Source organism: Gorilla gorilla, chromosome Y (assembly GCF_029281585.2).
Source record: "Gorilla gorilla gorilla isolate KB3781 chromosome Y, NHGRI_mGorGor1-v2.1_pri, whole genome shotgun sequence".
NCBI classification, from domain to species: Eukaryota; Metazoa; Chordata; class Mammalia; order Primates; family Hominidae; genus Gorilla; species Gorilla gorilla.
In genome coordinates, this window is record NC_073248.2 from 9402139 (window position 1) to 9474227 (window position 72089).

General features: G+C 41.6%; 1 protein-coding gene and 1 pseudogene across 5 annotated transcripts; one reads left to right on the forward strand and one right to left on the reverse strand.

The window, feature by feature from the left end:
- Positions 1-21052: 21052 nt before the first annotated feature.
- Positions 21053-47230, forward strand: RPS4Y1 (ribosomal protein S4 Y-linked 1). Of its 5 annotated transcripts, XM_063703359.1 has the most exons (8): positions 21053-21356; positions 21592-21899; positions 22437-22514; positions 24328-24508; positions 25887-25984; positions 34577-34748; positions 45371-45528; positions 47076-47230. In XM_063703359.1, the coding sequence occupies exons 2-8, from the start codon at positions 21897-21899 to the stop codon at positions 47175-47177; spliced, it is 792 nt and encodes a 263-aa protein (XP_063559429.1). In that variant the 5' UTR covers positions 21053-21356; positions 21592-21896; the 3' UTR covers positions 47178-47230. The 5 variants fall into 5 exon arrangements, with proteins under 5 accessions (XP_063559429.1, XP_055233213.1, XP_063559428.1 ...); XM_055377238.2 differs by having other exon boundaries at positions 21053-21899; XM_055377237.2 differs by lacking the exon at positions 21053-21356 and having other exon boundaries at positions 21884-22245.
- Positions 61811-64078, reverse strand: LOC129530423 (heat shock transcription factor, Y-linked-like; annotated as a pseudogene).

Consider the following 72089-nt stretch of genomic DNA (forward strand, 5'->3'; position numbering starts at 1 on the left):
CTTTAATTTCCTGCATCAGTGTTTCATAATTCTCATTATAGAAGTGTTTTACTTCTCTGAGTAAGTTTATTCCTAGGTATTTTATTTTATTTTTTATTTTTTTGAGATGGAGTCTCACTCTGTCACCCAGGCTGGAGTGCAGTGGCACAGTCTCAGCTCAGTACAACCTCCACCTCCTGGGTTCAAGTGGTTCTCCTGACTCAGCCTCCTAGTAGCTGGGAATAATAGGCGCCTGCCACCATGCCTAGGTAATTTTTGTATTTTTAGTAGAGATGGGGTTTCACCATGTTGGCCAGGCTGGTCTCAAACTCCCAATCTCATGTGATCCACCCACCTCAGCCTCCCAAAGTGCTGGGATTACAGGTGTGAGCCACTGTGCCCTGCCAACATTTTTAGTCTTAAAATTAAAATTTTAAAGTAAAATAGTGGTTACCAGAGGCTTATTGGTGGGGAGGACTGGAGAAATGCCAATCAAAGATCACATAATTTTTAAGTTAAGCAGGAGGAATAAGTTTAAGAGATCTATTGTACAACATGGTGACTATAGTTAGTAACCAATTTCATGCTTGAAAATTGTGAAGAGAAAACCTAACTCAACAACACATTTAAAAGATTGTTCATCATGTCCAAGTGTAATTTATCTAAGGGATGCAAGGATGGTTCAACATATGCAAATCAATCAATGTGATACATCTTACCAACAAGGTGAAAAACAACCTCTCCAAATTACACAATCTTTTCAATTGATGCTGAAAAGTATTTGATAAAATGTGCCATCTCTTTATGAGGAAAAACATCAAAAAACTTGGTATGGAAGGAACATAGCTCAACACAATAAAAGCCATATATGACAGACCCACAACTAGTATCATACTGGATAGGGAAAAACTGAAAGTCTTTTCTCTAAGATCTGAAACAAGATGAGACGAAAGACAAGACAAACATGCCCACTTTCATCGCGTTATTGAACATCACACTGGAGGTTCTAGCTAGCACAATCAGACAAGAGAAATAATGAAGGCCATCCAAATTGAAAAGAACAGAGTCAAATTTTTTTCTTTGCAGATGATGTAATCTTATAGTCGGAAAAAACTAACACCTACATCAAAAGACTATAACAAATGATAAGCAAATTTAGTAAAGCTGCAGGGTACAAAATCAACAAACAATAATCAGTAGCATTTCTACATTCCAACAGCAAAAAATCTGAGGAAAAAAAACCAAGAAAGTAATTTTCACACCAAATTTCACTCGCGTCCGTGGGAAGAGACCACCAAACAAGCTTTGTGTGAGCAACAAGGCTGTTATTTCACCTGGGTGCAGGCGGGCTAAGTCCGAAAAGAGAGTCAGTGAAGGGAGATAGGGATGGGGCTGTTTTATAGGATTTGGGTAGGTAGTGGAAAATTACAGTCAAAGGGGGTTGTTCTCTGGTGGGCAGGGGCGGAGGACACAAGGTGCTCAGTGGGGGAGCTTCTGAGCCAGAAGAAGGAATTTCACAAGGTAATGTCATCAGTTAAGGCAGGAACAGGCCATTTTCACTTCTGTGATTCTTCAGTTACTTCAGGCCATCTGGATGTATACGTGCAGCTCACAGGGGATAAGATGGCTTAGCTTGGGCTCAGAGGCCTAACAGTAATTCCATTCCACACAAATAAAATAAAATACCTAGGACCTGGTGTGATGGCTCATGCCTGTAATCCCAGCACTTTGGGAGGCCAAACTGGGGGATCACTTGAGGTCAGGAGTTTGAGACCAGCCTAGCCAACATGGTAAAACCCAGTCTCTACTAAAAACACAAAAATTAACCACGCGTGTTGGCACATGCCTGTAGTCCCAGATACTCGGGAGGCTGAGGTGAAGGAATTGCTTGAACCCAGGAGGCAAAGGTTACAGTGAGCCCAGATCATGCCATTGCACTCCAGCCTGAGCGACAGAGCAAGACTCCATCTAAAAAAAAACAAAAAACAAAAAAAAAGCTGAAAATATTAATGCATTAAAAATTGTATGCATGAGGTATATTGTGACATTTTTGCTGTATGTATATATGTTGAATGTATAAATCAGGCTAATTAGGTAAGCACACCTAAAGTCTATTATTTTTAGCAATTTTGAAATATGCATTATCACTGTAGTCATCATATTATACAATTGATCCGTAAAACTCATCTCCACTGACTTACCAAAACTTTGGCCAACTCCTTCCCATTCTTCTTTCCACCCATCTCTCCGAGCCCCTGGTAACTACACCTTTACTCTCCACTTCTATAAATTCAAACTTTTAAGATTCTACATATAAGTGATATCATGTGGTATTTCTATTTCTGTGCCTTGCTTATTTCACCTAACATAACCTCCCTTTCGGTTCATAGACAATGTAACAAATGGAAAGATTTCTTTCTATTTCAAGGTTGAATAGTATTACACTGTTCATTTATACCGTATTTTCTTCATTTCTTCATATGCTGATAAGCACTTAGGTTGATTCTGTATCTTGGATATTGTGAATAATGCTGGAATGAACATGAGACTGCAGATCTTCAACATGTTGATTTCATTATCCTTTGGAGATATATCTAGGAAGGAGGTTGCTGGATTATATTGTGGTTCTATTTTTAATTCATTGAGATATGTCTATACAGCTATCCAAAGTGGCTATATTAATTTATATTCCCACCAAGAGTGTACAAGGGTTTTCTTTCCTCCACATCATCACCAACATGTTGGTGATATCTCGGTGTAGTTTTAATTTGTGTCTCCCTGATTATCAGGATTAGTGATTTAAAGCATATTTTCAGATATGCTGGCTTTTTTTTTTTTTTTTTTTTTTGAGAAAGGGTCTTGCTCTGTCACCCAGGCTGGAGTGCAGTGTCACGACCTCAACTCAGTGCAACTTCTGACTCCTGGGTCAAGCAATCCTTCCCCCTCAGCCTCCTGAGTAGTTGGAACTACAGGCATGTGCCACCACACCTGACTAATTTTTGTATTTTTTGGTAGAGATGATGTTTCATTATATTTTCTATGCTTGTCTTGAACTCCGGACCTCAAGTGGTCCATCCGCCTCAGCCTCCTGTAGTGCTTGGATTACAGGGATAAGCCACTGCCCCGGCCCTGAATTTGTGAAATAATGTTAAAGGTTTTGACTGGATCATCCTTATTATCCAGCAATTTTATGTCAAATCTTGTGAGATGGGTTGAAAACTGGGCCCTGCAAAGACGTTAATTTTCTACTCTTTGTCACTGCAATAATTTTTTTTATTGCTAACAGGTCTTTGCAGATGTGATGAACAACCTTGAGATGAGAGATCATCCTGGAATATTCAGGTGGACCATAGATGCCACAGTAACTTTCCTTATAAAGAAGAGACATATGAACTCACATAACACAAACACATAGAGAACCTGATGGGATGATAAAACCCAAGGCTGGAGTATGCAGCCACAGCCAAGGAATGGCAGCAAGCACAAGATGCTAAAGAGAAATGGAATAGATTCTCTCCTAGAGCCTCTGAAAGGAGCACAGTCCTGCCAACACCTTTATTTCCACCCTGGGATACTGATGTGTGAATTTTGTATCATGTGGAACTGTGAGAAAATACATTTTATGTTGTCTGCCACCAAGTTTGTGGTAACTTATTACGGCAAACACATGAATCTATACATCCTCCTAAGTATTTTCCTGTATGTAACTCCTTGTTTTTTTCCCAGAAGCACCAGGCACGATGATCCATACATAAATGAATAGGTCCTGCATGTTTCCCTGCTCCTTTATAGAAGAGTCCAACACCTGGATTCTAAACATATGGAATAGTGCCACGGTGATCCAAGTACTAAGGGATGAGAGGAGAGTTTTTGTTTTTTGTTTTGTTTTGTTTTGTTTTTGTTTTTGTTTTTGTTTTGAGACTGGATCTTGATCTGTTGCCCAGGCTGGAGTACAGTGGTGTGATCTCGGCTCACTGCAACATCTGCCTCCCAGGTTCAAGCAATTCTCCAGGCTCAGCCTCCCAAGTAGCTGGGATTACAGGCATGCACCACCAGGCCTAGCTAATTTTTGTATTTTTAGTAGAGACGGGGTTTCACCGTCTTGGGCAGGCTGGTATCAAACTCCTGACTCCAGATGATCCGCCTGCCTTGGCCTCCCAAAGTGCTGGGATTACAGGTGTGAGCCACCGTGCTTGGTCAAGTTTTTGCTTTTAAGTCAACTCAGGGAGTTTGGGAAATGCCACTAAAAGATAATTACTCATATTTGAGCAGAGGAAGAAGCCATATTATATTCCAGGAGTGATAACAATCAGATGGTTATGGTCACCTGTGACTGAGAATCACTTTATTTCCCAATATAAATTTGGAGGACACAGGTTATGTAATTTCTGCAAGCTTCACATTTTGTAAATAAAATATCAATTAACATTTCACACCGTATTTATTGATGGAACTTAAGCAAGAAAACAAATTTTCAGAAGTAAGTTCTTCTGTGTTATTTTAATTGGCCCTTAGACAAACAAAATCCCCATCCACGTTTATTATAACAAGTCCTACAATACACAGTTGCATTTTAGAAAGTAATAAATTTAATCTTATCTCTTTCAGTTCAAAAACCTCTAAGTGTAACCAAGTTTGTATTCTACCAGTTTGTGTTAACAAGGTGAATAGGCAAAATTTACTTATGGTTTTGTCACATGTTGTTAATATCAGAGGTCAGTGTTATGCATATCACTCTACTGCTTCTTTTGCTTATGGATTTATTAGGCACACCAGTAAAAGTTAGAAGATAAAGGAGTCATTTTAAGTTGTGGCAAAGTAGCAGATGTAAGTAGCCAGGCTTGCTTATTCTGCTTGCCTGCAGAAGTTTACAAACCCCCTCATATCGTGACGGAGTGCAGCCCTCCGGAAGAATGCCCTGAAAATGATAAGCAGGACAGATCATGGGTTTCCATGCCTGTTGCATGAATCACTGCATTTTTAGAAAAGATAAGTCTAATGACCCTGACCCTTGCCTCTTCCTGTACATAAGATACAGGAATTCATGATTACACCTCTTTAATCTATAACCAGATGTACCCTTGCACCCAAACTTTTGATGATATTTTGCTTTAGTGGTAATTTTATTAAAAAATTAGATAAAATTTCTGAGCACATGCAGATGCACCACCACCTGGGTATGGTGGTCGCTCTTGGTTGAATCACTGTGTTGGAGCAGTCTAACAAAAACTTTCCAAAAGACTTTCCTGGGGTGTAATTCTCACTAAGACTATGAATAACATTAACTTTAATTATTTGAAAGATTGATTTTCTCCTTTTTAGTTAAAAGTTATCCTGCTATGTGATTCTCTCAAAACATTCATTATGTATTGCAGGAGAAAAATAGCCAAAATATTAGGAAATAGTAAATAATAAGCATCACTTATCATATAATTGCAAAAGATATTATAAAAGACTTTTGGCTGGGTGTGGTGGCTCACACCTGTAATTCCAGCACTTTGGGAGGCCAAGGCAGGCAGATCACCTGAGGTTGGGAGTTTGAGACCAGCCTGACCAACATGGAGAAACCCCGTGTCTATTAAAACTACAAAATTAGCCAGTCGTGGTGGCGCATGCCTATAATCCCAGCTACTCAGGAGGCTGAGGCAGGAGAATCACTTGAACCCGGAAAGCAAGTTTGCAGTGAGCCAAGATCATGCCATTCACTCCAGCCTCGGCAACAAGAGTGAAACTCCGCCTCAAAAAAATAAAATAAAATAAAATAAAATAAAAGACTTTAATATTTTCTAGAATATTTTATATGCTAGCATTACTAGACTGAGTTTGATGGGAACAGATTTCTTGACGTTTGGACATGTATTGGACATTAACTTTTGAACTTTGTGAATGCATTATATTTTCAAATGAGTTTATTTTCCAGTTAATTTTTAACTTAAATAACATATGCATGTTTTTTGATACTTCGAATTATGCACAATGGAATCTTTCCTGGGGAAACAAGAAAATGTGTGCAAAGATGTAATATACTCACAGAGTTGTTCTTAATAGAAACAGGGGAAGTAAACCTAAATATTTATAAGTAGAGATGATGTTAATTATATCTAAATCCATATAATTTACATAAAATTTATGCAAAAATTAATGAAGAGGCAGTTATACTACACCTCATGTAATCTGTAAATACATTTGCAGATTGATGTCTTTTCAAGACAGGGATGTCACCATTTCACTTTAAAATGAGAAAAGAGATAAGTAAATAGAGTTTCAGACCAGCAGGCTAACTTTGGTATAAGAAAAAAGAAAAATGGAAGATAGACAAGAGGGTTAGAAGTAAGGAATCATCAAATAAATAGTTATGAAAGATACCCAGAATTAGTTTATATACTGAGAATGGTTTCTCTAACAAGAAATGTAGGTAGAAATGCTCCATCAAAATGAGATTGTAAGCCTTAACAGAGCTATTATAGTGCAGGATTCTGGATTCAATTTGGAAAACAGTTGAAGTAGGTTTAACATGCATAGGATGGACGTGCAGAGGGTGTTAATAGGATTTCCTTCCAAAAGATTACATTGAAGTCCCCATGTGAGGCTATACAAAAAATACAGTTACATGTCTGAATAGTTAGGGCTATCTGAACAAATTTCACAGAGAACTGGCCTTAGTCAAAGAACAAGCCTTGACACAGGGAAAGGAAGCACACATGTGCACACACACACACACACACACGCACATAATGCTGTCTACTGAATACAGTTTATAGTCATAACCATATAAAAACTGATATTTTTATATGGTCTGTTTTTTAAAAGGTTTTTATTGTTATTTCTTTTTCTAGCTCTTTACTTTCCTGTGTAATTTTGTATTTGTAATTTTTTTTTGAGATGGAGTCTTGCTCTGTTTCCCAGGCTAGAGTGCAGTGGCACAATCTCAGCAATCTTAAAATATTCCTGAATAAGTAGTTATGACTATTTCACCTCTTTGAAGGAGTGTTTTTACATTTCAGAAGGCAGATGGAGCTTAAGACTGTGGAGACATTCCAGGAGTTTTAAGACTCAGATGCCCCTTTTTTCCATAGAGACAGTCCCCAAAAAGAAACTACTTATTTTGGAGAGTATAAAGCTTTCTCTCCTTCTCAATGGAGATTAATGGACAGAGTTTATGTATACATAAGTCAGTTTCAAAATTTCTGGGTTCCTCATCTACAGCACAGACCATGGTTTGTGTAGAGTGACATGGAACTAGCTTTCCTCACTTCTCTTCAGAAAAGGAGAGAATTGGGGTAAACGGGATCTGGAACAGTTACTGCAGCAAGTTGGTGACAGTTAATACATTCTCTTCTCCAGGAACCTGGCATCTGCTTTCAGGATAATATGAATAAATGTAGATATTAAAAATGTATCACCCATATTCTGGTATGTTCCAATATACTGAAAGAATATATGTGTATGAACCTCAGAGCTTGGTAATGTATGTGTACATGGTGCTAAACCCACCAAAAACACAGGGAAAGGAAACACACAAACACACACATTCATACACACACACACACACACACGTAATGTTGTCTAGCAGTGAAGACAGTTTACATAGTCATAATCATGTAAAAACTGAGATTTCATATGTCTGCTTTTTAAAAGGTATTTTACTGCTATTTCTTTTTCTAGCTGTTAACTTGCCCTGTAATTTTGTATTTGTAATTGTTTTTTGAGATGGAGTCTTGCTCTGTTGCCCAGGCTGGAGTGCAGTGGCACAATCTCAGCTCACTGCAACCTCCACCTCCCGGGTTCAAGTGATTCTCCTGACTTAGCCACCTCAGTAGCTGGGATTATAGGCACATGCCATCATGCCTGGCTAATTTTTATACTTCTAGTAGAGATGGTGTTTCACCACGTTGGTCAGGCTGGTCTCAAACTCCTAGTCTCATGTGATCCGCCATTGCCTCCCAAAGTGCTGGGATTACAGGAATAAGCCACTTCACCTGGCTTTGAAATTCTTGTATTTTCCCAAATAGACCCTTTGCTTGAAAACTCATCTCTTTATATTTTATTTATGTTTTTTCTTTTTTTATTTTATTTTAAAAACAGGATGTTCCTCTGTCACCCAGGCTGGAGTGCAATGGCAGGTCCATAGCTCACTGCAACTTCAGACTCCTGGGCTGAAGCAGTCCTCTTGCCTTAGTCTTTCAAAGCACTGGGATTATAGGTGTGAGCCATCATGCCCGCCCATCTCTTTACATTTTCATTTCATGTTAATTTTATGCTATCAAATAACATAAAATGGCTCCATAGATGAAGCCACTTTTGATCTTTCACTCTTTGTGGCTAAGACTATGCATAGGTTTTCCATAGCAGCCTTGTCAATTAGGACCACCTCCTTTATGATCCTGGTTCTTGCTGTCATCTTTGAGACTGGGAAGTTGCAAATGGAACAACAGCAACAATGGCAGCTGCAGCAGACACTTCTCCAGCATTACAGTGCTGTAAGGAGGAATGTGTTCAGTCAGGGGCTCTACATTTACTTTCTGGAAAGACCTAGACTGTGACTGCTGTTTTTTGGGTTGCCATGGTGAGACAATGGCCTTAGTGCCACTCTGATTTACCATCATTTTGGGTTTCCCATCTCAGCACATCATTCATAGGTTATGTTGCAGATTTCTTTTTCTTCCTTTTTTTTCTTTTTTTTCGAAATGAAGTCTTGCTCTTGTCGCCCAGGCAGGAGTGTAGTGGTGTGATTTCGGCTCATTGCAATATCTACCTCCCCAGTTCAAGCAATTCTCCTGCCTTAGTCTCCTGAGTAGCTGGGATTACATGTGCGTGCCACACGCCCGGCTAATTTTTTTTGTATTTTTAGTAGAGACGGGGTTTCACAATGTTGGTCACTCTGGTCTCGAACTCCTGACCTCATGATCTACCCACCATGGCCTCCCAAAGTGCTGGGATTAGACGTGTGAGCCACCGCGCCTGGCCTGGTTGCAGATTTCTTTCAGCTCTTGTCATTCCAGTTGAAGAGAGACCATTCTAGAGATGGCTGCAGGCAAGCATTTAAAACCTTTGAGAGAACAACAGCACATCAGGAAGAGTATTATCGTGACTATTGGGAGGATAATACCAAGAAGTTGGAGTATGCTCTTTACCTAAGGTACCACAAACCAGAACCCTTAAGATTAAATAGATTGAAGGATAAGCTAGATAAAGAGTCTACATACTCAACTAAGCAGTCTTTTCATTAATCTTCTACCAGTGAATTTCTCCAATAGCCCATGAGTACCAGCAACTGGAGAGATACTTCTCTGTTCTGCCAATTCTGTGTGAACTCCAAAAGAGAATTTAAAGTTTGTTGCATCCTTTACAGTGGAATTTGCTATACAGCCTATCATGAGCATACATTTGTAATCATTGCTTCTTCTATATTAAACCATGGAGGAAAAACCTAACAAATGATGCCCCTCTAGAAGAGTGAAGGCCTCCTGGTAATGTTCTCTTTAACCCATGATGTGGGTTAAGAGGAATGAACCAATATTTTGTTTCTGATTGATTATGAGGCAATGTATGTACCATTAAAGTTTCTTACTGACATTGGGCCTTTATCTTGTATCCACCAAAGTATAAAGTTATCCATGTATAAGGCTGGCTGTAAACACATTCGCAAATAAAAGTACACCCCAAAAGTGCATATAAGAGACCTTCTTTCCATTTCTATTGTTCATAGAGGCATAGCAAGATAAAATTTTCAAAGATAAGTTTCATGATAGTAGAAGTCTTAATCTGTGAACTTTAGAAAAGTTGCTTACATCAAAGACAGCATGCTCTTCTGGGGAGAAACCTCCCTGGTTAGTTTTACCTTAAGCGTTCCAATGGATGTACAGTTCCAAGAGTGTGGAGGGACCCTTCTCAGCTGTGAGATGATAAACCTAAAGTTCAAGGTCCTTAAGTTTTGCTGTAGTGTGGCTGGCAAGGTCAGTTTTTCTTTGATGTTCTCAGAAGATCCAAACTGTAAAAAGCTTTCACAGCAAGGCTGCTGTGCTCAGACTGCCTCTCTAGATTCCTTCTCTCTGGGCACGGCATCTCTAAAAAAAAAGGCAAGAGCCCCAGTCAGGGGCTTATAGACCAAACCCCCATCACCCTGGGACAGAATAACTGGGGGAAGGGGTAGCTGTGGGCAGCTTCTACAGACTTAAATGTTCCTGCCTGTCAGCTCTGAAGAGAGCAGCGGATCTCCTAGCACAGCGTTTGAGCTCTGCTAAGGGTCAGACTACTGCCTCAAGTGGGTCCCTGACCCCTGTGTATCCTGACTAGGAGACTTCTCCCAGTAGGGGCTGACAGATGCCTCATACAGGAGAGCTCTGGTTGGCATCTCCTGTACGATGGTGGGTATCCCCCTAGAATGAAGCTTCCAGAGGAAAGAACAGGCAGCAATCATTGCTGTTCTGCAGCCTCTGCTGGTGACACCCAGGCAAACAGGGTCTGGAGTGGACCTCCAGCAAACTCCAGCAGGCCTGCAGCAGAGGGGCTGACTGTTAGAAGGAAAACTAACAAACAGAAAGGAATAGCACATCCATTCAGAGACCCCATCAGAAGGTCACCAACATCAAAGACCGAAGGTAGATAAATCCATAAAGATGGGGAGAAACCAGGGCAAAAAGACTGAAAATTCTGAAAAGCAGAATGCCTCTTCTCCTCCAAAGGATCACAACTCCTCATCCTCAAGGGAAGAAGAATGGGTGGAGAATGAGTTTGATGAATTGACAGAAGTAGGTTTCAGAAGGTGGGTAATAACAAACTCCTCCGAACTAAAGGAGCATGTTCTAACCCAATGCAAGGAAACTAAAAACCTCGAAAAAAGGTTAGAGGAATTGCTAGCTAGAATAACCAGTTTAAAGAAGAACATAAATGACCTGATGGAGCTGAAAAACACAGCCCAAGAACTCTGTGAAGCATACACAAGTATCACTAGCTGAATCAATCAAGAGGAAGAAAGGATATCAGACACGGAAGATCAACTTAATGAAATAAAGATAAAAGACACGATTATAGAAAAAAGAATAAAAAGGAATGAATAAAGCCTCCAAGAAATATGGGACTATGTGAAAAGACCAAATCTACATTTGATTGGTGTACCTGAAAGTGATGGGGGAAAATGGAACCAAGTTGGAAAACACTCTTCAGGATATGATCCAGAAGAACTTCCCCAACCTAGCAAGGCAGGCCAACATTCAAATTCAGGAAATACAGGGAACACCACAAAGATATTCCTTGAGACGAACAACCCCAAAACATGTAATTGTCAGATTCACCAAGGTTGAAATGAAGGAAAACATGTTAAGGGCAGCCAAAGAGAAAGGTCGGGTTATCCACAAAGGGAAGCCCATCAGACTAACAGCAGATCTCTCTGCAGAAATCCTACAAGCCAGAAGAGAGTGGGAGCCAATATTCAACATTCTTTAAAAAAAAGAATTTTCAACCCAGAATTTCATATCCAGCCAAAGTAAGCTTCATAAATGTAGGAGAAATAAAATCCTTTACAGACAAGCAAATGCTGAGAGATTTTTGTCACCATTAGAACTGCCTTCCAAGAGCTCCTAAAGGAAGCACTAAACATGGAAAGGAACAACCAGTACCAGCCCCTGCAAAAACATGCCAACTGTAAAGACCATCAACAGTATGAAGAAACTGCATCAACTAATGGACAAAATAACCAGCTAGCATCATAATGCCAGGATCAAATTTACACATAACAATATTAAACTTAAATGTAAATGGGCTAAATGTCCCAATTAAAAGACACAGACTGGCGAATTGGATAAAGACTCAAGACCTGTCGATGTGCTGTATTCATGAGACACATCTCATATGCAAAGACACATGTAGGCTCAAAATAAAGGGATGGAGGAACATACACCAAGCAAATGGAAAGCAAAAAAAGCATGGTTTGCAATCCTAGTCTCTGATAAAACAGACTTTAAACCAACAAAGATCAAAAGAGAACAAGAATGGCATTACATAACGGGAAAGGGATCAGTGCACTCTAGTCACTTCCACTCAGTATTGTGCTAGTGGTTCTAGTTAGGGGAACTGGGAAAGGAAAAGAAATAAAAGTCATATATATTGGAAAGAAAGAAGTAGACCTATCTCTATTTGCAAATGACATAATCTACATAAGAAGTCCTAAATAATCCCTTAAAGAAACCCATAACTACTAACAAACTAATTAAGCAAGTTTATGTTATACAAGACAAATATAAAGAAATCAGTTGTATTTCTATACATTAGCAGTGAACATCCAAAAAGTGACATTAAGAAAACAATGCTATCTGCAATAGAATAAAAAAGAATAAAATACTTTGGAAAATTTTAACAAAAGAAATGTAAAAATTATACACTGAAAACTCTAAATAATTGTTAAAATAAGTTGAAAAATATCTAGATAAGTGAAAGACACCCCATGTTCATGGATAATATTCATTATTATCTTAAAATTAAAGACTTATTATTAAGCCTTTAAGATGCCAATGTCCCATCAATTATCATGCAGATTCAACAGAATTGCTATCAAAATCCTTGCTGCCTTTTTTTTTTTTGACAGAAATCGACAAGCTGAACTTCAAATTCAAAAATGCAAGGGACTCAGAATGGCCTAAACACTTTTGAAAAAGAACAAAGTTGGAGGGCTCACACTTCCCGGTTTCAAAACTTACTACAGAGTCATTAAGATAGTGCAATACTGGCTCACATGCATATGTATATGCATGCAATACTGGCTCACAGATGCATATTGATAAAACAAAATTGTGAAGCCAGAAAAAAAAAAACTTCCCTTACCTGGTGAAAATGCCCTGTAGCATAATAATTTACTGTTATAACATCAACCCTCTTGCATGCTAAAGCTTTTATACAACCAGAAAACATGCACTGAAAATTACAATTGAAATCCCTTAAAAGTGTTTAAATGGCTCACCAGCTGACCAAGTGTACCTAAAATTTTGTTTTCCCAGGAATATGGGACCAAACATTGGATACAAGCTATTTTAGTAATTTGTTAAGTTACCACACAAATGTATTCAATTTGGATTATTTTATCTTTTCCATGATGAGTCATGGAATGCAGAATTTTTAATAATAAAGGCTATAAAGACTTGGGAAGGACAAGGTGGCCATCCTGCTGGTTCTCCATGAGTCCATGCCTAATTAATATTAGTGCCTCTTGAATACCAGTTGATTTTCCAAATTAGGTGCATAGCACTGATAACAAATGGGTTTATCATTAACACTGATAACTAATGGGTTATCATAGGTAACGCGACTTGAGACTGTGGAGTTTATTCCAATTGTATATTTAAACAATTTCAGTATCAGCTGGTTTAACATGAAAATCTGACAAGGTAGTTTCTTGGCATTTAATTTTTTGTTCTTGGGTTAGTAGGTTTATATAAGAAAATTTGGTTATTCTGTGATTTAAAATAACTTAAGGCTGGGTGCAGTGGCTCGTGCCTGTAATCCAAGCACTTTGGGAGACTGAGGTGGGTGGATCACCTGAGGTCAGAAGTTTGAGACCAGCCTGGCCAACATGATGAAAGCCCATCTCTACTAAAATTAGAAAAATTAGCTGGGCATGGTGGCAGGCACCTGTAATCCCAGCTATGAAGGAGGCTGAAGCAGGAGAATTGCTCGAACCCAGGAAGTGGAGGTTGCAGTGAGCCCAGGCTGTGCCACTGCACTCCAGCCTGGGCAACAGAGCGAGACTCAAAATTCGAAAACAAAACAAAACAAAAAAACCAGAATAACCATAATTATAATGGATAGCATATATTTAGACATTAGAATTTTAGAAATCCCATACAATTTTGGAACATATATTAGTGTTATTCACCAAAATATAAAATAAAGATTGAACATCATTTTGACGGTCCCAAGTAACTAAGCATGTCAAATAATCCTGTTAATCTCTTTTCTGGATGCTTTCAGGGGCCCTCTCTCTGATCCATCCAAAAAGCCAGGCATTAGGAAAGACAATTTTGAAACCGTAGTTTGATTTTGGAATTCTAGATTACCATAAATTATTTTGCCAAAATGATGACTCAGAAATTTTAAAGAAGCAAAAACCTTTTATTACCTTGTATTTAAAAAAATTATACTGTTCTTACACACCTTGCATGTAAAACTGCTTCTAGCAGTCTTAATTGCATGTTACAATGTTGATTCTTAGCAATTTAATTTTAACATAAAACCTGTTATGTTAATTATGTGCTAGGTGTTGATAAGATCTGATTGTTTCCAGCATAGCTAGGGGTGTGGCCAACTCCACATATCCCCAGGACTTACCTAGCTGGAAAGCAGGCAAGTTAAACAATTCTCAAAAGACAAAGAAGCAGCTTATAACCTTAAAGCATTTAGCAAACCTAATATTTGGACATAATTTAGACCACATGTTGAAGACATTTGTATTTTACCAATAATCTTTAAAACTCTTTATAAGATTACTAAAGTTATGTGAACTAAAAGGCATTACACTTTTTACTTACTTAAAACAAAATATTTGATTTAAGTTCATTATTAAACCAATTAATTAAAGCTCTTTTTAGTAATTAAAACATTACAGAGGAGATAAACAATGACTTTGGTTTGCACAGAGAGAAAGAGACCAGAACTGTCAAACTGACTGGTAAGAAATTCTTCAAATTCTATTTACAAAAGTACATTCAACATGCTTAAAGTATCAAGAAGCCTAAAACCCAAAAAATTAGCTTAAGGTTAAAAGGCTAGTGTGCTCCATTAACTCCTGTAAGCCTGACCAAGATAGCTTAGGAATTCCAGATAAACGGTACAAAGGGTGACTTGATAGAAATGCATAGGAAACAAAAATAACTATTCACAGAACCAAATAAGAGCCTTCCACTAGAACCTAAAAGAAAATCATGGTTATATATATATATATAAATATTCATGCATAAGCAAAATCTGAAGGAAACAGCAAACAAATGAAAACTAGAAGCAAAAACAAATAAACAGAAAATCAACCTGAAGTTTTTTGTATTTAATCTTCTCTGGAGGCTACAGTGTTATCCAGAACCCCCTCAAAAAACTATGCATAATATTTTATTCCTGATACACAATTCAATGTCTTTAAGTTTATTAAGATCATCATCCATCCTGTGCAATTCAGAAATTCACTTTAAACACATTTTTAAGAGTTAAAAAAAAAGGAAAGAAACATGAAATGCAGTTTAACAGTGAAAGACAGTTTTTTTTGTTTTTTTTAAGATAAAACTTGAGAGGGGCTTCTGGCTAATTTCAGTCAGGAGCACTTTCTCTTACAAACCGTATGAGTATATACTGGTTTTAGGCTGAGGGAGTTTATTACAAGTTTGGAATGTTTCTATATGGGGGAGAAGTTTATGGAAGGTTTGGAATATCTCTGGGAGGAGGGGAGGTTATCTTGGGGCTGACATCTTTCTGGCAGTAGGGGGTTATCTCTGGGCTAGTGTGTCTCTGGATAGGGAGGAGTTTGTAATGTTTCTTGTTGGAGATGTTATTTGTGGTTTAGGGTCATGCTGACTTTTGCCATTAGGCTGCTCTCCTTTGGATTTAGGCTGTTTTTTGATTAAGATGAATTTTAAAATGAGGTGCTTGTTCATGATGGCAATACTCCTGTTCTGTCAACGTGACCAATAAGGACTCCAGTACTGGCACTATCCACATAAAATAGTAAACATAGTGTGAAGCAATGCAAGCATGTATGTTGAAACTTGGCTCCACACTAAATCCAGCTTCAGGCTTAACTGTATGTAAAAAAAAAAGAACTGTCAAATTGCCAATGCACTTTTACAATACTTCTTACTTTGCTTTAATCAAGATGAAGAGCTTTAGCTATGAAAATGTTAATTAGCCAAATGTGTCCAATTCTTTATCAGGTTTTAAAGAATATTTTATAATATACTTTTTCCACATTTTTCTCACCTACTGAACGGTTCATTACCACATTGTTTCAAGAATAACCTTTTCAAATCTGTGATTTGAACTACCTTTTGGATAACTACTGAAATAGACAAATTTTTGTTTGTTTGTTTTTGTCTCTTTGGAGTCTGGGGAGGTACTAATAACATAATCCTAATAACATAACCTTTTCCGGCACATTTTGTATACAGAATTACATGTTAACTAGAATTCTTATCCTAACACTTAATGAAACCCTAAAATGTAAGCAATTCTGAACTATCAGATATGGACATTTACAGATAACAACAATTCTACAATTTTAGAACATATTTCCCTACACTACAACCCTTTCTTAATTGGAAATGACCCAGATATGAAATGAGCATCAAAAATAACTTTTAAGATTTTAATTTACAGAAAGGGTTTACCTAAAACATTTATTCCATTCATTGTACTCAGTTGTTACACTTTATTAATTATTATTATTATTATTTTTGAGACAGTCTCGCTGTGTCTCCCAGGCTGCAGTTCAGTGGTGTAATCTTGGTTCACTACAACTTCTGCCTCCCAGGTTCAAGTGATTCCCCCGCCTCAGCCACCCAAGTAGCTGTGATTACAGGTGTCTGCCACCACACCAGGCTAATTTTTTGTATTTTCAGTAGCGATGGGATTTCACCTTATTAGCCAAGATGGTCTCGATCTCCTGACCTTGTGACCTGCCCGCATTGGCCTCCCAAATGTGACATTTTGAATAAGAGAGACATGATACATCAATTAACACACGTAAAATGAAATTGGTTCCATGTGGAAAGATAGGACAACTCAAAGTGGGGAGGGGGGTTGGGAACTTCCAGGTCACAGATAGGTGGGAAACAAATGGTAGCATTTTTTTGAGTTTCTGATTAGCCTTTCTGAGGGAGGCAGTCGGATATGCATTTATCTTAATGAGCAGAGGGGTGAGTTTGAATACAATAGAAGGCAGGTTGGCCCTAAGCATTCCCAGCGTGAATTTTCTCTTCAGCTTAGTGATTTTGGGGAGCCCAAAATATTTTCCTTTCATAAGTTACTCTCATTCATCAACAGAAAGCATGCAAACCAAGATAATTTTGTTTTGGCTGAGTTTATAGTTTTATAAACTTCTGTGCCAAACACTGACATGTTAAAATAGCTAGCAAAGACAAACATAAAATTCAGACAAAATGTATGCTGACAATTCAGAAGGCATTTCTATTTTTATTCTAAAATAATTTAAAAAATTATTTTAAATAATTTTAAAGCCACCTTGTTCAGTAAAGTTATATTTGAGTCACTTGAACTTGAAAATTGCTTATACTTATTTACTTAATTTATGAGCACTCTTACTTATAAGCCAATTTGGTAGACACACCATATGACAATAAGTGTACATATAAATTAACACATTAGACCTGTATACACACACATAAACAAAGATCCAATAGCTTGGAACATCAGCCATGAGATAGCAACATAAGCTTGCTGATTTTAGTCTGTTTGCCCGAACAGATAATTCAGTGAAGTCTGTGAACCAAAATTTCTGCTGAAGGAGTCTCCATGGCAGATTTTTAAAGGTCAAACCTCCCCTGACTCCAAAGAGTACTGGGGCCAAACAGCACTAAATGAGAGTGTCACACATTAACCAGGCCCCTTGCTTAAGACAGCAGTACAAAAACCTGGATACATGCAATGTCATCCCACTTTCCCATTCAACTGCAAACTCCAGGTTCCAAACAATATTCGGGACAAGCAGTATGGCAATTCAGAGAAAATTCTAAGGAGGGCTTAGTACTAGACCTCAGAACCCCTGCTAAGGGCCTCTCCTTTGGAGAGGGTGAGGTCTGAAGAATTCCCCTACCTGTGCATCCGCCAATCTTAGAGTCAGATGTCTCTGACCTTAGGAGTGTACAAGCCAGTTGCATGTTTTCCCTCCAGAGGGAGGGAGGAAGAGTTTTTATTTCTACAACCGGTTACAAGGAGAAGGCCTGGAAATTATTGCCAGGCCAACTCAAAATTACAAAGTTTTCCAGAGCTTCTATAGCTTCTAAGCTCTATATCTACATGTAAGTGTGCATTCATCTAAAGACATATGTGATTACTTCTTTTAATCTACAAGCAAGGTCTGAGTCCTGAAGACTTTCCTCTGGAGTCTCAGTAAATTTGCTTAATCTCAGTGGGTGTAGGTGCTGGGATGATTACACTTGTCTCCTGCTAAATCATAAAGGTTTGAGAAGTTCCTTCAGACCCCCTAACAAACTTTTTTGTGAAGGCCTGAAGAGTTTCTTCAGATCCCCAGTAAAACTTGTTTAATCATGCTTTTAAGGTTCAGGAAAAGCCTGGGGAAAACTCTTGGTGGACTTTTGTTGCATTCCAGCCTTTGTATAAGGACACTGGCTTTTTCAGCTTTTAATATTTAACTTAACCCGTCAGTCAGTGCTTATAGTTGTTATAGAGGCCTGTGTTAGTGAGACCTGGCCTGCCACATTACCACATCCCTTAGCCTGTTTGGCTAAGGCTCTTTCAACACACTTAGGCCACATGAAAAGTGGAAACGCATGCCTGGCACAGAATAAGTGCTCAGTAAACACATCAATTTGCTTACTGTTTGGAAGGAAGCTTTATCACCCAATCCCTGATTTAAGGTAGGAGTGTATATTGCCAAGTAGTTTGTTACATTTTCTTACACCTTGATCATTTTGAAATTATGCATATGGCACTACTCAACTAAGAGAGTGTGAAAGGAAAAATAAATGTTGGAACCCCCAAATCACTACTAGGCCAAAGAGAAAAGTCAAGCTGGGAACTGTGGCAGGCAAACCTGAGATGAGAATAAGACAAAGCTAAAAAAAAAGCTACATAGGGCCGGGAGCGGTGGCTCATGCCTGTAATCCCAGCACTTTCGGAGGCTGAGACGGGTGCATCACGAGGTCAGGAGATCAAGACCATCCTGGCTAACACGGTGAAACCCCGCCTCTAGTAAAAATACAAAATATATATATATATGTATATATTAGCCAGGCATGGTGGTGGGCGCCTGTAGTAACAGCAACTTGGGAGGCGGAGGCAGGAGAATGGCGTGAACCTGGGAGGTGAGCTTGCAGTGAGCTGAGATCGTGCCACTGCACTCCAGCCTGGGTGACAGAGAAAGACTCTGTCTCAGAAAAAAAAAAAAAAAAAAAGCTACACAGATTCCTCACAATTGCCCCAAAAGAGAAATTCATTGTGGACCTCAAGGTCTTTTTTTTTGAGATAGAGTCTGGCTCTGCTACCCAGGCTGGAGTGCACTGTCGCGATCTCGGCTCACTGCAACCTCTGCCTCACACATTCAAGCGATTCTCCTGCCTCAGCCTCCTGAGTAGCTAGGACTACAGGCACGTGCCACCATGGCTGGCTACTTTTTTGTATTTTCAGTAGAGACAGCGTTTCACCGTGTTAGCCAGGATCGTCTTGATCTCCTGAGCTCATGATCTGCCCGCCTCTATTATGAGCTTTCATTTTTGTCACTGCATGAAAGGCTTGACTGCTGGCATCCTTATAATTTGATAAGGCCATGATTTCCCATGCTTCCCATTCCATGAACGTTAATGTTAGGAACTGGAAGCTGGGTTAGTTTTTTGTTCTTAGCCAGTTGAGTAGGATAATGGGAGAATAAGAAAAGAAGGTTTATGTCTCCTGCAACATTTGCAAATCTACTCTGAGCTGCATCACACATAGGAATCAGGGACCACACCTGGAACAGATTTAAAAAAAAAAAAGGTCCTTCCCCCTTCTGGGCAGGACAATTATTCCTATTCACTCCTTGGCATTCAGGTAACACAAGAGAGTGATCCTAGCTAATTGCCCTCAATTTCCAAGGAACTACAGGGAAACAGCCACTGAAAGACCAAAAAAGAAAAGGAAAAAAAAATTATAAAAGACCCAGATACCTTAAACAAACTGAGCAGTGGTGATTTGGTGCCTCCACACGGAAACTCCTAGATTCACTGCCCACAGCCAGAAACCTGCAGTTGCCTCTGTGTTTAGGCACTGCCCACCAAGGGTCTCAAATTGGAAAGGGCAGAGGTTTTCCGCCCAGCCATGCACCTCAAGATCTTTACTCCAAAGCAGTTCTGTTTAATTTCACCCTAGCGACCTACATTGGTAGCTCATCTTCACAGGTGCAAGACAGAAAGTCCTCCATCTGCACATCTGCAACAAATGCCTATCTCATTGTTTCCTCTGCTACACTGTTTATGTAAAAATGCAGACTCACTGAGCCAGACTATGAAAGTAATTGACTATTCCTCTACCCTTCTTGTTTTTTTTTTTTTTTTTAGACAGAGTTTCCAAAGCGATTCTCCTGCCTCAGCCTCCTGAGTAGCTGGGATTACAGGCATGTGCCAACACGCCCAGCTACTTTTTGCATTTTAGTAGAAACAGGGTTTCTCCATGTTGGTCAGGCTGGTCTTGAATTCCCAACCTCAGGTGATCCATCTGCCTCAGCTTCCAAAAGTGCTGGGATTACAGGTGTGAGCTGCAGCACCCGGCCTCTACCCTTCCTGTTACAGTTAAATTGTGTATTTAGTGAAAGGCTGATCAGAGACCCAAAATAATGCAACCATTTGTCTCTTATGACATCAAACTCTACCTTTCCACTGCCCCAGCCCCCCACCAAGCCACCCCAATGTCCTGCACCATGTACATCTTACATCTTGCCTTCCTAAAATGTATGAAACCAACCTGTGCACTGGCCACGAGAGAAAGAGAGAGAGAGAGAGAGAGAGAGAGAGAAAAAACCAGAAAGGAACACAAGGAAACTTTTGGAGGTGATGGAGATGTTCATTACCTCGATTGTGATGGTGGTATCGTGGGTTTACGCCTATGTCCATACTCATCAAATTGTACACATTAAGGAAGTGCAGCTTCATTTGACTGGTTGTTTTTTTGTTTTAATTTAATTTAATTTAGTTTATTTTGAGACGGAGTCTCGCTCTGTCGCCCAGGCTGGAGTGCAGTGGCGCGATCTCGGGTCACTGCAAGCTCCGCCTTCCGGGTTTATGCCTTTCTCCTGCCTGTAGTCCCAAGTAGCTGGGACTACAGGCGCCCGCCACCACGCCCGGCTAATTTTTTGTATTTTTATTTTTAGTAGAGACGAGGTTTCACCATGTTAGCCAGGATGGTCTCGATCTCCGGACCTCGTGATCCGCCCACCTCGGCCTCCCAAAGAGCTGGGATTACAGAAGTGAGCCACCGTGCCCGGCCTGGCTGGTTGTTTTTTGTATATCAATTCTGTCAGGCGGACGCGCGTGAAAAATTCCACCTCAATGGAAGCTGTGACCACACACACGCCTGCGCGGTACAACTTATATAGCCGACCTCACTCTCTTAAAAGTGAATTTACGACATGGACAGAGCTGTGCAGCCATCATCACGAGCTAATCCAAAGCAAGGTATTCGACTTAAAATTCAAATGCCATAAAACCTATCCTTTCAATGTTTACGGTACAGACGATTTTAGTACTTTCCCAAACCTATGAAATTGGCCCCAATCCTGAACAAGGAATGATTTGTCTCTGAAACAAATCATGATTTTGCAATCACAGCATGTCACAGTCACAAGGAATCATATAGGTTATTTCTTACGATTGGCATTCTTTTTAAGGCTCCTAAATCGTGCTGTTTCAGGACTTTTGCTAAATATTTTGAAGGTCGGCGAAAGATAAGTTTAAGAGTGTAAACTGCGTCCTCCCAGCTCAGCCAACTTGACGGGGGGTAGGCACAACAAAAAGTCCTGCGGCATAACTGACACCTGTAAATCAGTATCAGAAACTGAAAATGCTAAGAAATTCAGTTCCAGGCTGCCAACTCTGCAGCAGAAGAATAAGAAACCGGAACTAAACTTCTCACTCATCTGACTTCCTGCGGTTTACGACCACAGAATTTGGTTGCACCGGAAAAGAACAGGTTCCCTTCCGTCGCAGAGTTTCGCTATGGTAAGACCGATACTTCCTAACTCCTAGTATATCTGCCTCCATCATTTGAAAAAGGGCCGTTCTAGCTTGGCGATGTTTCACTTTTCGGTCGCCCCTACTTGGTGGGTGGGAATGCTGCTGGTGCTGCTTCAAGAAACCCGATTTGGAGAGGGGAGGTCTGAGAAGAGTGCGTCTCGCTGTGCTCGGTCTGGGGGCCATCACGTGAGTCCATCCTTGACGCAGCCCGGCGGTGGCTTTTTACCCGGATTAGCTTATTTTCACACGTTGAAGCAGCCTCAGATTCGCTTGGAGAGCACTGTGGACGCTCTCTTGACGGATGCTAGGGAGACCCGCCAAGTTTTCAAAGGTCTGTGCTTTGCGTGGTCTCTTCTGGGGTCTGGCAGGAAGTAATATTTGTTCAAAACGGGGCGTGAGTATGGGCTGGGCGATCTTTTCTCCTTGAATCAGGTATTACCCGTTAGCAGTTCCTACAGCTGAAGATGAGGATATTTCACTGTCAGCGGAGACGAATTTCTCTGAGTTTCGTGTCCTTTTCAGGCTCGGGGCCCCAAGAAGCACTTAAAGCGTGTTGCAGCGCCGAAGCATTGGATGCTTGACAAACTAACGGGTGTATTTGTGAGTATAACTTTGTTTTTTTTTTTTTGTTTTTTTTAGTCAAGAGTACATGCTAAATACCTGTGGCTCGGTATTTCTTGGGGGCGGCGTTTGCTTGTTTGTTATGTGGGATTTTTGTTGGTAAAGACTTCCCTAACCCTGAACTTGTCCTTGCACTTTTCTGTGCTACAAAGGGCCAGGATGTCACGTCCCGATGGTTTCCTTTGCTGTTTTAGCTCCCCACTTTAGAGGGCACTTCCTGAGCCCAGAGCTGGGTGGGTTAATGAATGTGTCCAATTCCACATAAGAAAGGAGTTCAGTGACAGTCCGCTGAGTCCCCATTAATAATCAAATGGGTTTAATTTAAAGTTACCCTTTGTTTTAGAGGGTGGAGTAGCTGCTTTTTACGTTGAGCCCGAGTTACTGGTTTAATAGTAAAGGCTACAGGAGCCCACAAAACAAAGGCAAGAAGTTGTGTGAGAAAGTATGGAGGCTCTTGAACCCAACCTTGAAGACCTGGCAGGATGAGGGCAGTATACTCAGAGGCACGGGAGGCAAGCATCTCACAAGGAGACTAGGCAATTTCCACATTGGTGGTGTGGTCACACTAGGAGAGAGTGGTTAAAGCTGTAAAGTCTTGGTCTTCTGAGACAGAGAGGAGCCAGTGTGATGAAGACAGAATCGAGGCGCTTAAGATGCCAAGGGTTTTTTGAGCAGGAATAAATGTGGTAAGAGACTATATTTAGCCCCGAGGGTCTCCATTTAGGAGGCACTTAGTAACTAACTTGATTTGGCCTCTTCTTGGTACAGTTTGAACTCTGAACACTGAGTAGTAGAAATCTGCCTTCCTTGTTCTGATATTTTCAGAGAGAACATAGGCAGTGTGTTGGCTGGGGACCTGGATTTGCAACCTGTCCCTGTCAGTTTCTGCTTCCAAGTGCTACCTCTGCTACTGTCCCCTACTATTTGACCTCCCTGGATGGGCCATTGTTTTCTCTATTGTTAAGTGGATGAGCAAGGCACTCTTTTTAAGAAGACTTGCTGGGAACTTGGTCCCTTAGTCTTGTGGGTGCCTCTCCTTTTCCCTGTGACATTGATGAAAGTGTGTGGTTAATGATTGCGAGTCCATTTTAAGAGGGATCTGTAGAAGCAGCTTGAACGGTCTCCGTTGGAAGGGATTCTTGTGTGATCCAAGCTTAAAAGATAATTGGGGAGTGGTGTTCAAGACAGACCTTGAGACTTTTGTATGTACTGGTAGCAGATATCCTAAGGACAGTATAACACCAAAACTGCGAGAGTATAGGTTACAGGATTTGTTGCAGTGTGAATTTGATGACACTTCAGCCGGCAAGCAGCCAAGAGAGGAGGAACGCACATTGGGTATTACAGGGTGGTCCTGCAACATCGGCAGGGCTTGTGTGGAACTTTGAAGCCTGGAATGGTGAGAGAGTAGTAGAATATGTCTTCATAAGGTTTTGGGTAAAGCGTAAGCTACACTTGAGATACATGGGATGTAGTGTTGTGTTCAAGGGAGGTTTGAGGAAGGAGTATGAGTGGCAGTGGTGCTTGGGGCAGGGCAAAATGGGGAGATGGTTGTGAGGCTAGATTTGGGGAAGGAGGGGGCACAAAATGAGATTTCCATGGTTGGAGATATGACCTTCCTAACAAGACAGACCTCTAAACTAATAAAATAATTGCCCTCTTGTATTCCTCTTCCCCACAACAAGTTAAGTTCAGCTGAACTTATGCAGAACTAAGGTACGTCATCTGCTCAATCTGGTTACATAAGGAGTGGATCTTCATAGATTAGGTTACCTTTCCTTGTCTTCTACAGGCACCTCGTCCATCGACAGGTCCCCACAAGCTGAGGGAATGTCTTCCCCTGATCGTATTCCTCAGGAATAGACTCAAGTATGCGTTGACTGGAGATGAGGTAAAGAAGATATGTATGCAACGTTTCATCAAAATTGATGGCAAGGTTCGAGTGGATGTCACATACCCTGCTGGATTCATGGGTAAGGAAAGAGTTCTTTGTTTTGTTTTGAAGAAGGAACAGGTTGAGAGAAGGACAAGATGTAGGGCTGTCATGTTGCCAGTGATAAAACTGGACACTGAACTTCAGATTTCTGCGGAAGTTACTGCTGGTCCTTTCAGAAGGAGAATGAGGGATAGGGAGAGGAGTGGCAAGGCTCAAGTGAAAAGCTGGAAAGGGGTTGATAATGTAAATGGGATGAGGCCAGCAGTGGCTGCATGCTGGCGGATTATCAAAGTTAGGCTTCTACCTTCCCATCAGAGACTGGGAGACAGAGGAGCTGTACTTAGGTGTTGGCTGGAACAAACAGTAAATTCTTTTGGCAGCCTTGAGTTTTCTCAGGCAGGCACTTTGAGGCAGACTGGGCTCATCTTGAGCTTCTAGAAGCTATGTTAGTGTTGAGGTGTTCATAGGTCAAGGTTGAAGCTTAGCCAAGAGGAGGGCTCAGAGGAAACTGGCTAACGATTGGTCAAGGAGAGAATCTTTGTCAATGAACAGGGTTTTGGCTCTGTCTTCCCACTTCGTTGATGACTTAACTATTCTGGATCTCCAAGGATGGATTTGCAGCTTGTTTTGGGGGGGAGGGTGGAGGAGGGGCAGAAGGGTCACACACCTCTAGGGAAAAAGTGTACCGAGAGGGGAGGTAGGGAAAGGTAAGGAATTCTGACCTAGTGCTTTGTTCACCCTTTTCATGGTGAAAGGCTCAATACAGCTTTTTAGCCTAGCGTTGTCCAGAAAGCAGGGGGATGATTACTTTGTCAGGTGTGGATGCTACCGAGTGGATGGGGTTCCAGACCGGACATTCCTAGGATCCAGCCACTGAGTTAGAAAAGACACACCTTCCTTTTCTTACTTTCCTTCTTTCCTCTTTTTTTTAGCATTTTGCTTTCTTTCTCAAAACCCCAAATCCTGAGTGAGGCAGGACTCCTGATAAGTGAAGTCATGGAGGGCGTAAAGGGGGCCAGGACATTGATTGGGCAGCCTGCTGAGCCTGGAGCCTTGCTTGCTTAAATGTGAGGTCTGCTTGTTCATTTGGTTTCCTGGTATGTGTGGGTGTGCTCATGTATGTTTTCTCCTCAGGATCCTGAGTGCGTTAACCCAGAACACAGTCTCAAGCAGCCATTGCACAAGAACATAGGAAGCAATAGAGCAGCCATAAATGTATTCACTTCCTTTTGTTGGATGACATGTATTGGGACAGGAGCAGGGGTTGGTTGGTTTCATTCAAGCACCTCTGTCAAGTGCTGGGGACTCCTAGGCTGCTAAAACGTTCTCAGGTTCAACCTGGCATAGCGTGTTCCTGCTGTGCAGGCAAAAGAAACTTTGTGTTAATAATATTCCTTATACCCTTTTGTGATCAGATGTCATCAGCATCGAGAAGACAGGTGAACATTTCCGCCTGGTCTATGACACCAAGGGCCGTTTTGCTGTTCACCGCATCACAGTGGAAGAGGCAAAGGTACGTTGCGCAAGTCAAGTGAGCTTTGTAATTTCCAGACAGATAGGTCTGTTGCTAAGTTTGTCAGAGGGTGTTTAAGCCAGATTCCGGGAATATTTCCTATCTCTACTTCTGCGTCTGGTTGTTAATCCAGGCATGTAGGTGCACACTGATAGAAAGTAATGGATTTTCCACACGAGACTGTTTTAGAAACGGGATTACAAGTAAGGAGTTCTCTGAAGGACAAGATATTTCTGTACAGGAAAGATCTGTGATATTGACCAGGAAGGCCTGGGTAGAAATCCAGATTTCTTGTCGTTCATTAATTGTGTAACTGCAGGCAACAGTACATAGAACCTTTTCTGAGTCTTTTGTTTTCCTTGTAAATGGTGATAATATGCTTTCCTGCCAGGTTTCTGTGACTATGTTAGTAGTAGTGCTGCCTTGCACTTACTAGACATAGAAGATGATTGACTTCCTGATGTCTGCCTCTGCCCTTAAAACTCCCTCTTCCCTCCCCAGATTTAATGGCTGAAGTTTCAAGGAAACTTTCAAGGGAGTTGCTTTCTGTGTGGACAGCGCCTTCCATTTTTCTGTGTAGGGAAGACCTCTTTGGAAACCAGGATCACCCCTCAGTCATCCATTCCTCTTTTCCCTGGATTTAGGGTCATGGGGTGACTTTGTTTTTCACATGACCCAATCACTGTTACAGTGACTAGATGCCATCTGAATATGAGATGCATTCTGTAAGTGAACCACAACGTTTCATTGGATGTTGTTTCTACTTAGTTTAACCGGCTTGCCTTTTTCTCTTATTTCTCTGGGGGAAACACATTAGAGTCCCTAAAGGAATTGACAAATATTGGTTGTTTGGTTGTTTCTGACTTATTTGGTTGTGTCCCTTGATGCAGGGTCCATTCTGTTTTTGTGGATTCTCCCACAGGAGGTACTTTGTTTTAGATGGTAGGAACTAGACCTTGAATCATGCAGTGTGTTCAGTCGTGCAGGGTGTTGGGTTCTTTTGTACCTAAAAGGTAGAAAGCACAGAGGAAATCAAATCTGATGACTGGTTTCTGCTTTTGTATGGAATTTGGATCTCAAGAGACAATGCAGATTGGTAGTCCCTGTGAATTTTTAAGTAGGGGGAGATGGAGTGGGACAAGGAGATACTGGAGTGTTGTTAATACCTAGTACTGGCCCTACCAGATTGGCCAGCCAGGGTGTAAAAGCTTGTGTCCAGGAGACTATCGCATAGTAGCGAGAAGTGCCAAATGGTTGCCGTGGGTTAGGGTATTGGCCTTATCCTTGTGTAACAGGTGAGAGACTTGGGGAAGTTTTGATTGAGCTTATTTGTTTGCTGGTTGTTTCTTTGGGCAGCTGGAAGGGAGCATTCCCTGTCACAAACCCCACCCAGTTTAGCTTGGCTTGAGCCAAGGACACAGCGAGTTCAGAGTGGGGAATCAGAGGCTCCTGGGACGTCAGTTATGTCAGGGACGCACCAGGGAGCCTTTTCATAGTTTATTAATCCACCAGGTAGCATAGGTTAGTGGAGAGACGGAACATCCAAACAGCCCTCCACCCTTGAAAATAAGACTAGAAAAGTGGTATTTTGCGGGTCTTGGAAAAACAGCCTGATGGATTTCAGACATAATTTTTCCCCTTAACAACTTGGTATTAGTTGTTGAAGACCAAGGAAATGGAAGTCACTGGATTTAAGAATGGGAGATTAGGTCTGTTTTTGTGGGTGATTGCCATTACAGTGGATGGGAGAAAAAGAAAGACTTTGGGTGAGCCCATGATGAACTTGCACACGAGTAATGGGAACTAAGGCAGTGCCTGTTCCCATTGTGAGTGGGGGTAGAGAGCACAAGTATCATATGGAAGATGGCAAAGAAGACAGGGGTTTAGAATATACATCCCCTGCTGTGGTGTGGAGGAAGCATATGTGGAACACGGTGATTGAATGTTTGGTGGTAGGATAAGGAGATGGTAGCTGCAGATCTTGGTGAAATACATGGATGCTTGAGAGAGTTGTGGATGGAAGGACAGTACCTTAATGCTTTGGGTTCAGCTTGCCTTGCAACTTGCAAGTAGATGATAAGACAGAAGTAAGTGCTGACTGAAATAGAGGACTGAAACACTGCTCAAAAGAGTTACAGTAGATGCTGTCTGAATAGTTGGCACAGAAACCTCATTGATACTGGGCAGCCTGTGTTCAGTGATAGGTGTGCATGGGGAGAGGGAGATTTCATATTGGTTTATGAACAGGATCTAGGTGGTGCAGGTTCTGTTTCCTGAAAAGTAGAAAACACTGGTTAAAGAAATCAAAAAGAGAAAATCAGAGAAAGCAACCAAACAGAGACTTGGGTTTATGGATTACCATTCTTGAACATTGAGAAGACTGAATCTCATAAAGGTGACAGTTATTCTCAAAGTAGAAGATACGGGACAGTGACTAGAAAGAGGCAGAAAGAGGGAGTTTCTTTTAAGATAGTGGGTGATGTTTGCCCATTTGTTTTAGAGAATTGGAGACTGGTGCAAAAGGAGATGATCAAGACCATGAGTGGGGAGACTAGTGCCTTTTTGGTGGGCAAGGAAGAAGACAGGTGGAGGGAATAGGCAGTTGAAGTTTAAGTTTCAGAAAAGATGGAACCTGGGCAGTTAGATCTGTTTCTGAGGGAGGCCAGCTGGGAAAGATTTCATACTAGTTTGTGTAGGTGTTGTACAAAGGGCAGTGGAAACCTGAAGCGAAGAGTTTATCTGTGGTTTGAGAGGGACAGTGTAGAATGCTCTCAGTGGAGCCTCACATTTGACATTCATTTTGGAGAATGACAGGAGGCCTCACCTTGCAGTCAAGATTTTATGGAAAGGGTGTCAATGGGGCAGGCATGTTGTAGTAGGTGGTGATGTGATTACAAATTATGACTGGTCAAGACTGCTGAGCAGACAGATGGTAGAGTTAAGAGGTTTTCTTGTGGTAGAGTGCTATTCAACAGTTAAGAATAAACTTTTTCTCTGTAGTTCTTCTATTAAAATAAATCTGAAAAAATTCAGTAATTTTTTTGGATACAGGTGTTTTTTGGGTTACATGGATGAATTTTCCAGTGGTGCGTTCTGAGATTGTAGTGCACCCATCACCTTAGTAGTGTACATTGAACATAATGTGTAGTTATTTTTATCCCTGGCCCCCTCCCAACCTCCCTCGTCTGAGTCTCTGAAGCCCGTTATATCACTCTGTATGCCTTTGCATACTCATAGCAAGATAGGGGTTTTGGTTTTCCACTCCTGTGTTATTTCACTTTGAATAATGGCTTCCAGGTCCATCCATGTTGTTGCAAGAGGCATTATTTTGTTCCTTTCAATGGCTATTTTTCTCCAAACTTCTGTCTCTGAGAGTGCTCAGAAACTGACACATTCTGGAGGCACCCTGTCTAAGCATTTTGCTTAGATATGCGTGGCTTACATATACCTAGGCTCAGCTACCTTTTATTTCCTTGGCTCCCAACCCTCTCCTTTTCTCTCAGACATTTCCTTTTGTCTCAGACATTTTATTATAAGCAGTTGGTTTGGGGTCCTTCAGCTCATACTGTTTTGTTTTCATCCATTGTATCCTTGCCTTCGTGGCTTTGAGCCTGCCTGCTTGCAGGACTCAGTCCGAACTCTGATTCCTTTACCACATAGAGGCTGAGCCCCATACTAAGAACTAAGGATTGAACTCAGAGCAGTCTCCTGTTTGCTGTCATTGTTGTGCCTTTCTCACTTGTGAGTGGTGACTCAGAGGGCCCTACAGTCTTTGGGAGTCTTGGGGTGGAGGACAGAAGGTGATGGGGTGTCACATCTTTAAAATCTGAAGACAGTCTTTTCAGCTGTGGGACAGAGGAAAAATAATTGGTTTTCTGCAGATGTTGAGGCTACCCCTGTGGTAAGAGGTTTAGCTCAACTGGAAGTTCCCCTCATGATATGGCCAGTCTTACCCTTAGTGAACCGCTAGTTTCCTGGCAGGATGGGCCTCTACTAAGTGAGAGGACCCAAGATCTATCCTGAGCTGTTTTGGCCACATGAAGGTGCATAGGTAATAAAAGTCATCTGAGGTGGATGTGAGGAAAGCCTGCTAAAGTTGGCTTTTGCAGGAGCACTCCCACTAATAAAAGTGTTCAAAAGTTTTTAGCCTGCCTTAGTCCTGGTCTTGAAGCACTGGAGACCTGGTCAGTCAGCTCTGTATAGAGGTTAGACACAGAACTGTTACCCGTTAATGTGCTAGCATGCTTACAGGCATTTCACTCACTTGTAGATAGTTGCTAAGTGTAATCTGTATTTCACAGTCATCTGTGGATGCTTAAAGGACTGTCATGCATCGTGAAGCTTGGGTTAACAGTTCCAGAGGGAACCATCTCACAGGTTGGAGGGAGGCCAGTTGGAACTGGAGGCACCTTTAAAGAGAGAGGCCATGTCTTTTTTCAGAGGGTGTTTCACATGTGCAGTTAAAGGCAAAGGACCTTTGGGCACAAGGCTTCAAGTTTGATGTTGTGATATAGCAGTGAACTGCATGGTGCTGTTGCTATCCATGCAGAAACTGTTGGTTAGTGAAAGGATCTGTGGAGGATATAGGAGAAGAAAATGTTTTTACTTGTTTTGTTTTTGTTGTCTTTCTCCTGACTGTCAGCAGTACCTGCTAACTATTTTGACTCCCTTAGCACTGTTCTCAGCTCAGCTGAGACAGTACACTGGACAGGATGTACATGAAAAGTGGAGGGCAGCAGGTAGGCTTTGAGGTGTGAATAGGCCTTCTATGAGTTCACAGTCGTAGAACTTGCTTGGACCTGTCTTACCTGGGCTATTTGGAGCTAATGAGCCAGGGTGGAAAAGGGACAAGATTAACTTTCACTGGAAAGGTTTTAGAATCACCCAAGTAGGTTCAGGATGTCACATACAAAAAATGTGGAGGACAGTTGGGTGATAGGAATGCATTCAGCAGGCCGTGATGCAAAGACTTGCTTCATGAAGTTGGAGGGGCAGAGGTAGAGAGGGCCAGATTTTATTTTGAACACGGAGCAGTGATTGTAATAGGGATATCAGTAATAGTGAACTCAGTAACTGTGTGTAGAGCCATTTCAGAACTAGAGCTTGCATTTCAGAGTTCTTTCTCTGGTTATCAGGGACAGAGGGTTTCTTATATCTAGCATGGAGTAGAGCTGGAGAGATTGAAAATGCCCACTAGTAGCCCTAGGTTGGTTAAAGTAACACTGCATTAGTAAGTGGTCACTGGATTGGTACTGATAATTGGATAGCACATTTTAAAGGTAAAGTGCAAGTTACTCTTTTAAATGAGGATGGAAGAGTGAAGTTGACAGATTGTTTTTAAGTCTGGCTCCACCGGTTGCAGAATGTATACTGAGTGGTGTAATCTTTCTTGTGGTTTGGTCCCAGGGCTTTGGGAGGTATAAGGGGAAAATGTGTTTTCTCTGTCTGCTTACTCAGCACCTCTAGCCTTACTTACCGTAGACTCAAACAAACCTGGATTCTTAGCCCACTGCTTTGGTGCTTATGGACTATAGCTTCGTAGTTTTCCACTTTGGATTAAAGGGCAAAGAGAAGAATGGGCTTTGATAGGCATATTATACCCCATCCACATGTATTCACCCTGAAGTTGGGCAGGTTAGTATCCCTCTGTGCCCTTGTTATATCATTTATTGTCTGAGGCAGTTCTGCTTGGCTGCTCAGTGAACCTCCTTTCAGAACCCTGGACGCTCTGTGTCTGTGTCCATATTCTCCCTCTGCCTCATCACACGTAAGTATTTTGCCTACTGTAGCACCATAGCTTGATGATTTTCTGTTCTGGTACATAACCTTATCTGCTGAATTTGGTTGCATATTGGATCTGTCTTCTCTTATGGGGATATTTATAGTGGTTGGAAGGAATGTGCCAAGTTGTATTCAGTATCTTAATGACAGCACCCCCTACCCTGCCTCTGCACACATTCACATTACCTTCATTACACTTGTTTATGGATGGCCAAGTACTTACATCGCTGGGTGGTGGGGCCATTCCTATAGTCACCTTGGTTTGCACTGTGTTTGGTTTGCTCTCCTTCTGCCACCATTCACTCCCTCCAAGTTCCATCCAAACTTTCAAAGGGCTTCTGTCCTGCTGTGCCTTACTATGACAGGCAGTAGAACAAAAGTTTTATACATTGTGGCCTTTTTGCTTGTATGCAAGCAGGTTTCTGATGTATTGTCCTTTAGGGCCAAGTTCTGGACCCAAAGGCATTCCTAAAGTTAATTTGGGTGTGGTACACACAGTGGCAGGGCAGCCGGAAAGGAGGATGTGGTTTTCCTTTTCCTTTTGAAAGAAAAGGGCTCAGTCAGCCTAATTGTCCCTTGAAGTGCTTCCAACTTTTCGTTAAGAGCTTTAATTGGTATGTTTGCATGCAGCGTCTGGGAGTTTCTTCAATTTCTACATTTATGTTTGACTTCTGAATTATAGTCTCTGAAGTTTTCAGTTGGTCGGTCCAGTAGGCAGTTCTGATCAGGGAAGCTACGCAGCTTTCAATTCTTTGCTTAACTCACTGGCCAGGAAAGCTGGAAATGATCTTGAGTTTCTATTAGTAGTGGTGGTAAATGTGAGGTGGTGGTGGCAAACAAACTGAACACTCACTGGAGAATGCCTGGAGGGGTGTGTCAACTGTGAAGTTTTGATTTGAAGAGCGTGCTCTCATTAGATTGACTGCATAGGATCCAGGCCTTAACATGGATAAGTGGGCTTGGATATGCCAGGCTGATGAATTCCAGATTTACCTTAACTGGGGAGTTAATGTGGCCTAAGTTCCACATGTGGAATAGGAGCCTTTGTCACCTTTTTGGACTGCTGGCTTATATTAAATGGCCTCACATCTCCATAGCACCTTGAATGGTGTTAAATCTATAGTAGCAGCAGAAATAATATTAGCTGACATTTACTGCTTTGCCAGGTCCTTTATGTTCCATTATCTCATAAATGTATAAGATGTAGTAGTGTGCAATAATTATTCCCATCTTGCACCTCTGAAGCTTAAGGGGACAGTATTTCAACTTCGGCCTTTTTTATAGGAGAGTGAGCCCAAGCTCTAGTTACTTTACTTACTATGTCTCTTTCCACACCTCCTAGGCAGGTTAAAAGCAGTGATAAGAGAGAAGCTGGCAAACCTAGTTAGTCCTGAGAGCCCAAAGATAGGGGAGAGAGGAAATGCAGCAGCTGATTAAAAAACAAAAAAGTGGCTCCTTGAGTTCATTTATTGTACAGTTTCTGGAGTATTTCTGTCATCTTTTCAGGGAGTTTTTCTGTCATCTGGCACTCTTTGTACTTGTCATTTTCACGTTTACCCAGAATTTGTCCTGAGACTTCAGAGGACTGTACTCAGTTTAAATGTGGAGTTTTTAATATCTTTTAACTTTTATAAGCTTTTTCTCCCAACAAAGCTGAAAGAAAACTCACTTTGTCACTTCTGAGCAGTGACAGCCCATGGGGAGCCTGTGGTATGTAGGATGGGCATTGGCAACCATAAATGGATTATGTTTGTTTGAGATTACATGGTGTACCATTTGAAGCACCTGAAAATTGCTTCTGGAACAAAATGGGGCTTGGATAACTCTTGGGCTGATACATGTACTTGGTATGAGACATTTTGAACTGCTCCTGCTGATAGATGTCACGAGCAATACCAGAGTGGTAAGTGTTAAACAAGGAATAAAGCAAGTAGTTAATGGGTTGTGCCATTTAAAAATGAGATGAGGAAGAGCAGCATTGTGTACAGAAAGCATGTAGCTGGCCGAGACAGCTGTTTTACCTAACCTGGTCATAAAAGCCTCATGATTTTTTTTTTTTTTGAGACAGAGTTTCACTCTTGTTGCCCAGGCTGGAGTGCAGTGGTGCAATCTTGGTTCACTGCAACCTGCACCTTCTGGGTTCAAGCGACTTTCCTGCCTCAGCCTCCCGAGTAGGTGGGATTACAGGCATGTGCCACCACCCTGGCTAATTTTGTATTTTTGGTAGAGACGGGGTTTCTCCATGTTGGTCAGGCTGGTCTTGAACTCCCGACCTTAGGTGATCTGCCTGCTTTGGCCTCCCAAAGTATTGAGATTACAGGCGTGAGCCACCGCGCCCGGCAAAAGCCACATGTTCTTAGCAGTTCTTAGTAGTGGTAGAGTTAAGTTTGTCTCTGGGGCTCTTTGTTATCACTGCTCCAGAGTTGCCCATTGAGGACTATCAATTGGAAATATGTCCCTGAGGAAAAAATGATATACCAGTTGATTGTGTGTTACCACTCAGATACACAGGCCACAGGCTTTTAGCCTGTGATAAAGGACCAGAGGTTAGTTCAGCTGAGCACTCTTCCAGCAGCCACCAGAGGGTTCTGAAACAGATTCCCCCTTGGCAAGGTTTCCCAAATGTCTAAATTACTAAATCAGTATGGGAGGTCATCAGCTCTGTGACTGTTTAATGTAGTTTTTCCCAAGAGCACTCCTTCTCTGACCGAGGAAATGCTGGAAATCGATGGGATAAGTAATGTCTGGGTGACTGCTTTAGGCTGGCTTTGTGTTTACATATTGAATTGATTTTCCTTGCTGTGTTTACAGTACAAGTTGTGCAAAGTGAGGAAGATTACTGTGGGAGTGAAGGGAATCCCTCACCTGGTGACTCATGATGCTCGAACCATCCGCTACCCAGATCCTGTCATCAAGGTGAACGATACTGTGCAGATTGATTTAGGGACTGGCAAGATAATCAACTTTATCAAATTTGATACAGGTAAGTTTTTTTTTTCCCTTGTGTTGTCTGCCACCTCCCTCTTTGTCTTTTCTTTTTCTGTCTTTCTATTTTATTCTTCTGTTTGTCTGTACACCCATTATGATTAGAGAGAACTAAAACACATTTGGTTTTCTCTAAGAGCATATTGTGTCATGGTCTCTTGGGTTTGCAGTGGGTTCTTGATGTTGAGTAGAGGTGTGATGTCCCTTTGGGCTATCTCCAGTAGCCCAGCCTCATTCAAGAATGTAAACCATAGCTATGTAAACTCTGTGTCCATTCTGTTTGTCAGAAGAGGGGAACTTTGTTTTAAATGTGATAAAGTTTAGCTGTGTTCCTTGAGGTGAAGGGCTGAAGTTGTCCTGATAATCTTAAGCTAGTGATGAGAAAAAGATGTGTCTACAGCTTTGTTTCTCCGCCCTATACCTCAGACTCTGACTCCTGACAGGTTTATACCCAAGTGCTTGCTAATACCTGATCAGCTAAGGAAGTAAAATATTTTGCCTGACTTGTTTTAACAGAAATTTTTAGACATGCAGAAACACTGAAAGAATAGGTCAGGGACAGCAAACAATGGCAACTCCTTTTGTGCCATTCTTCAGTGACTTTTGTTCTGTTGCTTTTTTTGATTTTGTTCTGTTGCTTATCTGCCCTCCCTGTTTACCTGCTTATGGCACCCCCACAGTCCTCACTTGGACTCTGATTTAAGACCTAGCCAAAGTCCTCAGTTGCGTTGGTGTTTGAGCCTAGGCTGGCTGTCTTGAGTTGAGTACTCCACAGGTTAGGGTTGTCAGATTGTTGTTTGACCACTATGACCTTATACCTGTGCTGCCTGCACTTCTGTTATTTACTGTTGACCTGAAAATTTTAGCCAAGAATGTTTGTTTCTTGGCTGTGAAAGTTGAGAGGGCTTCCCATTAGGGGAAAACATTGAGAGGGGATATTAAACAGGATGTGTCATGCTTGTGATACCTAAACCTGTTGTTTGATTTCAGTGTGACCACAGAGATAACCAGACATCGTGCACCTCCTAGTAATAGCAGGAAGTAATAGCAGGAATACTTACATTCAGGAAGTATTCTTGTCAAAGAATCAAGACAAACTTGGGTAAAGGGACAAAGGAAAAAATGTATATATTGGAACACATTTAAGAAACATTTGCAGAGTTACTTAGATTTTCGAGTGGCTTGTGAGAATATTTCAGGTTCTAATGATTTGGTACTGGCCATTTGTTTCTAAGTGATCCAGTGCAGGACTGCATAGGTAAAGATGAATCAAAGCTGGCCCGGAGTTTAAAAATGTTACGAAGCTGGAGAGTGGGTAGGTAGGAGCATCTTATGCTTGTCTCTCAAACTTTTGCATACCTTTGAGAATAATTTTTTTTTTTATTTTTTGAGACAGAGTCTTGCTCTGTCGCCCAGGCTGGAGTGCAGTGGCACGATCTTGGCTCACTGCAAGCTCCACCTCACAGGTTTGTGCCGTTTTCCTTCCTCAGCCTCCCGAGTAGCTGGGACTGCAGGTGCCTGCCACCATGCCCGGCTAATTTTTGTATTTTTAGTAAAGACGGGGTTTCACCATGTTAGCCAGGATGGTCTTGATCTCTTGACCTCGTGATCCGCCTGCCTTGGCCCCCCAAAGTGCTGGAATTACAGGCGTGAGCCACCGTGCCCAGCCGAGAATAATTTTTAAAATGGATGTGGACTTCTTATCTCCAATGAAATGATATGTTGTATCTCATTTGTTTATTAAATCAAATTCCCAGTTAAAATTCAACAGATTTTTTTTTCTCCCCCACCTAACTTGTTTGTTTTTGTTTTGTTTTGTTTTGGGGGGAGTTTTGTTTCATTTTGCTTTCAGACAGTCTTTCTCTGTTGATCAGGCTGGTGTGCAGTGGTGCAGTCTCGGCTCACTGCAACCTCCGCTTCCTGGGTTCAAGTGATTCTACTGCCTCAGCCTCCCAAGTAGAGACAGGGTTTCACCATGTTGGTCAGGCTGGTTTCAAACTTCTGACCTCAGGTGATCCACCTGCATCGGCCTCCCACAGTGCTGGGATTACAGGTGTGAGCGACCGCCCCGGCCCTAACTTTATTTGAAATATATATCCCTTTGTCTTACACAAACATGCTTGGTATTAATTTTTTTGCTTATTTGTTTATTACTTACTAGTTTACTTAGTTTAGTCCTGGGAGTGTACGTAAATTAATCTCAGAATGACAAAGCCAATATTCCTAGTAACAAGAAACCCACTGAGTGAGGGCAAAGGTTTTTTTGTAGTTCTTGGTTTGTTTGGTTTTAAATGCTTAAATAATTTTTAATTGTGGTTTCAAAAAAAAAAAGATACGTCAGAAATTTACCACCTTAACTATTTTTAAGTGTACAGTTTGTTAGTGTTGTTAACTATATTCACATTCTTTTTTTTTTTTTTTTTTTTTTTTGAGACGGAGTCTTGCTTTGTCGCCCAGGCTGGAGTGCAGTGGCGCGATCTCGGCTCACCGCAAGCTCCACCTCCCGGGTTCACGCCATTCTCCTGCCTCAGCCTCCCGAGTAGCTGGGACTACAGGCGCCCACTACCACGCCCGGCTAATTTTTTGTATTTTTAGTAGAGACGGGGTTTCACCGTGTTAGCCAGGATGGTCTCGATCTCCTGACCTCGTGATCCTCCCCCCTCGGCCTCCCAAAGTGCTGGGATTACAGGCGTGAGCCACCGCGCCTGGCTATATTCACATTCTTATGTGGCAGATCTCCAGAACTCTTTCATCTTGTTAAACTGAAACTATGTGCTTTAACCAACTTTGCCACTTTCTCCTTTCTACAACCTCTGACAACCACCATACCACTCTGCTTTTGTGAATTTGACTCTTTTGGGTGGTGTCTTAATAAGTGGAATTGATAGTGTTTGTCCTTTTCGACTAGTTAACTTTGCTTGGCATAATGTCCTCAGGGTTCATCCATGTTGTGGCATGTGAAAGTATTTCTTTCCTCTTTTTCTGAGAGAGTTTCACTCTTGTTGCCCAGACTGGAGTGCAGTGACTTTATCTCCGCTCACTGCAACCTCCATCTCCTGGTTTCGAGTGATTCTCCTACCTCAGCCTCCTGAGTAGCTAAGATTTCTGGCACCCATCACCACACTCAGCTGATTTTTGTATTTTTAGTAGAGATAGGGTTTCGCCATGTTGGCCAGGCTGGAGTCAAAACCCTTGACCTCAGGTGATCCACCCTCTTTGGCCTCCCAAAGTGCTGGGATTACAGGCGTAAGCCACTGCACTTGGCCAGTATTTCCTTCCTCTTTCTAAGACAGAGTAATACTCAGTTGTGTGTGTATACCACATTTTGTTTATCCATTCCTCTGTGGATGGACATTTGGGTTGTCTCCACCTCTTGGCTACTGTGAGTAATGCTGCTGGGGACACAGCGGTGCAGACAACTCTCCCAGATCCTGCTGGATGTTTTTGTATACACACTTAGAAGTGGCATTGCTGGATGAGATAGTTTTGAAATTTTTGAGAAGCCATTGTGCGGTTTTTTATAGCAGCCTTGCCATTTTACATTCTTACCAACAGTGTAGAAGAATTTCAGTTTCTTCACATTCCTTCCCACACTTTGCTGTTGTTTGCTTTTTATATATTTTGTTTTTTTTTTTCTCGTGGCTATCCTGGTAGGTATGAGGTCATATCTCATTATTATTTTTTTAAATTTGGAGTTCTGTGATGAGTAGAGATGTTGAACATCTTTTTGAGTGTTTGTATGTCTTTGGAGAAAGGTTTTATTCATGTCCTTTGTCCAGTATTTAGCTAGGTTGTTTCTGGTATTGTGGAGTTGTAGGACATCTTTAGATAGTATCAGATGTAAGATTTGTGGATGTTTTTTCCCATTCCATAGGTTGCCTTTTCACCCTTACTGATTGTTTCTTTTGGTTGGCAGGCATTTTTAAATTTGTCAGGTTTTGCTTTTGGTGTCATGTCCAGGAAATTATATCTCTTACGTCATGAAGCTTGTGGTCTCTGTGTTTGTCTCTGGAGCTTTACAGTTCAAGGCCTTACGTTTAATCTGTTTAGAGCTGGTTTTTGTATATGGTGTAATGTAAGGTATTCTCATGTTGTTTCTTTACGCGGGGACCTAGTTTTACCAGCACCACTTGTTGAAGTGACTGTCTTTTCTCCATTGAGAGGTCTGGGCACCCTTGTTGAAGATCATTTGGCCATATATGCTTGGGTTTATTTCTGGGCTCTATTTTCTTCCTTTGGTCTGTTTGCCTGTCTTTTATGCCAGTATCACACTGTTGAATTACTGTCATTTTGTATTTTGTTTTCAAATTAGGAAGTGTGTTATCCAAGTGAGTCAACCATGCTCAACTTCGGTTTTGTCAGTTTTTGTTAATCTGTTTTAAAAAATCAACCCTTAGCTTTTTTTCTTTTTTCTTACTGTTTTTTTCTTTTATGTCTGCTCTGGTCTTTATTTAATTTTCTTCCTTCTGGCAACCTTTGGTTTATTCTGTTTTTCTAGTTCCTTGTAATGTAGTTAGGCTATTCATTTGAGGTCTTTCTTCTGTTGTAACATAAGCATTTTTGAGCTGCCTTGTCTTGTGTGACAATTTTTGACTTATAGTCTATTTTGTCTGACCCAAGTTTGGTCACCCCTGCTCTCTTTTGCTTACTATTTGCCTGGAACATCAACTTCAGCACTTCACTTTCAGCCTGTGTGTGTCGTTAAATCTGAAACTGGTCTTTTGTTAACAGCATGTAGTTGTAACTTGATTGGTTGGTTGGCTGGTTTTATTCATTTAGCTAGTCTGTGTCCTTAGATTGGGGTGAGGAGTTAATCTGTTTTACAGTCAAAATAGTTACTGTTAAGGAAGGCATTAGTTAGTATAGCTCTGTTGTTAATTATTTTCAGTATGTTCTGTAGCTATTTTATACCTATTTTTTCTCCCTTATTACCTGCCTTTTTGTGTTCTGCTGCTCTTTACTTTTTGTAGTGACAAAAAATAAAAGAACGCTTTGGATCCTTTCTGATTTTGTGTGTCTTCCATGGTTATTTTCTTTGTAGTTACCAAGGGGATTACATAAATTATCCTAAAGTGAAAACAGTCTTTTCAACTGTTACCTTCAGTTGCATCTCCATATCCCCTCAGACAAATTTTGTTATTGATGGCACACATGAATATTTTTCTGTTGTGTATCCTTTTACCATTGGTTTATGGTTGTTGATGTGCTTTTGTGTTTTAAGTTCTATACCAGACTTAAAAGTGATTTATACACCTTTGTGATCTAGGATTCTCTATTTGTCTGTATATTTACCTTTATCAGAAAGCTTTATATTTTCTTTCTTTCTTTCTTTTTTTCATATGGTTTTGTGTCTGACATCCTTTTGTTTCATCCTGAAGTGCTTTTCTTCAGCATTTCTCGTAAGGCCAGCCTAGTGGCTTTTGCTTACCTTGGAAGGTCTTATTTTTTCTTTCATTTTGAAAGTTATGGTATTCTTGTGAGGACTAAACCCTGATGATTATCTTGCCCAAATCCCTATCTAAGGGATCTGGAGAGTTATGCCCTACAAATGAGCATGACTGATGATCAGATGGGTTTTATTTAACCCTATATTTCATGACTTACTTTCCAGTCTGACTCTGGGATAACATTACGAGACAATGAAGAAAATAAAAATATTTTACCCCAAAACATGTTTGCCATATTTTGAAATGGACCTGCAAAGCTGCTCTTCGTGGGAGTGGAGGAAAAATCTGCATCTGTAAAGAATCTCTATTAAAATAGATAAATCTTTTTCTTCCAGACCCTCCCAATCCTAAAGAGATAAACTAAAATCTGAATAAGAAACATTGGTCATTTATTGTCTCTAAGGGCAACCACTTCCCTAAGACTTCAGAAGAACTTCAGTCTCCATCATCTTTTATCTTAACCTGAGCATTCCCTTTCCCTTCTTACCAATCCCAGGCAAACTCAACCGTCAACCAGAAAATGTTTAAATTCACCAATAGACTGGACCTGATAACCCCCCAACCCTGCCCTTTCTTGACCAAACCAGTGTATTTCTTAAATGTATTTGATTGATGCCTCATGCCTTTCTAAAATGTATAAAACCAAGCTGTGCCCTGACCATCTTGATTACATGTTCTCAGGGTCTCCTCTTGAGGGTTGTGTCATGGGCCATGGTCACTCATATTTGGCTCTTTTATAGTTAGACTCTTCGTTGTCACTTGGTTTAAGCACTTTGAATATGTCATCCCACTGTCTTCTGGATTGCAGAGTTATAGCTTATCTAGCAAGAGCTCCCTTGTAAATGATGAGTCACTTTTTACTTGCTGCTTCCGAGATTCTTTCTTTGTGACTCTTGAGAGTTTGATTATATTGTCTCTTGATGCTTTGGGCTTATCCTAGTTGGAGTTCAGCTTCTTGAATTTGTATGTCCATCTTCTTTCACACAACTGGGGAGTTTGGGCCATTATTCTCTTCTAGTAGGCTTTTTGCCCCTCCCTGTCTTTCCCCCAAATCCTGTTCTCATTTTCTCTGTTTCTGTCTTTTCTCCTTCTAGGACTCTTGTAGTTTGTATATTGTTCCTCTTGATGGTGTCTGCTACTCCCTCTCTTAGGCTCACCTTTATTTATTTATTTTTTTCCTTTTTGCGCCTCTGACTTGTTAATTTCAGTGGCCTGTCTTCAAGTTTGCAGATTATTTCTGGACCTGTGATTTTTAAATTCTGTTCAATTGTATTCAGTTCCAGAGTTTGATCCTTTTTTGTGGGTTTCCTTTACATTGTTGATACTTCTCATGTTGTTTATGGGTTGTTTTTCTGATTTTGTTTGTATCTGTTTCCTTAGTTTGATATGCATCTTTAAGATGGTTAGCTTGAATTTTTTGTCTGGTAACTCATACATCATCGTTTCTTTAGGCTCATTTTTCTAAAGAAAAACAGCCACCTCTTCCAGTCTTCCCTATGTATCTTCATACAGGGAGTATGACGTTCACCAGTCAGCCATGCTAGAGGTTTTGGGAATCTCATCTCAGGGCTTGCATGTGTACTTTCTTGGCTGTGCTTCTCTGAAGCCCGTAACCTCTTGCTTTGCCTGATGCCTGTCTGTGGTACTATGTCCTCTCTGCTGTTGTAACAACTGTCTCATATACCCTGCTCCACCCCCATCCCTGTATGTCTTTTTTTTTTGAGATGGAGTTTCATTCTTGTTGCCTAGGCTGGACTGCAGTGGTGCCGTCTCTGCTCACTGCAACCTCCGCCTTTTGGATTGAAGCGATTTTCCTGCCTCATCCTCCGAGTAGCTGGGGTTACAGGCATGTGCCACCATGCCTGGCTAATTTTGTACTTTTAGTAGAGTTGGGATTTCTCCATGTTGGTCAGCCTAGTCTTGAACTCCCAACCTCAGATGATCCTCCCACTTCAGCCTCCCAAAGTGATGGGATTACAGGCCTAAGCCACAGTGCCCGGCAATTTTTGTAATTTGTAGTAGAGACAGGGTTTTCTCATCATGTTAGCCAGGCTAGTGTTGAACTCCTGACCTCAGGTGATCTGCCTGCCTTGGCCTCCCAAAATGCAAGGATTACTGGCATGAGCCACTGTGCCTGGCATTTTTTTTTTTTTTTTTTTTTTTCAAGACAAGAGTCTTGCTTTTTCACCCAGGCTGGAGTGCAGTGGCATGATTTCGGCTCACTGCAACCCCTGCCTCTGAGGTTTAAGCATTCTCTTGCTTCAGCCTCCCAAGTAGCTGGCATTATAGGTGTGTGCCACCATGCCTAGCTGTGATCCACTGCAGTAGAAAATTTTGTTTTCACGTACTGCTTTGTCCATAACCTTCTGCTCACTTCAGTTTTTGGGACTTGGATTTAACTTGTATTAGAGCTTTTCACAGTAGACCCACTCATCCAGTCTTCTCCATTTTTCATCCCTTTGTCTTTCCATGGTGCATCATGAGCAGTTATTTTCAGCATCTTCTATTTTTCTGATTCTCTCTTCAACCAACTATAGACATGTTTCATTAAACCCATTCCTTTCCATTCTTAATTTTGGTAACCACATTTTTCATTATTTGTTTGATTTTCAGATCCACTAGGTTACTCTGCAAAGGTGGGCTTCTTGTTGATTTACATTAGTTTTGTTATGTTTTATTTTTTCTTTTATCCTTGTACACCCTTTTAAGGCAGTTCCAAGTTCTGCATTTGGTTTGTGCTATGTTGAGGATGGTGGTCTTTACTATGGTGTCTTAGTTCCTTCCATGCTAGACACTACATGTAAAGTACTGTTAGTAAGAATACTATGCGATCAAGATGATTCTGCCTTCCTTCTGTCTGGCATCTGGGCTGTCTTAGCAGCATGAGATCACCTTGATCAAGACTTGAGATTCCCTTGCTGGCTGCCCAGACAGGGTGAATTTCAGATTTTAAGTTATTAGGAAGAAGGATTGTTTTGGGCTCAGGTGTTTGTGAGGGTTTTGCCTTTGGGGTCCAGCTAATTATGGGAAGCGTCTGCTGTTTTCACCTGGAGACTGAACCCGGAGCTTTGATTTCTATTCCATTGTCCCTGTGAGACCATCAAAAAGAAGGAGTGTCCCACAACTAAAGTCAACATTAGTTTGTACTCAGTCTGTTTTCCTGGGAGTTGTCTGATAGACATAAAGAATAGAGCTGACACATTCAAGAATTATAAAATAGTGATTCATGTGAAGGGTCTCCGCTTTCAACCTCCATTTACTAATGTGCCGTACGTAGTAGGCACCATTCTAAATGTCAGGGGCTTTTTACTGGAACTTAACACATCTTGAAAGAATCAATGTTTTCATCAATTTGTAGCCTTTCTTCACTTTTAGAAGCAGTGACAAACAAGTGAAGTGAAGGAACTGTTACTAACAATTTGAATTTTACCATAATTAGCTCTGTTTTTTTCCCTATGCATACTAAGTCCATAGTGTTCCCACATGAGGGCTCTGGAGAATGAACTAAAAAAAAACTTTGTGCACCTTTTAATTGACATAAGCATTGCAAGGCATTTCTGCTACTCTTGCCTAAGTACTGATTTTCTCTTAAAAGAGGCTCTGCAATTCAGTCTTGAGCAAAATAGTAAGTTTTCATTGACATTTCATCTTACCGCTTTTTCAGGATTATCTTCTGCTTACCAGCTAGCTCAAGCCCTGCATTTTGTTACTGAGCAGGTGCTTCTATCCAAATCTTCCTTAACTCTAAAGTATAGTATAAGAAAGTTCTTTGTAACTGAGGTTGTTAGGGGCTGCTCGTTTACTGTCTTAGTAGTTGCCACAAGGACCCTAAAGGACTGGCCAAGTACACTGACTTAAGAAACAAAATCTTGGGCCTTTTATGTGATTTTGTTATCTTTCAGATACGGGTCTGTGGGTACTTTCTTGTGACTTTAGTGGTTATCCATACCATCTTACACAAAATTACTTTCAAATCATTTCTCTAACTCTCCAGTATACTTGCTAATGTTGAGGCAAAACCTTTGGTCTTTTTAATTCCTATGGCTTCTCACCATGTCAAAACACATATAAGCAGCTGGCCTTGAGTTTCTGTTAAAAATCTGCATGTTGGATCAACCAATGTGTTTGTGGTAGAAAGGGTCAAACTGCAGAAATCTGTTTGATCATTGTCAGACCAAGCAATTTTTACCTTAGAGATAATTGTAATTTTCTTGCATCCTGAGCCTCATCTTTAAGATGCTCAGATTGAGTTGGGTTCTTCTGTTTCCCATCAGTTTTTGAGAGATCAATAAGTGTAATATGTTTGTGCCCTTGATTCATAGGTTATAATTTCAAATTTATCCTGGAGTTTTTTCGGCTAGGTCACTTGTTTGTGTTTTGTTTTGTTAGTATTAAGACAGGGCTTTATTCTCTGGCTTTGGTGGTGTGTCTTCTTTAAAAAAAGAGGACATGTCCTTTTTCCTTTTTTTTTTAAATGTGTCTTCACATAAAAAAGAGGACTTGTGGCTAAGTCTTTATTAGCAGTGGTTTGAGGGAAAGTTTTTCTTAAAACATGTTTATTCTGTGATAGGTAAAACTTCCTTGACAAGGTAGCCTGTGTCCTAGATAGTATACTTATACTAGATGATTATGTCCCGCAAAAATAACTCTAGATAGCTGAAACAAATGTGTTCCTCCCGGTGTCCCCTGAGAGCCCTTGGAACATTAGAAGATTCCCCATTGAAAGACTGGATTAGCTAGCCGTCCAGTTAAAGGCCTTTCGTTATTGTCTAGTGTCTTTCTCATAGCCTGAATTTCTCCAGTTCTCCCTCCCTCTCAGTCATCCTCCTTATCTCTCTACCCATCCACCCTACCCAGTGCTGTTCCATGCCATCTTTGTCAACCCCAAAATGATTATTTATTCAACCTTTGAAGAATTATTGTTGGACAAACAATGCAGGGAAAGCTTATGATTTGAAAAATCATTAGGGGCCTGCCTTTAAATGCTGACTGCAATCTAATTCGCAAATAGCATTTGTTTACAGTGACAAGCGTTCTTGAAATTACAATTTTGGGATGATGCTCCATTTTTTTTTTCCTGGTGAGCCCGTGTGTGTTAATTTGTTTTAAAGGCAACAGGCCCCTGTCTGGTTTTAAAATGACTCCTCTCCTGTTTATTTTCCTTTCCCTCTAGGCAATTTGTGTATGGTGATTGGTGGAGCCAACCTTGGTCGTGTTGGTGTGATCACCAACAGGGAAAGACATCCTGGTTCTTTTGATGTGGTGCATGTGAAGGATGCCAATGGCAACAGCTTTGCCACGAGGCTTTCCAACATTTTTGTCATTGGCAATGTAAGACTTACACTCTCTTTACTTCTTTCTAAGAAGACGCATCCTAAAAAGCATAAAGACCTGCATCCATTACTGGTGTTCGTCTGTTTGTTCTTTTTCCAGTGTTAAGGTCACAGAGTGCAGGAAGCTCTCTATTTAGAGCCTCTGAGAACAAACAAGATTAGATCTAGAGCCTTACACCTGCCTCTTCAGGTGGTCTGTGTGAGATGCCAGCAGTGTCATTCAGTAAATTAAGTTAAACTCAGCCTTGCAACTTTTGCAGGGCTACATCACTGGTATGGGCTGGATTAAGGTCACTGGCTCCAATCCTGGTAGTGCTATGCCCCCTTACTTTTGTAAGTGAGTCTGCTAAACCCCTCTGAAACTCCATCTTACAGTTCATCAGTGAACATGGAGTTGATGGAGATTGATGCAAAGGGGCTATGAGTGAGTTGCTAATTTGAGAATAAGGGCATTTACAAGGCACGTAACACTTGTTAGTTTACTTGTTCAAGATGATCTTGCTCTGGGATCTTTTGAGACCTTTTCAGTGAAGGAGCACCTCTGAAATCATGCAGTGTCCTTACATGGGAGTCACTTGCCCCAAGACTTAAGGAAAGGGCAACGGACATAATTGAAAAGGCTTTTTATTTTTATTTATTTATTTACTTTTTGAGATGGAATTTTGCTCTGTTGCCCAGGCTGGAGTGCAGTGGCGCGATCTCAGCTCACTGCAAGCTCTGCCTCCTGGGTTCACGCCATTTTCCTGCCTCAGCCTCCCGAATAGCTGGGACTAAGGCGCCCGCCACCAGACCCGGTGAATTTCTTTTTGTATTTTTAGTAGAGATGGGGTTTCACCGTGTTAGCCAGGATGGTCTCAATCTCCTGACCTGGTGATCCACCCAACTTGGCCTCCCAAAGTGCTGGGATTACAGGCGTGAGCCACCACGCCTGGCCAGCTGAAAAGCTTTTCATCAAGCTATTCAGTCCCGGGAGCAGCATCTTTCACTTGTACCCTGGCAGTCCTTAGGATATTTGAGAGAAGTGGTACAGAGGCGAAGCCTGCTGTTGTTTTTTTGGCTGTGCCACTCAGAAGCTCTATAGTTGGGCCATTCCTCTTCTCAGTATTGAATTATGAAACCTCAGTTTATACCTTTGAAAGCAGGGGATCAGGGAAGTGAGTAAATGCATGTAAAAGTTCTGTAAAGCTGATGATAGGGTGCTGACAGTACACGACTTCAAAACTATGAGAACCTGAAGTTAGTGGCCTTGCCTTTAAAGATGCTTATGAAAAACTTGTTGGCTGATTGCTTCACATAAAATAGAAGCAGGAAGACCTTTATTTAGCAGCTCAGCAGTGAGGAGTGGGAGGGACTGTGAGAGGCAGATAACCTCTCAGGAGACATGTATAAGGAAGTGTTTATTTTGTTTTAGATTTTGTTGGGTGGTGTTCTGTTAGCTGGCTATTAATGTGAAGGAAGGTATGAGGCATGTGTGTTTTGGTGGGATGTTGTTTTTCTCTCCTCCCTTTCTTTCTGTACTTATTTTTATCTCCTCTTCTATTGCAGGGCAATAAACCTTGGATTTCCCTGCCCAGGGGAAAGGGCATTCGACTTACTGTTGCTGAAGAGAGAGACAAGAGACTGGCCACCAAACAGAGCAGTGGCTAAATTGCAGTAGCAGCATATCTTTTTCTTTGCACAAATAAACAGTGAATTCTCGATTCCTAATGTGTTTTTTTCCCCCTTGTGGATAATAGTAGGGTTTGAATTTGCTCATGATTTTGGCGCTGTCTTAAGATCTCTAGGAATACCACCTATACTTCCTCTGACCCTCCAGTAAATAAACCTTTGCTTCCCTCATACATGTTACCCACACCATCTCTGTGGGCAGAGTGATGGAGTAGCATTACAAAACGAAGTACAAAAAACGTATGACATTTCAGAAAGGACGGCATTCTTTTGTGGAAGCTATGGGAGATGGTCTTAGTTTTCTTGCTTGTTCACATTATTGGTAGAAATTAAATCCTGTGGCTGTAGGACTGAAGTCCCTTTTTCCTTGCTGACTGGCAATCTGAGGGCTTTTCTCAGCTTCTGGAGGCTATGTGCATTCTTTGCCTAAATGTCCCATTTCTCCATCTTGTTCAAAGCCAGCAGTGGCAGGTCAGGTCCTTCACATACAGAGTCTTTGGTCTTTCTTTGACCCATTCAGGAATGGTTCTCCACTTAAGGGCCCATTAGAATAACCTCTTATTCTCATGGATTGTCACTTTAATGTCGTATTTATAGGATCTTTGGATATTGGTTTTCTTACAGAAACTTCTATGGCTGGTGGTGCCTTTGCCTGAGTTTTGCCTGACCTGCTGGGCTCATTCTGCCCACTTGGCATTTCAGGCTGTGCTTGGCGTATAATACTAGCCTGGATCCCATGCCTGCCAAGGGCAAGCCAGGCGTGGAGCAGTGAGGGGTATGTGAACAAGCATGAAGTCTGGCCACTGCAGTCACACATGCTGGTTGCTGCCGCTGGGCAGGCAGCTCCAGGTGCCAGGATGGGTGCTGGCTCTCTGTAAAGCTGCAGCTGGACCAGGTGTACCACAACAGCTTCCACAGCTGGCTCTGGGGAACACGTTAGCACTCAGAAGCTTGGAGATGCCAGGAACTGCACGGCCTCAAATGGGGAGCCCACATCCCTGGCTCAGGGAGCTCCCAGGTCTTGGCTCCCCAGAGTACTGCAGGGCTTCTTTCCTCATTGCCTGCAATGTGGCAACCAAGGGGAATGTATCAGCTCTTTTGTGTTACAGGTATATTAGGGTTGACATTTGGTGGGTCCTGAGTTCTTGTCCTGCGTCCAGGAAGAATGAGGTACGTGGACAAGTGGAGGGTGAGCAAGACAGGAGCTTTATTGAGCAACAGGACAGACAGCTCAGAGGAGACCCATGGGGCAGCTCCACTCCTCAGCCAGGATTGGAGCAGGCTCTGGGAGCCAGGAGAGGGCAGTGGGAGCAGACAGCCTGATCCTGGGGGACAAGGGGTGCCTTCCTAGGTCCCCAAGGTTGCAGAGTGCAGAGATGGTATTGGGAGCAGGGGTGACATCTGGCAAGTTGTTCTGTGGCCCCAGTGCCTGCCTCTGACAGGTTCCCGACCCTGGAGGGGAGTAGGGGTGTAGGGGGGCCAGGGTGCCTCCAGGAGTGGATCACCGTTGCTTGGTGATCCCCCCATGGGCCCTGGAGACACAGCCTTAGGAGGCCCTGGCAGAGCCAGATGTATGTGTGCATGCACCTGTGATAATCAGGTTTTTTTTTTTTTTTTTAATTGAGGCAGAGTCTCACTCGTGTCCAGGTTAAGGTTTACTAGTGCAATCTTGGCTTACTGCAGCCTCCCCCTCTTGGGTTCAAGGAATTCTTGTGCCTCTCAACCTCCCAGGTAGCTGGGACTAGAGGCACATACCACCATGCCTGACTGATTTTTGTATTTTTAGTATACAAAATTGGCCTGTCTGGTCTCAAACTCCTGACCTCAAGTGATCTACCCATTTTGGCCTGACAAAGTACTGGGATTACAGGCGTGAGGCATTGTGCCTGGCTGATAATCAAAATTTTGACTCAAGTGCAGCGAAGATACTACACTGGAAAGAAGTGGGATAAGAATTCTCTTGAGTACTGTGTTTATTGTAGTCTCATAGACACCTCTATTTCAATGTCCCTTCATCTCCTTATGACTGACAAATCTAAAACTGAATATGTTGCTCAAAAATGTTTTCTCTTACCAGCCCTTCCTCCCTGATGTAAGGACAGGATGTAAGGACATCCCTTTCCTCATCACGCTTGAGAACCTAGGGTTATTGTTACCTTATTCCTCACCTTCATGTCATCATCTCCCTCAAATCCTTTCTGTAAGTGGGGGAATTTTAAATTATATGTAAGTAAACTAATCAGCCACCAAACATTACCAGCTGGGTAACTTTCTTCCTATCCATTGCCACTGTCACTCCTCTGTTGGAGGATTTTATCCCAGAAATATTTATCTGACTTAACCTTCTCCATCCACTGCCTATTATTTGAGTTTGGTCTTCCTGTATTTTAACTAGCTGGTGAGCTCAAAGAGCTACACTGTGAATCCATGACTTTGTTTCCCAGTCTCTTTCAGGTTTGCCCTGGGGCTCAAGGGAAGCAAGTCTTGCCCTCACAAAATACCGCTCCTTCATTGTTTGATATCTTAAACACTTAAGTATATGTCTGCACATTGGTCCTAATCTTTGCCTTACGCAGGCCCAGGACCTGACAGCCGTTTTCTGTCAGGGATGGAGCCCTCAGGCCTTTGTGCTCGGGCTTTGAAGGTCTAATTTTCCTCCCAGCTTTCTTTCCTACCAGGAGGGGTGGCAGAGCAGGACTAAGAACTCACCTTCTGTCAGCAACTGAGACAAACTGATATAAAAACACACTCATCCAAATGCAAATAACTCGGGGCCCATGACTCTTCATGCAGCAAGTCCAAATACTTAATCCCAGCCCTAAGAGACGGAAGAAGGGAGGAAAAGCGGAATAAGAAAGGAATGAGCACCATCAGTGTCAACAACACTTGACCATAGAAAAAAATCTGTATTCCTGAATTAAACATTACTTTCTCATCTCTATTCTTGAGACATATTTTTTGAGTACCTACTGTTTGACATGCACTGAACAGAACAGATAGAAAACACTAAAGCTTGAGCTCAGGTGTGGGAAATTGATGATTTAAAAAGCAGAACTAAGCAAGGTTGTGCCAGTGACAAGTCTGAATAAATAAAATGGAACTGGGATAGAGACCTCTTTAAGGCAGTCCACAAGGCCTCCCTGAGCATTGACATTTGTGAGTCAGTAGAATAAAAGAGTCAACCGAGAATGCAAGTTAATGGCATGTTGATAGATTTCCTCCATAAAAAAGGGATAGATGCATGCTTCCCATTTGTATTAGTTTGCTGAGCCACAAAATGGGTAAGACAAATGAAGGCCTGGTGCCATGAACGCCTGTCATCCCAGCACTTTGGGAGGCCAAGGTGGGTGGGTCACAAGGCCAGGAGTTCGAGACCAGTCTGGTCAACATGGTGAAACTCCATCTCTATTAAAAATCCAAAAATGGTGGCAGGCATCTGTAATCCCAGCTACTTGGGAGGCTGAGGCAGGAAAATTGCTTGAACCAATGAGGGAAAGGTTGCAGTGAGCTGAGATCATGCCACTGCACTCTAGCTTGAGCAACAGAGCAAGACTCCATCCCAAAAATAAATACGGAAATTAGTTGTCTCCTAATACTGGATGCCAAAAGTCCAATATCAAGGTCTTGACAGGACCATGCTCCCTCAGTGGATAGGAGGGATCTGTTTTAGGCCTCTCACAGTTCTGGTAGTTCCTTGGCTTGTGGCAGTGTAACTAGCCTTCACATGGCTTTCTCCCTGTGTGCTGGAGATACACTTAAGTGAAACTTGCAATTTACGTTTCTTTTTTTTTTTTTGAGATAGAGTCTCGCTCTGTTCCCCAGGCTGGAGTGTAGTGGCGCTATCTTGGCTCACTGCAAGCTCTGCCTCCCGGGTTCACGACATTTTCCTGCCTCAGCCTCCTGAATAGTTGGGACTATAGGCACCCACCACCATGCCCACTAATTTTTTGTATTTTTAGTAGAGATGGGGTTTCACCGTGTCAGCCAGGATTGTTTCAATCTCCTGACCTCATGATCTACCCACCTTGGCCTCCCAAAGTGCTAGGATTACAGGTGAGAGCCACCACGCCTGGTGCTATTTACTTCTGGGGTTACAGGTGTGAGCTACCATGCCTGGCACTATTGACTTTTAGGGGAGCTTGTATGATCTTGAAAATTACAAATGACTTCAGTTTGGTGCTACTGCCTTGATCCATTTGTGGTAGGAAGCCAGGAGTCTCAACCACCAGTGCCTTTGCACCTTCAGTGCAAACATCAGTGTGGTGAAAAGGGCAGGCAATGTTTGCATGTGAAAATAATTGTGACTTTTTATGTATTCCTGGAAAGGGTCCCAGGACCTTGATTTTAGGGATGGCTGTGTTGAAACAGGCATTGGAAACTCCTAGAAATTGACCATCTTCAATAGTTCCTTTTCTAGTAAGAAAGTCAACCAAATACCTACCAGTGCACAATGTCACTTGTGAAGAATTAGTGTGTATTTATCCATATAGTTACATATATGGATATGTTCTGAATACAGTCAGGCAGATCTAACAGTATATGCAAGAAAATCAGGAGAGGTAGTTTAAAGGATATATGGCATAAACAAACCACACAAGCAATAAAACATTGAGCAACATGAAAGAGTATCACTGAAGTGGTTTAGAGGAAAGAAAGCTAAACTCAAAAGAGGTTGTAATTTATATGTTGCCCAAGAACATAGCACTTACCTGTGGTACTCAGGTGTGAGCCACTGTACCCGGCCTTCCTTGTTTTTTGATGCATGTGTTCATTGCTATGGAATTCTCTCTTAGGAATGTGTTTGCTGTAACTCTTGTTTTCTCAGAGATTATGTAGAATTATGTTCTTAAAGATATATGGTAGATTATCTTCTATTTTTCATAGGATTAGGTAGAATTGATGTTATTTCTTTAGATGGTATCTTTTGAGTTGAGTTTTTTTTTTTTAGGAGTCAACATTTTAAATTATACATTTAATTCTGTGAATAGTTATGGGACAATTTAAAGTATCTCTATCGATGGGTGGAAGTGCTGTGTCTGTTGTTGGTTTTTGTTTTGTTTTGAGACAAAGTCTTAGTCTGTCATTCAGTGTGGAGTGTGGTGGCACAATCATGGCTCTCAATAGACTCAAATTCCTGAGCTCAGGTGAGCTTCCTGCCTCAGTATCCCAAGTAGCTGGGACCACAGCCACACACCACCATGCCAGGGTGCTGAGACCAGTTCAGTCGGGGAGACCCTAACCCAGCGGGCGCTGGAGGAATTAAAGACACACACACACAAATATAGAGGTGTGAAATGGGAAATCAGGGGTCTCAGCCTTCATAGCTGAGTGCCCCGAACAGAGATTTACTCACATATTTATTAACAGCAAACCAGGCATTAGCATTGTTTCTATAGATATTAAATTAACTAAAAGTATCCCTTAAGGGAAACAAAGGGATGGGCCAAATTAAAGGAATAGGTTTGGTTAACTGCAGCAGGAACATGCGCTTAAGACACAGATCGCTCATGCTATTGTTTGTGGCTTAAAAACGCCTTTCAGCGGTTTTCCGCCCTGGGTGGGCCAGGTGTTCCTTGCCCTCATTCCCATAAACCCACAACCTTCCAGCTTGGGCGTTAGGGCCATTATGAACATGTTACACTGCTGCAGAAATTTTGCTTATGGCCAGTCTTGGGGCCAGTTTATGGCCAGATTTTGGGGGGCTTGCTCCCAACACCACGGTAATTTTTTTTTTAAACTTATTTGTAGAGATGGTGTCTCACCATTTTGCCCAGGCTGGTTTTGAACGGGGCTCAAGCAGTCCTCCTGCCTCAGCCTCCCAAAGTGTTGAGGTTACAAGGGTGAGCCACCATGCCTGGCATCTGTGTGCTTTCTGAGAAATGTGTCCATTTTGTCAAAGATTCAAATTTATGTGTGTATAATTATTTACAGTATTCCCATATTGAGTGTCTATGTATGTGTGTGTAAGGTGTATAGGGTCTGTAAAACAGAATACCCTGTTTTATCCTGATCATGATATTTATTTCTTCTTTATCTTTGTCAGTCTTACTAGAAAGAGGTTGGTCAATTTTATCAATCTTTACACAACCATTCTGTGTTTCAATGACTTTTTTTTTTTTTTTTTTTTTTAAGATGAAGTCTCACTGTGTCGCCCAGGCTGGAGTGCAGTGGCATATTCTTGGCTCACTGCAACCTCCACGTCCCAGGTCCAAGTGATTCTCCTGCCTCAGTCTCCCAAGTAGCTGGGATTACAGGCACCTGCCTCCAACCTGGCTAGTTTTTGTATTTATTTTTAGTGGAGATGGGGTTTCACCATGTTGACCAGGCTAGCCTTGAACTCCTGATCTCAAGTGATCTGCTTGTGTTGGCCTCCCAAAGTGCTGCGATTACAGGTGGTGACCCACCATGTCCAGCCTGTTTCATTGATTTTTATCTATTGTTTCTCTTTTCTATTTGATAGATTTGTATACTTTATTTTTTTTCCTTTTGCTTGCTTTGGATTATTTTTGCCCTTCTCTATACAAGTTATTAAAATGGAAGTGTACATTATTGAAATGTATTCTCTTTTCCCATGTTTTAATTTAATGCCATAATTTTACCTGTCAGCACGCCTTCTCCTTTTACCTTCATCTGATCTGAAATGTATTTTCAAATTTATCCAGCTCAATGTATTATTTTATTGTTTCTTGACACTTTTCCTTTAACCCTCTGATTATTGAAGGATTCTTGCTTGACCCAAGGATGATCTTCCCAGTGTATGGAGATTTTCCTGTTATAATTTTCTTATTGATTTCTACTTTAGTTTTGTTGTGGTTTGGGAACACCCTGGATTATTGTAATTCTTTTTTATTTGTTGAGTTTTGTTTGATGGCACAGGAACCTTGAAAATAATGTGTATTTTGCATTTAGCAGAGTGTTCCATAAATGTTCATTAGATGGTTTTGGGTGATGGTGTTACTGAGACGTCTCTTTTTTGTTGATTTTCTTTCTAGTTGTCCTGTGAATTTTTTTGATAAAGGATGTTGGCCTTTCGAACTATAATAGATTTGTCTTTTTCTTTTATATTTTTTAGGTTTTGCTTGACATATTTTCAGTTCTGTTTCTTGCTGCATGGACAGTTCAGATTGCTGTTTCTTCTAGGTTGTTTTATTTAGCATTATACAATATCCTTTACGTCGCTGATAATTTTATCTTCTCTAGTCTACTTTATCTGGTAATATATCTATCCACTCCTGTTCTGCTTTTCACTTTTGAACTTTTCAGCCTGTCTGTACTTTTATATGAAAGTGAGTTTCTTGTAGATAGTAAATATGTGGGGCATGTTGTTAAATCTGCACTGCTAATCTCCATATTTTAGTAAGTGCATTTAAACGATTTAGTGTTTACATTTGGTGTTAATTTTTGATATGTTCATAGTTTTCTTGGAACCAAGCCAGGTCTGGCTGCATTTTCTCATGGCCTAATAACTAGAAGCAGACAAACTACATAAGAAGGGAATTTATTGCTGTAACTAGATACAGGGAGAAGATGAGATAATTCCAGGAGACCAACTCAAAGTGTTACAATTTTTTGGTGGTTGTATAGGTTGGGCTTATGTGCCTACATGCAGTATAGCTTTTGCCTAAGTCTATTGGCAGCTAAATTTTGTTTCAACTAGGTCAGAGGCCAAAAAAAAAAAGGCTTGCTAAGTCTGATTCGAAGGGCCCCAGTGCCTTCAAGGGCTGTCTACTGTGGTACAGCAGTGATTATTTGTATCTTATGTCCTTTTAGAGCTTGATCTGGAGAGATGCCTTAGACTCTCCAGTGAATCCATTCAAACAGCTGCCTCTGTTACCTTGACTCATTTCACGTTTTGTTGACCAGAAACAGATCCTGGCACTAGGAATGTAAGGCTGTCTCTATTATCTTGGCTGGCTCCAGGTTAGGGAGAAGCCCATGCCAGGCTCCTAATGACCATATGCTTCATTTCTAGCTTTGATGTCTGGGCACTGATTTCTGTAGGTTTAACTCTGCTCAACGTTAAGGCAGTGCTATGGAAATTTGTCTGTAACTAGGGTGTTGCACAGGCCTGTGTGTATGACTGTCAGCGAGAACTGTCATGCCACAATAGCTGTTCATTTTCTGTCTGCTGGTTTTGTTTTTTCTGCCGAGTTTTATTTTTTGTCCTTTGTGTGGGTTATTTGAAGAGATTTGAGACATTCATTTTGAAGTATTTGTTATCTTTTTTAGTATACCTGAAGAGATATAAAGATATGCCTTTTTTGGTTGTCTTTCTAGGTATTACATTCTGTAAACATAATTTGTCACAGTCTACTGACATCAATTTACCTTACCTCCCATTAGTCCCTTTATCATTTCCCTTTTTATACTTGCCTTATATATTTTCTCTACATACATTTATGATGATCTCAGACTGTGTTACACAATTTTTGTTATAGTAGAGTTTTTAGTTTTAAAATTTCCTTTTCTTTGCTGAAACCTGTAATTTTTACACTTTATACTTGTTCATTAGTTTTAAACATGTTCATAATTCTTCATTTAATTATTTTTATGATGGCAGTTTAGGAATCTTTCTCAGATATTCCTGATAACACTGACATTTCTGTATTGACATTTATCATGTTGTTTCATTGAGGTGGACGCTTTCCTATTGCTTGATTTTTATGAGTGATTTTTATTTGAAACTTGAACATTTAGGGGACTGTTAGGAGACTCTGGACCTTATTATGATGTTCAGTTTTAGCTGATTTTATCTAATACCACCCTAATAGAGGAAAGGGTGTGCTTGTCTAGTAGATGCACAATTCCAAATTCCCTTCCTCATTTCCTTTGACACCCAAGGTAAGGCTCCTCATTACTGATAAATGAATATGCAGTTTCCAGTGTCACACAAGGCCTTACTTGCACCTCCTAGGGAAGGATGTCTTGTTACTACGAAAACTCTAGTTCTCTGCTCTGTCTTCTCAGATTCCACTCCAGCAGAGGGTTGGGGTGCTTCATTACTGCCTATAGAATGGATGTTTGCACTTGGACTTTGTTGGCTTGGGTAGGTTTTTTGTTTTGCCTTGTTTTGTGTGTGTTGTTTGGCTAAAGTAGGGTGGCTATTGTATAAAAGCTTTTTGTCTTAGTAAGATGTCTTTTTCCTAGCCCTGTGGCTACAGAAGGCGGGCTTGTGAGAACATTTTTGTCTGTGCCTCTTTACATTTTTGGGTACCAGCTCCTTCAGGACCAACTATGTGATAACATGAAGCCAAAACAAAATCCAGGGAACTCATCCTTTTTATCATTTGCTGGGTCTTAAGTTCCCTCAGCAGTTTACCTCTTTGCTCCAATTTTCAAAGTCTTATGCTTGTTTTAGATATAACACCCAGGGATATTAATTGTATTCATGGGATGATGGAAAAGTACATTTGCTCCATCTATTTTATTACTTAAGTGATGACTGAAAATGCAGAACATTTGTACTGTTCCTTTTGGGCAGAAAATTCAAAGTAATTTTTGCTGTTAAAACACTTCTGTGGATGGCAAGCCGCCCAGGTGCCGAGGCAAGAGACCAAGGGCACAAGCTGTTCCAGTATAATAAAATATATAAAATAAGAATAGTTATACTAGATATAGATCTTAGATATGATTATATATGAATATCATTAATCATTAGTTTGTAGCAATTGTTCTTTATTCCAATATTGTAATAATCCTCGCTCTATAATCATAACCTAGGAAAAACCAGGACATACAGAGATAGGAGCTGAGGAGATGTAGTGAGAAGTGACCAGAAGACAAGAGTGCGAACCTTCTGTTATGCCCGGACAGGGTCACCAGAGGGCTCCTTGGTCTAGCGGTAATGCCAGCATCTGGGAAGATGCCCGTTGCCAAGCAGACCGTGGTCTAGCAGTAGCATCAGTGTCAAGGAACAACACCCGCTACTTAGCAGACCGGGAAAGGGAGTTTCCCTTTCCCTGGGGGATTTAGAGAAGACTCTGCTCCTCCACCTCCTGTGGAGGGCCTGACATCAGTCAGACCCACCCGCAGTTATCCGGAGGCCTAACCCTCTCCTTGTGACGCTGTGCTTCAGCGGTCACGCTCCTAGTCCGCCTTCATGTTCCATCCTGTACACTTGGCTCTGCCTTTTAGATAGCAGTAGCAAATTAGTGAAAGTACTAAAAGTCTCTGATAAGCAGAAATAGTGGTGTAAACTGTCTCTCTCTCCTCTCTCTCTCTGCCTCGGCTGCCAGAAAGGAAAGGGCCCCCTGTCCAGGGGACATGTGACCCACGTGACCTTACCTATCATTGGAGATGGCTCACACTCCTTACCCTGCTCCTTTGTCTTGTATCCAATAAATATCAGTGTAGCCTGGCATTCGGGGCCACTACCAGTCTCTGCATCTTGGTTGTAGTGGTCCCCCGCTGTCATTTATCTCTTTGTCTTGTGTCTTTATTTCTACACTGTCTTGTCTCTGCACATGAGGAGAAAACCCACCAACCCTGTGGGGCTGGTCCCTACAACTTTCAACGAATTTAACCTAAATAGGGACAGACTACTTTACAAGGTACAGTGTCAGTTGGGCACAGTGGGTCATGGCTGTAATCCCAGCACTTTGTGAGGCCGAGGAGGTGGATCACTCAAGGTCAGAAGTTTGAGACCAGCCTGGTTAACGTGGTGAAACCCCATCTCTACTAAAAATACACACACAAAAAAATTACCTGGCTATGGTGGTGCAGGGCTGTAATCCCCATGGTGGTGCAGGCCTGTAATCCTGGCTACTCAGGAAGCTGAGGCATGAGAATCACTTGAACCTGGGAGATGGAGGTTGCAGTGAACTAAGATCCTACTACTGAACTCCAGCTTGGATGATAGGGCAAGACTCTGTCTCAAAAAAGAAAAAAGAAAAAAAAAAAAAAAAAAAAAGGCCGGGTGCAGTGTCTCACGCCTGTAATCCTAGCACTTTGGGAGGCTGAGGTGGGTGGATCATGAGGTCAGGAGATCGAGACCATCCTGGTTAGCACAGTGAAACCCCATCTCTACTAAAAATACAAAAAATTAGCTGGGCGTCATGGCGGGCGCCTGTAGTCCCAGATACTCGGGAGGCTGAGACAGGAGAATGGTGTGAACCCTGGAGGCGGAGCTTGCAGTGAGCCGAGATAGCACCACTGCACTCCAGCCTGGGCGACAGAGTGAGACTCCATCTAAAGAAAAAAAAAAAAGGACCATCTAAAGAAAAAAAAAAAGGAGGTACAGTGTCTTTGAATCTTAGAGGAAGCTAAGATAGTTTCTAAGTTAAACTGCTCAGGACATAAAGAGTTTGCAGAGGTTGAGGACACATATTCTAATCATGTTGACCACTATTTTTTGCATTTGTTTACTCTTTCCTCCTTCCCCCTCATCTCCCCCTCCCTGCATTTGTTATGTTGTTGCCGTTGCTGTTTGTGTGACACTTGCCTTAACCTTACAATATTGTATTCCACATTTAACCTGTCCTTTTCCATCCTCTCATTACTTTCTCCTGCTTCTTCTAAAATTTGATTTTCTTTTTTCTTTGTTCCCCTGGTATTTACCCAAGTTAGTCTGTTCACTTTTCATCCTTTTAGGCATCAGACTTTTTTTGGTAAAAAAAAAAAAAAAAATCATCTTCAACATTTAATCATGTTTACTACAGTACCCTATGCAGTTTGAAAACTAAAAAGTGGGCTGGGCATGGTGGCTCATCCCTGTAATCCCAGCATTTTGGGAGGCTGAGGTGGGTGGATCACCTAAGGTCAGTAGTTCAAGAACAGCCTGGCCAATATGGTGAAACCCCATCTCTAAAAATACAAAAATTAGCCAGGCTTTTTCCTTGTATGTGTAGTCCCAGCTATTTGGGATGCTGAGGCAGTAGAATCGCTTGAACCTGGGAGGCAGAGGTTTCAGTGAGTGGAGATTGTGCCACTATACTCCAGCCTGGGCAACAGAGTGAGACTCCATCTCAAAGAAAAGAAAAAAAAAGAAAAGGAAACTAAAAAGTGGTATTATATTTTAATGGCACATGGACATAGGTGAAATGACCATTGTTTTGTGTCATGGTATGCCAGCATAAGGAATCAGGATTCCCTGTATAGATCATGGATTATTCATTCCAAACTTTTCCTACTTAGGTGCAATTTGAAAATATATGCATAGGGTCAAATGGCAGCAGTAAGTTTCCAGCCTGAGAAATCTGGCTGTACAAATCCATACACCATCCCAACTTCAGCTTTTCCAGAAAGCTGAGTGATGAATCTTGTCAGGCTTTAGCTTGTGACACCAGCAGTTTTACAGTATACAAAATCCACTCTGCTGCTTCTGAAGTTGCATAGCTGGAATCCCCAGTGTAATCCATTTCAGCACAACAACTGGGAATCTCTGCTGCAAATAAAGGAAGGCATGGTAAGTATGCAGCTAGTTCTTTCAGGCAAGGACCTGCCAGTCAAAGCAGAAGATAGAAAAGAAATTTTAGAAAAGGCAGGGGAAAATCAACACATTTCAATGAGATAAAAGGAAAGAAGCCTTTATGGTGGTATTGCCGAAAGTGCGCATATTTGCATAGTGGTCAGATAACTGGAAGCTAAAAAGAAAGCTTGATAGCTGAATTGATAACCAGCGACACTAGTTTCATTAAGTCAAAATTGTTCCAACTCTAGCCAACACTGCTTTGGCCTACCCCTTAAAGAAAGGTGTGGTGAAGAGCAAAGAGAAAAAGTAATGGCTGAACACCATGAATGTTTGTTTTTGACAATGAAAGTAGATTTTAATGGGATTAAGTCTATAGTCAATATTTACTGATTGACACACACACACACACACACACACACACACACATATATATATATATATCAGTCACTGTGTTAGGTCACTGCTGGGTGTCCCAGACAGATAGACAAGAAAATTAATGTGATAGATAAGAAACATCTCTTGCAAGGAGTGATGTCTGTGCTGGAGGAGTCTTAAGTAGGCAAAGAGGGAGAGGGGGTCTTTTATCTCCAGGAAACAAATGGGGCAAAAGGCACAAGATGGGAAACAGCATGGCCGAAAGTGGTTTGTTTGAATCTTGCTCCAGATAAACAGTAGTGAAACAGACATGAAGCTGAAAGGTAGACAAATGTCAGATCTTGAAGTGATTTATTCAGCCATCCTGAGGACCTGGGCTCAAAATCTAGAAGGTATTAAATGCCAACTTAAGAAATTAAATCTGAGTTTGGATGGAGCATGAAGCCAATGTGATAAAAGTGTGCATTAGAGGCTAGGTATGCTGGCTTATGGCTGTTATCCCAGCACATTGGGAGGCAAAGGTGAGTGGATCACCTAAGGCCAGGAGAGCCTGGCCAACATGGCGAAACCCCGTCTCCAATAAAAATACAAAAATTAGCCCAGCATGGTGCTGCACATCTGTAACCCTAGCTACTTGGGAGGCTGAGGCATGAGAATCACTTGAACCCAGAGGTGGAGGATGCAGTGAGCTGAGATCACTCCAGTGCACTGTGGTCTGATGACAGAGTGAGACTCTGTCTCAAAAAACAAATAAATAAATAAATAAAAAGAAAAGAAAATGTGCATTGGAAAATGTGAAAGGTGGATTCTTGCAGGAGGTTATTAAAGGCAAAAACCTGCTGGAATGCTTTGACGGAAGGTCAGAAATGGCCCTTGCTGATGCCAGCTGTGAAATTCCACCATGTCCTGACAGTGATGCAGTCCATGAGTATAATATCATGTGAACTTTGTTACTCAAGTGATGACGCAAATAATGATGATCATGTTTACTGAGCTGGCTAGGTATTAACTGTAATGAAGATGATCTTTGCCAACTAAAATCCAAGTTTAAAATAACTAGGGAAATGTAACTGAGAAAATACTGAAGTAAATAGTGTGTTAAGCTTTCTCCGGAGTTTTTATTTGTGTGTGCATGTGTATGTGTGCATTTGTTCCTTCCTTTGTGCCATCCTAATTTAGGCCCTCATTTGATTTAGGCCAGACTTTGAGAAGTTGCTTATTACCTTTTGCTAGCTTCAGTTCCTTTTTTCACCCTTGCTCACTGCCATGGTTTTGAATGTCCCCTCCAAATCTAACATTGAAATTCTGTAGCCATTGTAATAGTGTTGGGAGGTGGGACCTTTAAGAAATGATTAGCTGTGAGGGTGCAACCTATCATGACTGGATCGATGGCATTATCTTAAGAATAAGTTAGTTATTGTGTGAGGGGGCTTTGGATCAAAGGATGAGTTTGGCCCTGATTTTCTGTTTATCACAAGTCCTTCACTGTATGATGCCCTCCTGCCATGTTGTAAAGGAACCCTCACCAGATGCAGCCCGTTGGACTTCCCAGCCTCCAGAAACAAGAGCAAAATGAGTTTTTTTTTTTTAACAGATTACCCAGTCAATGGTATTCTGTTGTTGCAGCAGCAAATGGACTAAAGCACTCTATTATTTTTTCCTCTTTAGAGAACTAAATAAACTTACAAAGGGGCATGTCAAATTTCCTGTCAAATGATCAAAAAGTCCACATACGTTGTAAAAATAGTATAATAGCCCACCACTGAAATAAAGTATCATTTTATGAAATCTTAACCTTGTTTTTAGAAATAAGGGAAAAGCAACCATAAAGGTAAACATGTAATTTTATTGTTTAATAAGAGAATTGCAGGAATTTCAAAATTTTTTATCAATGTAAATTTCAGTCCCTGTTGTCCTGCATAATCTGTTACCCCTTTGGTGGAAGATATGTTGTAATTAGGGTGATGTTTGTCCAGTGAAGATGGTTGATGAGATGGCCTGGAAAGACAGGCAGCTGATGTATCAAATGTCATAGGCATTTGGAACCACTGGTTGCCTGCTGGTGGCAGGTTAGGATAAGGAGCCTCATTGACGGATACCTCAAAATATCCGGTTGGAAAAGTAGTTGTTCCACTGTCAGCCCCAAAAAGCTATTCTGTAAGGGAGGTGTGATGTGGTATTGAGAAGTTGTGGCTGTAACAAAATTCACAATGTGTCCATTTGTTTGCATGTAGGTGCTATGAGAGCGCATATGAATATTGGTCAACTGATTTAAAAGAGCATGTTGATCTGTGGCAATTTGGTCTGATGATCCAACTGAAGTTGAAGATGGAGGAGGAAAACTGCTTCTGACTGGGTCAGTTGAACTAGCAATTCTCTAGCTGACACAATACTTCCTTGTTAGAGGCATATTTAAATTTGTAGAGGTTGGAAATGAACTTTCTTCACTAGTTTCAGCAGCTAAGCCAGAATTATGACTATCCATGTTATCCCCTGCTCTAAAGTGCTTCTTGTTGAAATCTTCAGCAAATAAAGTAGATACAGGAGAAGGATTTTTAATCCCAACTCTTCATTCTTACTGAAAGTTGGGGACAGTCATGTTTGAAATTTGGATTACAAGAACTGTAACTAAAACCAAAGGAGAAGTTGATTTAGTGCCATTTTTAACCAAGATACAAGCGATTATCACAAATCTAACATGTAAAGTCTCAGATTTCTGTATTGTCACACAAAGTTAATGTCATCAGCTAATGCATGCACATCGTTGACTATTTTTAAGAATGCGCAGCCGAGCACGGTGGCTCACGCCTGTAATCTCAGCACTTTGGGAGGCCAAGGCAGGCAGATCATGAGGTCAGGAGATTGAGGCCATCCTGGGTAACACAGTGAAGCCCCATCTCTACTAAAAATACAAAAAAAATTTAGCTGGGCGTGGTGGCGGGTGCCTGTATTCCCAGCTACTGGGGAGGCTGAGGCAGGAGAATGCCATGAACCCGGGAGGCGGAGCTTGCAGTGAGCCGAAGCCACTACACTCCAGCCTGGGCTACAGAGCGAGACTCTGTCTCAAAAAAAAAAAAAAAAAAAGAATGCACTTTTTGGGAAAAAAAGCATTCAATTAATAAAGCCGTCAAGTGAAAACATGTTATATATTGACAGTAACATTTCACTAGTGGCTTTGGTATCTTTATTTGGAGTTCACTGATAAGATTCAAAGTTGTTGGCAAAATTTTTTAAGACACTGAAAGTTTAATGCTCAAGTTGTCCTCAATGTTTTCAAAAAATTAAATAATCTTAACCTTAGTATTTCACATAATTTTTGAAATTTGTTCTTACTGTATATATTAGCATGTTTACTGATGTATAAAATAAAATCATATATTATATTCTACTTGTGGTAACTGAAATATTTTGAATACTTTGCTTAAAACAGAGACTAGTTTTTCTTCTGCCAGAAAGTTGGCCAAAGAAGCAGATGTTTGAAAATTCTGTCAAATTTTACTAAATACATAGAGGTTGAGCTGTCAAACTAAGCTTTTCATATTGTCAGTTTCCAATATTCTGTAAAGAGCCTTTCTTCCAAAATTTCTTTCTTGAAGAGTTCTTCATTAATCACTCTGCAAGTTCCATTCTCATCCCACGAAATAGACTTGAATTGGTCACTTTCAGCTATTTTCCAAAGTTTCCTGGGAAAGGACAGAGAAAGAAAATCATTATCTTTATCTGGCTCAGAGACACAAACTGTGTAACGTGGCCTTTTTATCAAGGATCCTTGTGACAAAACCAGAAAAGCACTTTCTTCAATCATTGACCTTAAGTCTGAGTCCCCAGGGAAGGTGTGTTCACAAAATGGAGACCTAGTGGAGGCTTCTGAAGCAGTTAATTCATCTTTGGGAGAAACATCTTGAGTTTCTGAAGAAACATGTGCCATCTCAAATAAATATTTCTTTAGTTACTCTTCCAGCCTGCATGGTTTTCAAGCCTGCAGCTTCAAATGCTGCTTCAGAAGCCCTAGGCAGATAAAGTAACCATCACGATGTTTCCCAACCTGAGTAGCAATGATATCACAAGAGGACTTTGGTCTCCTAGCAACAAATGTAAAAAATTCAGCCAAGTATGAGAAATGAAAACTTCTTCATTTTCATTTTCATTCCTCATTTCTTTATAGGACAATTCTTCCTAGAAATGTATCCAGTAAAAAACATAAAATGTGGACTTATTACTCACATAGTGTGATCTCCAAAATCTCATTCCTGCAGAATCTTTTAAGTAAATAAGGAAATAAATAAATAATGTCCTCAATTCCTGAAATAAAAGTGATTTTCTCTGTTACACATACACTCTTACTATATTGGTGCCAGGAGTGTAGGGCCTGGTAATTGGACAATGCAAAAACAACAACAATAAAAAAAAAGATTTTTAAAGCTCTGTCAGTTTGGCATGTTGGATTGGTAACTGATGCAGTGCAGAACCTATGTGTTAAAAGTCCTGTCTCTACTAAGATACAAAAAATTAGCCGAGCATGATGGCGTGCACTGGTAGTTCCAGCTACTCAGGTGGCTGAGGCAGGGGCATCGCTTGATCCCGGGAGGTGGAGATTGCTGTGAGCCAAGATCACACCACTGCACTCCAGCCTGGTGACAGAGCAAGACTCTGTTAAAAAAAAAAAAAAAAAATGGCCTTTGGGCGTGGTGGCTCACGCCTGTAATCCCAGCTCTTTGGGAGCCTGAGGTGGGCAGATCACAAGGTCAGAAGTTCCAGACCAGCCTGACTAACATAGTGAAATCCCGCTTCTACTAAAAATACAAAAATTAGCTGAGTGTGGGGGCACATGCTTATAGTCCCAGCTACTCAGGAGGCTGAGGCAGGAGAATCGTTTGAACCCAGAAGGCAGAGGTTGCAGTGACCCGAGACTGCACCATTGCCCTCCAACCTGGGTGACAGAGAGAGACTTAGTCTCAAAAAAAAAAAAAAAAAGTAGGTTGCTGCGGAGGGGATGGGGAATACGAAGAACTGTTTAGTAGATAAGAGGTTTCCTGTTGGGTGATAGAAATGTTTAAGAACTAGAGTGAGGTGATGATTGTATAACATCATAAGCATATTAAATTCCATTGAATTGTACACTTTAAAATAATTTTATATTATGTGAGATGTACTTTAAAAAATTAAGGGCTGGGCACAGTGGCTCACGCCTGTAATCCCAGCACTTTGGGAAGCCGAGGTGTGCGGATCATAAGGTCGGGAGATCGAGACCATCCTGGCTAACACAGTGTAATTTTTAGTCTTTACTAAAAATTACAAAAAAATTAGCCGGGCGTGGTGGCGAGTGCCTGCAGTCTCAGCTACTCAGGAGGTTGAGGCAGGAGAATGGCGTGAACCCAGGAGGCAGAGGTTGTAGTGAGCCGAGATTGTGCCACTACACTCCAGCCTGGGCAACAGAGCGAGACTCCGTCTCAAAAACAAACAAACAAAAACTACTTGAATTTCTCCTTCATCAGAGTCAATAACTCCTGGGACTACATTAATGCCCTGTAGGTTAAGACAGCTTTTGCCTAAAATTAGTCCCATGTATCCTGCTGGTAAAGGTCCCCAAAAACCAGTGGGAACTTTGATGGGTTTTTCTCCCACAACTAATGTGATTCTTTCTCTCGGGTGGTAGATCTAATCCTGCACTTCCTGGTGCTCCTGGGGTGAGGGAATCAATGTGCCTCCAGGAACCCATGCCTGAAATGGGGTTGAGGTCTGAACTGGGAATGCCCTCATTGTTTGAGGGGCCGGGGTCCAGGCCCCCCTCTCATTTCCCAACAGCGGGGTGCCATTCTGATTAAATCTTGAGTGGCACTGATTAGCCCAGTGATTTCCTTTGTTACAGTGAGGACAAAGTCCTGGCGTTTTTTTTCCCACTGGGTGGGACACTGCATTGTAAGGTCCTTTCTGTCCTGAGAACTGGCAGCATTCCTTTTTAAAATGTCCAATTTTTCCACAATTATAACATTTTCCCATTTTAGGGTTTGACCCTTGGCTCCTTTTAGATTTGTCAACTGCTAAATTAGCCATTGCTTGCGCTAACATTGCAGATCAATGAAGCTCAGTTCCTACATCCTGACAAGCTCTGAGAAAATTTCCCAAGTTTTGCGTACACCTTGCTGGTGCTAGTGCATGTTTACAATCCGTATTTGCATTCTCAAAAGCTAGAGTTAAGGTTAGCACTTCTGCACCCTCAGTATGAAGAATCTGATGCTTCACTGCCTCTTGTAATCTTGCAAGAAATTGCAAATAGGGCTCCTGTGACCTTTGCATGATATGTAAAAAGGCTTGTACTGGGACTCCTTCTTCAGGAATTGTGGCCCAGGCATTTTTAGCAGCCTTTGCACACTGCAGATAAACAAAGTGTGGGAGTGCCATTTGTCACTCCAGGTCTGAATAAGGGCCATTACCTAACAGCATATCCTCTGTAATGTCTCCGTGTCCAGCAGCATTATTTTGTCTAGCCTGGTCTGCACACATTTCTTGCCAATTTAAATTCCACGTCAGATATGCGCTAGCAGACAAGTAAGTCTGTGCCAAGTGTTTTAAATCAAAGGCTAAAAGATGCATAGCACCGAACACAGATTCTAGTAATCCTAAAGTGAATGGACTCTGTACGCCATTATTTACCACACTTGCTTTTTAATTCCTTCAACAACTTAAACTCTAGTGGAGTGTGTTCATGGATAACCTGCTATGGATTGTTTGGATCAGGCCTTACGGAAATAGGAAAAGCATAATCTCCTAAGGACTCTCCAGCTATGGCAGCAGAGCATAAAATTCTTATATTGGGGCTTCTATTTCTGCTATTGAAGGAGGTGGTACAGATGTTTCTGCAATTGGAGAAGGGGGTATAGGCCAATCCTCCCTGTGGTATAGGTATCCTCCCTGTCCTGTTTTTTATTTTCAGTCAATGCTGTGGGTGGGACAACAGATGCTTTCCGATTTTTAGACTCAGCATGCTGTCCTGCAGAATAATAAGGACATATTGATAGACGAACAGTATGAATTAAACTCCAAATGGAAAAAACAGAAGAATCAACTTTAAGACCTTTTTGATGGGCCTGTTTTAATTCTTTTCCTGCTCTGTCCCAATTTTCCGTATCAAGAGTGCCTGCCTGTGGAAACCATGAATTACGCCTAATAACCTCCTGCAGCATGTTCATGTCTGAGAACTAACTTAAGCACCAGTTTGTTTCAACAAAACTTTAAGCAACTGCACATAATATTTTTCTTCAATAGACAAATTCTGCCCCATGTTACCCTGATTCAGAAAACTTCCCGTTCCCTGTATTTCTTTAAAGCACTGCTCCCAGTACCTCTTTAGGGCACTGATGTTATATCTGCTGCTGGCAGACTTATCCTGGGGTCCCCCTTCACCTTGTCAATTTCAGTTCCTGTGCTCCAGCAGACCTTCTTCATTTACATCCTCGAAGTCCTGTGTCTGGACGCCTCTTATAACCTGCACGGACCTTGTGGGAATGAACAAAGGAGGATGAACGTGGGAATAAAAGACAAAGACAAAAGAGCATATTTGGAAGAAGCGTTTGGGGGCACTTTGCCTCTAGTGGACAAGGGCCCAGAGCTTTTTCAGCCCTCTGAATTTATTAGGTAAAATAGATAATGAGAAAGCAGTGGGGGCCAGTGTGGGGATGGTGGTGGTGGTGGTTGTCGGGTAATTGTCAGTCAGCCATTTGGTTTACAGCTGGCTTGCGAGACTGCATCCTTGAAACAATAGGTGCTAAATTTCCCAGCAGATAACTTCAAGGAGCCTGGTGCCAGGAAGTGACTGCCCTCAGCAAACCTTTTAGCAGGAGGCGCAGTGTGAGTTTGCCCACATCCTGCATTCATGATAAACAGTTTGCTGTTTGATCATATAGCCTCCAGTGGAATGCTGAGTTGGTCACGATTCCTTTGCTGGCTCACTACAGAAACTACTTTAATGATTTTCTGCATAGGAGCAATGCTGTATTACACAAGAAAATTAGACATTTCTATTTGAGGGTTTGGGAGTCAAATTTATCACAATGCTTTAGAACATTGCCAAGAGGTGAGTCTGAAGGAATAGATAGGCTTTGTCCCGTCATGGGACTGGAAAACACACTGCTCAGGAGCTTTCATGAACAGCTGTTTCTCTTGGGTTTCCTGCCGAGGTGAAGAGTGTTTCACTTGTGTCTGCTGAGGGACTTGGGTACATTTTCTAAAGGGGCATTCCATCTATTGGAAAAGATCTCTTGGCTGCTCAGGAGCCTTATGCTGGGTGATTGGTGAGGAAAATGGGTTCACGGAGTACTCAATCTCTGCTAGGCCAGCAGATGGAGTGGGTGAGGGAAGACTCCTTGTTCGGAGGTTGTCTGAGATCACCTGATTTAGTAACATCTAGAGCAGGATGGCTGAATTACTCAAGAAGAGAATTCAGAATGAGAAAGAGAGAGTCTGAGTCACCTAAAACAACTCTGAATGAGCTTCTGCTGTCAGTCACATCCCTTGTAGGGATTAGGGACTTTCTATTACAAAAGATAGAATAGAGATTTAGTCCTTTTTAGGCAAGGCAGTCAGCTCTGTTCACACTTTGGCCTTCATGCAACAACAGAAAACAGGGCAGTTACCATAGTTGCCAGAGGGATACTGGAAGCCAGCTGTTGCAAGATTTAAAACAGAAAATAAACTTAGGTTCTTCACCTGCATGGTCATTGATGGTCAGATGCTTCCACATGAACATTTTTCAGTCCCACTGGAATGTAGTTTCAGCCAGAGATGTTCACTTGTCTCTGTGCTTAGGTGCTGTTCACTGAGGATCCTGAGTTGGGAAAGAGAGAGGCAAGTGCGTTCCCCGTAAGGAGAGTCCCTGTATGGACCCCCAAAATGTCATTGCTTATCAGCTACTGTCTAGGGCTGGTATCACACAGGTAGTAAGAAGAATTTACCAAAACAGTTATAAGAAAGGCAGATTTATTAGGAAAAGTATGGAACTGTGTTGCAGGGATGCAACAAGCAGGGCAGCAAAAAGGACCCTACTGCAAGGAAACAAAGGCTTGCTGAGATTTTTTTGGAACAGTGTTTATGTTGTGTACTGAAGAGGGCTTTGTGCAGTATTGATAACACGACAACCAAAGTTGCACTGAGCTAACTTCCATTTTTCTATCAGCTGAGGGTCTGGTCATAGCTGCAGAAAGCTGCAGAAAGACTGGATTATTTGTCCAGGAGGGCTGTGTATCCTGAAACAATGAAGAAAGGTAGACTTATAGCTTATCTGCCTTCTTTTTTTGCCTTTCTTCTGTCCCACCAGCCAGACTCCTCCTTCCTTATTAGGACTTAGCAATTTCTTCATACTATTCTCAATAATTTATAGTAGTTTCTCACCTCTCCCTAGTATTTCAGGCCCATATAAAAAAGCCTGATTCAAACTAACCTTTTTTTCCCCTGTTTTTTCCCAATATAAGCCCCTCATTGAATTTTTCTGTTTTCATTATTCCAGAATCAAGTCACACTTGGCTCTCTGCCTGTTCTTTCTTCCTTCCCTCTGCTCTCCTCCCCTCCCTTCCTCTCCCATCTCCCTCCCTTCCTCCCTCCCTTCTTCCCTCCGTCCCTCCTTCCTTCTTTCCTTTCTTCCTCTTTCTTTCTTTTCTTTCTCTCTTCCTTCCCTTCCTTCTTTTTTCTTCCTTTCTTTCTTTTCTTCATTTTAATAGGGAGGGATGGAATCTCTGTCACCTAGGCTGTGATACAGTTGTGCCATCATAGTTTGCTGCCAACTTGATTTTCCAGGCTCAAGCAATCTTCCCACCTTGGCCTCCCAAGTAGATGGGACCACAGGCAGAAACCAGCATGCCAGGCTAAAATTATTTTTTGTAGAGACAGGATCTCACTGTATTACCCAGGCTGGCCTCAGACTCCTGGCAGTCCTCCTACCTCAACCTCTCAAAATCCTGGGATTATAGGCATGAGTCACTGTGCTTGGCCTCTGTTCTTTTCTTACTATCTACCTCCTTATGAAGCCTTCCATGCATTCTTTGCCCCAAGATCTGTCATCATTTATCATCAGCTACATTAGTATAAGTATCTAATTTATACTAATATCTAAAAGGTTAAGTTTCATTGCCTTTTGAGAAAATAATCTGGCTCTGTGGTGGTTTATAGATACTTGATTTTATTATTTCCTCTGTTATGATCTTAGTGTTTCCAGTGTGTTTAAAAATAAGTATAAAAAGACCAGGCACGGTGGCTCACATCTGTAATCCCAGACTTCGGGAGGCTGAGGTAGGTGGATCATGAGGTCAGGAGTTCAAGACCAGCCTGGCCAAGATGGTGAAACCCTGTCTCTACTAAAAATACAAAAATTAGCCAGGCATGCTGTTGGGCACCTGTAATCCCAGCTACTGGGGAGGCTGAGGCAGGGAATTGCTTGAACCCAGGAGGTGGGGATTGCAGTGCATAGAGATTGTGCCACTGCACGCCAGCCTGCGTGACAGAGCGAGATTCCGTCTCAAAAAAAAGTATAAATAGGCTATGCACAGTGGCTCACACCTGTAATCCTACACTTTGAGAGGCTGAGGGGGGTGGATCACTTGAGCCTAGGAGTTTGAGATCAGCCTGGCCAACATGGAGAAATCCCATTTCTACAAAAAATTTAAAAATTAGCAAGATGTGATGGGGCTTACCTGTAATTCCAGCTACTTGGGAGGCTGAGGTAAGAAGATTGCTTGGCCCTAGTAGGTTGAGGCTATAGTGAGCAGTCATCAGGCCACTGTACTCCAGCCTGAGCAACAGTGTGAGACCCTGTCTCAAAAAATAATAAGTCTCTTTGGGAGGCTGAGGTGGGTGGATCTCTTGAGGTCAGGTGTTTGAGACCAGACTGTGCAACATGGCAAAACTCCGTCTGTACAAAAAATACAAACATTAGTTGGGTGTGGTGGCATGTGCCCCAGCTACTTGGAAGGCTAGGGTGGGAGGATTGCTTGAGCCCAGAAGGTGGAAGTTGCAGTGAGCTGAGATTGTGCCATTGCACTCCAGCCTGGGTGACAGAGCCAGACCTTTTCTCAAAAAAAAAAAAAAAAAAAAGAAGAAGAAGAAAGAAAGAGGAGGAGGAAAGGAAGGAAGAAAGAAGGAGGAGAAGGAAGAGGGAGGAAAAGGGAGAAGAAGAAGAAGAAGCAGCAGAAGAAAGAATGAGGAGGAGGAGGAGCAAGAAGGAAAAGAAGAAGAGAAAGCAGCTGCAGCATAAATAATATCAAGCCTTCAAAGACCTTTACAATGGAATATATTACTCAGCATGAATGGACATTTCCTGCATTAGAACACATTTTTAAAACAAAGGATCTTTAGGCCAGGCACGATGGCTCATGCCTGTAATCTCAGCAATTTGAGAGGCCTAGGTAGAAGGATCACTTGAGTCTAGCAGTTTGAGACCAGCCTGGGCAACACAGCAAGACCCATCTCAATTTTTTAAAAATAGTAATAATAAGAAAATAAGGATTTTTTGTCTTCTCACTATTACGAGAGAATTCTTTTCAAATGAAATTTCAGACTTTGAACAATTTTAAAATGTCGCATAGGTCTGGTGTGGTGGCTTATGCGTATAATCTCAGCACTTTGGGAGACGGAGGTGGGAGGATCACAAGGTCAGGAGTTCCAGACAAGCCTGGCCAACATGTTGAAACCCCATCTCTACTAACACACAAAAATTAGCCAGGCGTGGTGGCACGTGCCTGTAATGCCAGCTACTCAGGAGGCTGAAGCAGGAGAATTGCTTGAACCCAGGAGGCAGTGGTTGCAGTGAGCCGAGATTGCGCCGCTGCACTCCAGCCTGAGTGACAGAACGAGATTCTGTCTCGAAAAATAAATAAATAAATAAATAAAATAAAAGTGTTACACAAAGAAGTATCTGAATTATTGCTTTATAGTCTTAAAAAGTTATATTGTAAGGCCGGGAGCTGTGGCTGACGCCTGTAATCCCAGCACTTTGAGAGGAAGGGGCGGGCGGATCACGAGGTCAGGAGATCGAGACCATCCTGGCTAACAGGGTGAAACCCCGTCTCTACTAAAAAATACAAAAAAATTAGCCGGGCGTGGTGGTGGGCGCCTGTAGT

Excerpts from the sequence above, each read along its gene's own strand:
- RPS4Y1 (XM_055377236.2), top strand. The coding sequence starts at position 21,972 with ATGTTTCACTTTTCGGTCGCCCCTACTTGGTGGGTGGGAATGCTGCTG. Across the intron at positions 25,985-34,576 it reads TCACAGTGGAAGAGGCAAAG|TACAAGTTGTGCAAAGTGAG; the intron begins GTACGTTGCGCA and ends CTGTGTTTACAG. Across the intron at positions 45,529-47,075 it reads ACATTTTTGTCATTGGCAAT|GGCAATAAACCTTGGATTTC; the intron begins GTAAGACTTACA and ends CTTCTATTGCAG.